The following is a 72,089-nucleotide window of genomic DNA, read 5'->3' as shown; positions in this document are numbered from 1 at the left end:
ACCCACATTTCATCTCAGGACTTTGTCAGGTAAAGTCAGATGTATTGTGGTGGAAAGATTAGTCTGGAGGAAGTGGGCCCAGCAATAGGCCTGCCCCTTAATATGGGGAACGCCCGGATTCTTGCTAAAGATAGAGCCATGCCTGTCAATGAAACTCAGTATGCAGAGAATTTGGTAAATTTCAACCAGTCTAGACAAGTAGTCAGGGTTAGGATGTATAGGACGGAATATTGTCTGTATAGGTACGAGGGGCAGGGGAATCTAGATAACCAGCAAAATTCAGAAAGTCTACAGACAGCCTCTGTAGAAGGCTATGTTTTTAGGAAGCTATGTAGGCTGCTGGCTGAGATCCGGTCACTGGCAATGAGCTCAACACCAGGACTCCCAGTCTAGAAGAGGACTGAAAAGATCTAGGTGGGGCCTCAATTCTGGAGGAGCATATGTTTATGAGGGCATTGGTTCTGGGATATGCTGCTGATCCTTTACCCTAAGAGGAGCCAAGGGGGGACTGGGCCTCAGGACCAAGGCCGCAGAACCTTTATTAACCTCAATGTTGAGCTAAGGCTTCCTAAGTGCCCTGAGGGGACTGAGGTCAAGAAATATCCCTCTATACTGGAGGCAAAGATGAATCTTAAGGTGGGAGTGAAGCAATATCATTCAACATATCATGATGTAAGCCTAGCAATCATTCAGATATAAACAGCAAAGCACAAAGCCTAGAAATCTTTTTTTAAGTACCAGACTTAGATACACGCCTATGGCATATATTTAGATACACGCCTATGGCATATATTTTCAGAAATAGACACTACAGAATAATATTAATTATTTGAAGTCCCCTAAGACCTTGCTACTCAATGTGTGGAGCAAGGTCCAGCAGCATGGACATCTCTTGGAAGCTTTTTAGAAGTACAGTGCCTTTGCCCCAGTCCAGACAGACCCACTGAATCAGAATCTGCAATTTAACAAGAGCTCCAGGTGATTGAGATGCATATTAGGTTTGGGAAATACCCTGAGATATATACTAGTACATCTCTCTTTCCAGTGTGTCCAATAATGAAAATTTAGAAAATTATATTTCTTAGGCAGAAAACTCTCCATCATAGTTGCTATGAGTTATCTTTTTTTTTTTAAAGATTTTATTTATTTATTTGACAGAGAGAGACACAGTGAGAGAGGGAACACAAGCAGGGGGAGTGGGAGAGGGAGAAGCAGGCTTCCCGCCGAGCAGGGAGCCCGATGCGGGGCTCGATCCCAGGACCCCGGGATCATGACCTGAGCCAAAGGCAGGCACTGAACGACTGAGCCACCCAGGCGCCCCGCTATGAGTTATCTTTAAATATACTTATTAACTGGTGAAGGTAAATATGCTAAGAAACTTCTTCCCATCTCTATCTTCCACCTCTACCATTTCAAAAAGGTGAGAATTCCCTTATACTCAGCAAACCTATTATCAGAAATACAAGTGGGATGAAGAATGGTGCACACAGCAGGAGTATACATGTTCCCACATGTTCAGGAAAAGCCCTGGAAGGTCTGGGAGAAGTTAAAAGCTTAAGCATATATGGCTGGGTGTTTTGCTACATAAATCACAAAGATCTTTGATTTTTGACTTTGTCTACTGACTGAGTGCTCAGGTGGGTTATTAGCTTCTTCCTCATTTGATTTATTAGTTCCCAGTTGGCATGCTCATTTCTGGGCCCTATCAGTTTTTAGGCATCTGTCCCATATACAACGCTGACCCAAGGATCTTGGGCTTCCCAAGTCCTCAGAGATCACACAAGACTCTCTTCTAACTCTTTCATAAACCCAAACTGTCTCAAGGAACAATGCAGAGCCATAGTCTAAGATATAAAAACGGAGCCAAAATTCAAAATACTTTTAGGATCAACTCAACAGAACCATCTGGATCATCAGCAGTATTTTGGTCTCTTCTTGCTTTTGAAAGTTGTGGTGGCTTATAGATGGTATGAAATCTCTCCTAAGTATGAATTTGCTGTTGCTTCAGAGACTAGGGAGATAGAAAAAATTGGAAGAATTTGATTCGAGCATCAGAAGGACCTCATATGAGTGAATCTGAACTATGGAATATAGATGGTTGGGTAGCCAACAAAATGGTGGCCTTCAAAAAAAGTAACCAAGATTTCATCAAAGTTATAGACCACTGATAGATCCAGTTATTTCCTTGAAGACCAAGATTATAAGACAATATCAATCAAGCTAAGAAGCATGACTGGCCAGAATTTCTCCTTAAAACCAGATGCCAGGTTACATGAAGAAACTACCAACATGAGTGTCTTGTTAATTAGAATAATCCATGTACTTTACAATCTTATACAGATTGTTTTCATTGTATCAAAAATTTGATCATTGAACAAGCTTGAGTATAATAATAGTATATTTTTAAAGTGCAACAGAGGTGAAACATCTTTTTGCATGATTTGTGTAAATGAAGAATAGTAAGGATTTTTTTCTAATTACCAAAATATAATGAAGATATAGGTAGATGTGTAGGTATAGTGTGCTAGTGCATGCTATAATTGATGAAAATTATGAACACATTTTTTCCCATTAGGAAAAAAAAATACCATGATTCATAAAAAGAAAATCTAAAAGAGAATCATGTGTATTTCCACTGGAAGTTTACCAAGTCACCATGCATAACATATAGAGAGAAGATAACATTTATGTTACTTTACTATAGGGATTTTGCCAGAATAAACTTACTTTCTAGTTGTTTAAGAACTTTAATAGATTGATTATAGACTTGGTATGTAAACTCCCAGTTCCTTGTTTTAAAAAAAATAAAGCTATTTAATAATTATTAGTGGGTCATTAGAGAGGCTTAGAGAATTAAGTAAGAAAATACCAGCTCTTCTAATCAGGCTAGAGCAGCCCAATGAACTTCCTATGGGACCTTCAGAAAAAGGCTGAAACTCAGACTCTGAAACAGATGTTTCTAAGAACTCATGAAGAACCCAACAGTAAATGTTATTTTGTCCAAAGAATATGAAGCAAAATAAAGGCCTTGCTTATTGCTTTTGTTTTATCCAAATTTAAATTGAGTAACGGTATTTTCAGCAAGATCGCTATAAGGACATCTATTCAATGACTGCCCAATCCCATGTGAAGACTATTGGAGATCCATTGGAATCTATTCAGACATATGAAGCTTTGTGATGTCATTTCATTCAACATCTCCATAAAATAATAATGCTTGGCTTCAATCTGTGAGTCATAGATGTTTTTCATTTATAATATTTGAATTAGGACAAGCACTCACATTCCTTCTTTTCCAAATATGATTTACATTTTAAAATCGTTAATAAGATAATGGATTATGTTGCTATCAAACACAGGATTGGCTATATTAATTGAGAGAGTCAAAAATGGCGAGGCATGACACAGTTTCAGTGGTTCTAGGAGGATCTTCATTAATAATACTGCCCTGCCCACCCAAAGTCACCCCACTCTTCCCCAAATAACTGTTTCTCCTCTGCCTGACCATTTATCTGAAACTGAACAATTAAGAATCATTTTTACTTAAAATTATTTCATCTCATTTTAAAAGGCAAATAAGACTGGGAGAGGACATAGATGTCATATTACATAAATCATTTACATCTCATCAAATATTTTTAAACTACTTACGAAGTGTGAGGCAACATTCAAAGTACTAGAGATAAGGAAATGAGAAGAAATGTCCCCGCCCTCAGGTCACTCAGCCTAGTGGGGAAGAATCACAGGGCAGTGAGTCAATGGAATGTAAGGTGAGGTTGGCTGGGAGGGAGCTGTCTGCCAGCGACAAAGGGACCTCCCGAGTCGTTACACTCTAGTCTTCTTGAGTCAGAATGAGAAGAAACCTATAGGCACTGGGTGGTAGGGGGTGGTGAACGCAAGAAACACACAGAGGTGGGGATTGTGAAGGAAGAGAAGTCCAGGCAGATGCAAGGACAGAGCAGTGATAACAGGTGAATTTGAAGAAGTCCAGTAAACCTGGAGTTTAGGGAATATTTCACGAAATAGGACGAGACAACGCTGCATATTTTCTTTAGTCCCTTAGTAGGTTCCAGGTCCTGTGCTTTAGATCCATTATGTGATTTGAGCTTGGTTAGGTGATATTATTATTCCCATTTTACAGATAAGGAGGATGAAGCACTAAGAGGTTAAGTAACTTGCCCAAGGTCCCTGAGCTCATAAAGTCTCAGAGATAGGCTTCAAACCAGGGGATCTGCCAGCATCTTCTAAATGCAGTTTGGGAGAGAGGGAGAATCAAGAAGCAAAGTTGACTGGAAGTCTTCAGAGAGATTTCAGGTGATCAGAACAGTGTGCGTAGCCCAGATTCAAAGCAGGTTCACCCACCTGGGCTTTATTTGAGGTCCAGCCTGCAAGGTCTACTGAGGAAAAGTAGTGGATATCTTAGAGAAAATGAAGGGTTTCTTCCTTTCTACTCATTTGGGTAGCATCTAATTCCAAGAAGTCACCACCCACAGCGATTCAGGAACAGAATTAGTCACCTCTCTACCCATTGCTTGGAAGGACCTCACGCCAGGTCTTACAAAATAAAACCAATGGCCATTAGGACCAGAACTCACCATCCTCAAAGGGAGTGATGGACCCTGATCTCCATCTCTCCTCTCTAGTCATCAGCCAAAACCCAATGGTCAGCTATCATGGGTTCCCTCTTGCTGCGACTCCCTCACCCCCATAATGCATTTTGCTTCCTTGCCGCAGACTTAGTTTCCTTCCCCCCCACCCCCCCAACCTCTGCCACTACATGCCCTGGAACCACAGCATCATAGCCAGCAAACTCCTTTTTACCCTCAACGCTCTACTTGGAGCACCCCTTCCACATCCCTGCCTTAACGGAAGCCACTGGGCACGTGACATGTGATATACACAGAATGAATAAAGACCACGCCAGACTTAACCCATAAAAATATGATTTTGCTTTAAAAGAGAAATTGATCATAAAAATCAGGGTGAGGGGAAGGATGAAATTGCCCCAATCTTCACTGTCACTCGTTCCGGAAGGAAATGCACATCACAGTAGCGCATCCATTTAATGAGCATTTAGGTACTAGGCACTGTGCTAAACATGACCTTCATTTCTCACCACTAGCCCCTGAGACAGGAACATTCTCTACTTCTCAGATGAGCATTTTCTGAGGTTCCAAAAAGTTAAATCTGTCCCCAGGTCACAGAGCCGCCTGCATATAGAGTTGGGACTCCAATGACTTCATCCGCCATACACCGAGGCAATTTGTTCTCTCTCCTTGATTCACACCTTAGCTATCTCTGTAATGTAATTTGAATATTCTCAGGAAAACCATCTTGAATTCTGCTGCCCCTCCCAAATGGTTTCCATACATCGTATATGTGTTTTATTCTTTTCCTACAAACAAGGCTGTCTTCTCTAGGATAACCTGGGTCTCAGTTCCATGGGTATTGCCTTTGTATTTCTAAGGAAACATTAAGAAATGTCTTCCCATTACATTTTCCTGTGTAATTTAAATAGACAATCAGGCCAGAGCTTATGATCCTAGCCTTTTTAAGGAACTGAAACCTCTGCTGTGGCTTATGGAGTATATATCATGAGCTGGTTACTCCTAGGTCGTACTGAAAATATTCACATCACAGCAACTCTATTGTTGTTATTATTCCCTTTTTTTCTAAGGAGGTCAGGGAGCCTCAGGATGTTAAGGAATTTACTTAAAATGAGAGTATAAGCCACAAAACCCAGATTTTAACCCGGTGTCTTTGCAATCTTGTGGAAGTTACACTATCAAAGTGAATCCCCAAAGAAGGACTTTACAAAACTCCTCCTATCCCTCCACCTTCCGTAAGAACTACCGAATCACAGTCATGGCTGGGGGCCTGGAAAATTTTTATCTCAACATCCAAGAAGAGTTTATGTAACCAGGTTGTATGGCATCTAGGAACCACTGCCCTGCCTTCTGGAACAGAGCTTCTTGCGGTGTAACATTCAAGATGCTCTTTTAATAAGCATCCTACGTCCAAAAGTATTTCAAATTACCTTGTATCCTGAATGTATCCTCCCAATCTCCCTGTTACAGATAAATCGGGGACTGGGGGCAGGGGGAGAGAGATGCGTAAAGGACAGGTACGTTCCAAGTAAACTTCTGAACCAATGAATATAAGGGTTATGCAAAGTCAAAAAGAACAGTACACTTAAAGTGTATTTAAGAACTACACATTTAAAGGAAGGTGGAGGGGGGTAAAATGGGTGAAGAAATGAGGAAGAGACACAGGCGTCCAGTTTGGGAATGAAAACGTCACAGGCATAAAAGGTACAGCAAAGGGAATATCGTCAGCGGTATTGTAATATCCTTGTATGGTGACAGAGGGTGGCTACACTCTCCGTGAGCAGAGCGCAGCATACAAACTTGTCAAATCACTTTGTGGGACACCGGAAACTAATGTAACATTGTGTGTCAACTATACTGCAACAACAACAAAACTACACATTTAAGGTGTATGTCATTTTTATAGTTCTGGCCCAGCGTGAGCCTATGTGTCAAGGGAAGGAAGTAAGGAGGGAAGGAGTGGGGGAGGGAAGCGGGTGACATTATCACTTTAGAATTTAATTAGCTGACAAAAAAGAAAAGGAGAAAACTTGACGGGAAAGACAAAATGCAGAGGAAACAGAGTAAGGAGGGGAGGAAACAAAAGACAAAAAGTTATAATGAGGTTCTGACTAGCATCAGAAATGTAAGCAGCTCTTTTTTGATGTATTCTAATTAGCTTGTCTCTGAATTGTGTTATTTTGGGTTTTGTTGCTTTTACGTGTGTGTGTTTTATTTTAAAAGGTAGAATTTGCTCTGAATGTCAAGGCAATTTCAACTGCTGCAAGAGACGGCAACTGCATAGGGAGCAAGCAAAATACAGTCTCCATTATACTGGGCTAAAAAAAAAAAAAAAAAAAAAGAAGGAAAGAAAGAAAGAAAAAGAACCCTCCGGGGATTTGCATACTAGTCAGACTTCAGTGCGCTGCAGTGGGTGGTTCCGGCTGAGAGGCAGCTCTATTCTTAGATGTCTGAGCTGAGACAGGAGGATGAAAACTGGTCACTGCTGCTCCAGGACCTTCCGTCAGTTCTCTTAACAGGGTTCACCTGTCAGATCAAATGCCCCAAACCTGCCTAAAAGAGCGTTGTAATCAGACACGTCATCCCCTTCTTTTCACAGCGAATCTCAAAACAGGGCTGTTTCTATCAGGAAAGTACTGAAATGTGGTCTTTCCTTTGCATTAATGATTGCGCTTTTTTAGGAACTGGAAGGTTTGGGGTTTTTTTGTTTTTTTGTTTTTTTCATTTCTCTTCCCCATTCTTTTTGTTAACAAAATTTTATTACAAGCAAATGTATCTTCCTCAAGGTAAAAATAAAATTAAAAAAAGGTGACTTTTTCCTTTAAGTAACAACACGATGGGCCTGGCTTTCTGGTTGTGTGGCCCTTAAGTACAATCCGAGCGACGTTAAGGATTAATTTATTCTATTATGAGGCAAGTCTTTGGTGCCTCTTCCAAGATATTTTCTACTTCAAGACATTCGTAGCTTAAAAAGCCAAAAGAGAGTGAGGTTGCCAGTAATAAGCCTTTCCTACTAGTGATTGGAACTCAGTCTTCAACATATTTTTTTTTTTAATTTATCAGAATATTTATGAGGTTTTAAGAAATAGATTTCTTTTTAAGTTTTAGTTTACGTTTTTACACCCACGGCTTCAGGGAAGCCTGTAGCCTGCCAGGCTTTGCTTTCATTATCTGATACTCTGCCCCAGAATTAAGAAATAGATGTAAAATCATATTTAAGATGAGAAGTCCCCAAAACAGCATTTTTCTTGAGGCCCCCTTTACTCCTACTCTCTTAAATCCTGGGCTATCTAAGCAAAAACATATGTGAAGAAAACAAATATGAACACTCTCTAAATGATTCTAAATCAGTGCATATTGCTTCATCATTTTGTCACTTGACAATTTAACACACTGGCCTGAGGGAGCTAAAACAAAAGCAATGGATACATTATATGAGGCCAATTAATTTATAAATGAGTGATATTAAAAGTGAACTTTCTGGACTCAGAGAGAAACTCAGGAGAAACATAAAACTATCCTCAAAGGAAAGAAAATGAGGAACACATGTTATATTTGGACCTTAAAAAATACAAAGGTCAAGTGTACATGAGATAGAGATATATGATATTGTTATTTGATTTTTCATTCCGGTGTATACAGTTACGCTAAGAGTATTCTTTCTAAAGATCACAGCTCTTTTCCAAAAAGATATTCCCTCTCTTTACTTAAGTCTCTATGTAGATAGAAGAATACAGTTTCAGAAAGAAAATTGCTCTTTTTTTTTTTTTTTTTTTTTAAAGATTTTATTTATTTATTTGACAGAGAGAGACACAGCGAGAGAGGGAACACAAGCAGGGGGAGTGGGAGAGGGAGAAGCAGGCTTCCCGCAGAGCAGGGAGCCCGATGTGGGGCTCGATCCCAGGACCCTGGGATCATGACCTGAGCCGAAGGCAGACGCTTAACGACTGAGCCACCCAGGCGCCCAGAAAATTGCTCTTAATAAAATGAAGACTGAGAAAGAGTCAGAGAAATGTTCCAAAACAGTGGTTTCTGGGACTTCGAGATTTCATACATTAATAAAATCTTTTTGATTAAAAAGGCATGAAACAGGGGCGCCTGGGTGGCTCAGTCAGTTAAGCGTCTGCCTTCGGCTCAGGTCATGATCCCGGGGTGCTGGGATAGAGCCCCGCATTGGGCTCCCTGCTCAGTGGGGAGCCTGCTTCTCCCTCTCCCTCGGCAGCTCTCCGTGCTTGTGCTCTCTTGCACTCTCTCTCTCTCTCTCTGTCAGATAAATAAAATCTTTAAAAAAAAGGGGGGGGGGGCACGAAACTTACAGGCTCAGGAAAAGGTATAGCTTTTTTTTTTAAACCAAAGACATATATCTTCATGAAAAACTCCTTACATTGTCCTTTTCACTTTTCCAGTAGCAGAGAGGGTAAAAAAAAAATAACAATAGAATGAAATAATAAAAAATAAATTAAAAATTAAATTTAAAAAATGAAATTAAAAAATTGCAGTCCCTGAACTAAATGTTTAAAATATTAACTAGTTGGCAGACCAAAAGCAGTGCCAGCTAAAAATGAGGCAAATCTTGCCTCCTTTTATAAGGATGCATATAAAAGCTCACCTGATTACTCTCACAACTATTAGTGATGGTGTTATTTGGCATATTCTTAACATTACCTTCTGAGCAACCAATTTTCAGTATTGAAGAAATTAGTTAAAAATAACAATCAAAAGAATGAAGATTAATCTCATCGATTTTGAGACAAGAAGTTGATCACCAAAATAGTAAATTTTATAAATAGCAGGGTTTTCCCCATAAATGAAACTTGACTGAAATCAGTCGTGTGTCACAGCCATCTATCTGTAAAGGAGCAACCTAAGATGGGTGTCCCAAAGCCAGCTCTTGACAGTGGACATTAAGGGATATGTTGTGTGTATGTTTCGACGAAGATAGTGTGTTTCAGTACACCATGATGTTTCATTGAGTGAAAGTTAAGGATTCAGGATGCCTTATGAAAACAAACTTTGTGTAGCTGCTGGCCCTTACCAATTTACCCAACTCGGGCAGCTGAAGAATGTCTAGATCTTGTCAGCACCAGAATTGGCCACCAATTCCCTACTGTATGCTAGACCTTGGGTCTTGACCCCACTGGAAAACTCTCCAAGAATAGTGAATCGTGTTCCCGGATCGTGGCCATGTGTGACCTCTGCTTCAATGGACAGGGCCAGGCTGAAGATGATCTTCTCGTAGGGTTGAGGCCAGGTAGGGCCACCCTGGGATGCCTGGTGCACCCCTGCTCTTTGGATTTGGGTCCATTTCCATCATGCAAAGGCAGCGTCAGCCCCTAGACAGGACCTTCAAGATGGAGGGACAAAGCTGGTAACCTTGGACAAGTTCCATTCTTGTTCTTCCTCCTTAGTGTATGCCCATTAGGTCCCCAACAAGTATTAGACCCTGGAACCCTCCGTTCTTCATAGAGGTTGTACTCATGTGAGTTAATGGGCCAAATAGGTGGTGAGTTCCGAACAGCGCTGACTTGCCTGTCAAGCACAGCCTGTGTATTGCATTCTCTTCAGTTTGGATTGTTCACGATGCGGGTACAATCTAGGTTAATCCAAAATTAACATGGATTGCCCAATTGTTCCCTTCCTGGCTGAGCCAATTACTCCCACACATACAACATTTTCTGCTGAATATATGATTTCAGACTACATCTTAAGTTTTCTTAAGTATGGTAGAATTGAATGTCATGAACCATAGTTAGGTTAAAAGTCTGATTTAAATATTTTGGTGACCACATTTATGACTGTCTTTAATTGCTTGAACACAATTCAAAGAGTTAGAAAAGAGGACAAAAAATGAATACTTGCCTTAGATTTTAATTCTCCTATATGCTACCCAACAGGTCTAAGGGTAAGTCAACGGAGGAAACAATGTCTCTTCAGTTTCACTTATCCCTAAACAGTGATTTATAGTAATAAATACTAATCCAGGAGGCTGATTTGATTGGGTTTTTTTTTTAAGATTTTATTTTTAAGTAATCTCTACACCCAACGTGGGACTCGAACTCACAACCCTGAGATCAGGAGTCATATGCTCTTTCGACTGAGTCAGCCAGGCACCCCTGATTTGATTGTTCTAATCACCAAAAAACGTAGTGACTTTTTTAACTAAAAGAAGGGGATGAAAAGACAGTGAATGTATAACATATTACTCCCACCAATCACATTTACCTGTAAGAAATGTACGGCATTTAATATCAGTAACCATATAAATGTCCTCCACGGTTCACTGAATCTGTTCTCTCCCTCCCCCCAACAGCAACCTGCCCCCAGGCTATTTTATATCTGCCAGGACACATTGTGAACAACCTGGACATTCCTCTGCCATTTTCCTTACCTAAAACAGGTGCTTGGTGGTTAAGGTGTTTACATATTTCTTGTATGCTGTGCTTTCAAGCATTAAGTATTCAAATTCATTTCACTATAGAAACAAGAACCAAAAGTGCCAAAAGGTGATGACAGACATGAATTGAACCCACAGGTATATCTGCCCAGTATTCAGTTTGACCATTACTTCTCCCAGCATTACCCACTGGCAACATCTTAGATGTGGTACACATTACAGACCACTCAGAGGTTAACTGGAGACGAGTTCTTCAACCCATAGGAACAGGACCAGGTTCATTTGCATCCACTGTATCCCTAATCTCTCTTTGGGAATTCATTCCAGTGTACTGACCCTTCACAAGTTCTACAGAAAATTTTCTATGTTAGAGTGCGAAACTATATTTATTCCTGATTAATTACCACCCAATCCCACTCCCCGCAAAATCTGTCATTTATCTGATTCAATCATGAGAAAACTTTTTGTGGCTAGAGCTGAGTTCATTTTAAAGGACTTTACATTTGAGATTTAGTTTCTAGAATCCAATTGGAAAAGACCCAAATGACTACCAAGAGATCCAAGAGACAAGTTCTTCTTTTCTCATGTTCCAGATCCATGTGCACTCTCAATAATTAAGTCACTGCTTATCCGGGTTCTCCAAGCTCTTCCCCATCTACAGAATACATGGAATCCGAGCAACCTCAAAGAATGGAGGTAAAGTCACACCTGTCGGTGCGCATCTCTCCATCCTATAAAATTATCAACAGGCATACACACAAACTACTACATACTCCAAAGTGAAAGGAGTCTTTCCTTAGAGATCATAAAGGCTTCACCCTCTTGTAGGTAAAGCATGGAGGCCTGGAGGTTAAGTGACTTAAAAGCCATACAAGTCTATTAGTGGCAAAACCAGGACAGGAATCTGGCCACCACGAAGTCCAGTTCCATGCTTGCTCTCACAGTGCTGTTCTCACTGCCTCCTCATAGCCCTTGGGTCCCCTTTCCGGGCTTTGCATGAGTATGACAAATAAAGGGATCACATGATCATCAGTGGTCTCACAACGTATATACATAGGATATTTCTACAAGATCTTCTCTTTCCCAGCCTTCAAGATCAACTCCACTTACTGCCTCGTTTTATTCAAAATATTTGTTCTAAGTAAATTAATAACACCCATTTTTAGAGGGTGCATATCCATAGCCAAAGTCAGTTTTCAGTTTAGCCTCTCCAAGATAATGGATTGACACTGATCCACCAGCTAATTCTTTAAACAGAAAATGTTCGCAAAAACGTGAGCACACTGCTTTATACTTCTATCGAAATGTCACCAGGAACATGTCCAATAGAGCACTCTGTTCTCTACTGAGGTAATTACCAAGGAGGAAGGGGTGGTAAAAGAAAACCAACAGTCTTCATTATTTCTTTTTAATTGTTTAACTTTATTACTGTTGCACCATTTATACAATTACATATAATTTCAATGCATCCATTGTACATTTTTTTGTGTTTTTTTTTTTATTTTTATTTTTTTCCATTTCCCAATGAGTGGTGTGTTGGTGTCTGTGACACAGAATGGAAGAGAAACCGGAACTGCAATGAACGCAGACTTTTTTTTTTTTTTTTTCATTTCCACTGACCAATAAACAGAACTACAGGTGCATCCAACCACGGACATGCATTAACTCGTCATGAGAAATCTAGGGAGGCTAAGTAGGATGAGAGAATGTTTGTTACTCCCAAAAATACCTGGGGAGGAAGAATGGAGTATTGGCATCGAGATACACGTGGACTGGCTAAGTGGGCTGTCTGAAAGTTGGCATTCATCCACAACATTAAAAAAAATATCAAAATAAGAAAAGCAGTAAATTAAAAAGAAAACACAGAAAATACTGCTTTCATAAAGATCTGATTGCCTTGGCATAGGCCGTGCGGGCAGAATCAAGCGCATCACTCCCAACCCCCTTGCAGAAGACCATCGTTCGGCTCTTGGCGGCGGAGCGCAGGTGACGGCAGTCAGGTACACCAGGTGTACTGTACTTTCAGACACTGATCTTTAAAATCCAGGACTGACTGGTAAAGTTGACTGAAGGTATATTAGATATTTCCCCACAAAAATACTATTTGGATTCTCCCCACCCCCTCCCTCCCTCCCTCAATGGGACAACATCCTTTTTATGTATTTATTTTTTAATTTCCTTGGGCGATACATATCATTACTTCCAATTTGAAACGCGTTAGTAGAGGAGAGAGAGAGAGACAGAGAGAGACACAGAGAGAGAGACAGGCGTGGAAGCGGGACTCGGGTTCCAGAGGCTGTCCGTGTTACTCTTTGACCGCTACGGTTTGCTCGGCGCAGGCGGCGGGCGCCTCGGCAGCGTCGTCTGCGGGGGCTGCGGGGGCCTGGGCCTTGGCCGTCGAACTGGGGGCTTCCGTGGCTGCCGGGCTCTCCTTGGACGACGGGGCAGCCTCGGTGCTGCTGGGTTTTGAGTCTGAAGCCGGGGCCCCGTCACTTTTCGTCTCCTGCGCGGCAGGAGCTGCGGGAGCCTCAGTCTTTGTGGGTTCCCCGGCCTCCTGGCCCTTGTCATCCGCCTTGGCCTCCGCGGGCGCCTCGGGCTCCGCAGCCTGGGGGGCGTCGCCGGCCGCCGGCTCGGGCTCGGCCTTCGGGGGCTCGGCCTTGCCCTCGGCCTCCCCCTCCGTCTGCTCGGGCTCCGCCTTCGGGGCGTCTTCCTTGGCCGCCGCTGCCGTGTCTTTGTCGCCTTCCTTGTCTTCGGGCTTGCCGGCCGCCGCGTCCGGGCCATCCTTGTCGGGCTTCTCCTCCTTGCCCTCCTTCACCTCTGTGGTCTCGGCAGCCGCCTGGGTCTCGTTCTCCTTCGGGGTTCCCTCCTCTTCGGTCCCGGTTCCTTCGGCCTTCTTGTCTTTGTCCTTGGCCTTCTCATCATTCACGTTGTACCCCTTCTTCTTCTTGCTCAGCTTGCCTCCCATCTTGGAGCTCTGTAACACAGCACAACGGGACACAACACAAAAAGGAGTTACTCGTGGCTCCGGGAGGGAACACCTGTGCCCCCCTCTCCCCGCCCCATCCATAGGCTGAAATCCTACCCCCCCCCAAGGTGATGGCATTAGGTGGTGGGGCCTCTGCGAGGTGATGAGGCCAGAAAGGTGGCGCCCTCATGGGCGGTACCATAGAAGGGACCCCGCGGTGCTCCGGCCCTGGTCCCCAGGTGAGGCGCAGCCAGAAGACCGCCCAGCACCGGTCCCCAGACACCTCATCTGCCTGCACCTTCACCTGGGACTTCCCAGCCTGCAGAACCGTGAGAAATAAACTTCTGTTTATAAGCCACGCAAGTCTACGGTAGTTTGTTTTAGCAGCCAGAACGGACCCCGATGCTTCTAAGTATAAAAACTAGAAGGCGGCTACCGTTTACGAAGTAAAGAGCTCAGCATGCCACTTCAGGGTACACTTCAAGATGGTGACCAGGGTGAAGCTCGTGTTACCTGTATTTTGCCACAATCAAAAATTCTTAAAAAGCGCATCATAAAAAGTAAAGAGCTCAATTACACAGTGTCTAGTTGCAGCAAGGGGAAGAAATAAACTGAGATCAAAGACTCCGTGATTAAATACTAAGCTTGTCAATGGTAAAGAGAAGTGGAGCATTATTTTTTCTTAAGTGCTTTCTGATGAGCAGCTCAGATACTAAGTACTGAGCACTTACGTACAAAATGGCAGAGGCATTTATGAAAGGCTTCACAATCTTAAAATACTTTCCAGAGAAATGGCACAGCTGTTGATAAAGCACAAATCACAAATTTCTAGAAAATAATCTCAAACTACAAACTCCTTTGAAACTCCATTGTTCATATACACGCTCATATAAGCACGTATATCTTCAAAGACCGAAGGCAAGTAGTAGTTGGCCTATCTCCTTAGTATAAGCAGGACCAGTTAAAAGAAAACTATCACCCAAGAAATGAAAAGCCTAGAGTGTCTCTAGTTACATCTAGCTTGTTAGTTGTGTCAGACTTGTATTCATTGCTTTTTGAGATGATTTTGGCTTCAAAGAAATACTCCATAGCAACGTAAAAACGTCCCTCATGGTCAATTGCCTGACTAGAATTCAAACTAATTCAGTGCTCATTAACAGAATTTTTTACTCCAGGTGAAGTCCCCAACTTCTTGGAGGCCTTTGATTCTGACATCAGAAACTACAATTGTATTTGAATCCTTAATTTTTCTCCTCTGGTACAAAAATGAATCCAAATACATAATAAATTATAAAATTATAAATAATAAATTCAGTCTAGAACCACTGCCAGAACTACACAGGCATGGTATTTTTATTTTCAAGTTCATTTTGATGCCATCACGTTATCAGTGGGAACCGACTGAAACTGTTGCTCTTTAGAGGAAGATCAGCTGCTTCTCCTTGATGAACATGGAAGAGATCCAATGTCAATACTCTTTAGTCCCCACAATTAAGAAAAGTCCAGTAGAGAGAGCCTTGCCCTGGGCCCCAGTGGAGGTTTATGAAGTACAGGTGACAGACGACCTGGTTCTGTCCCAGGTGAAGGACGACTCTGGGTTTAGTTATAAAGTTCTTGTTGATCAGTCGCCTTTTTTTTTTTTTAATGTCATCCATTTGGAACAGAAAATTTTATTCCTTATACTTCTCGAACCATGACTCACGAGAGTGAAATATCTACATTTATCTCTAAAAGCTGGGTGTTAGATAGGAGAGCGCTATTCTTCAGTCAAAATGTGTCTCTATCTGCTCATTTCCACCCCATCTGTGAATTTCCTGTCTGGAATGCCTTTAATGTTGGAGGAGGAAAAAAGCAGTAAGTTGAAAGATGACCAAAATAATGTTCCTAGTCTGAAGGAAGGCCTTTATTATGTTCTGAAAGAATTTCTCTTAAATATCTCTTTTAAAAAAAGGAATGGTTTTTGGTCATAACCCACTTCAGACACCCAATGGGTTCTATTTGACTTAAGTTTTGGTTATTTTTCCCTCAGAAGTAGGGCAAATACATATGGTAAAATACAATTAAATACATTTTAATCTCATAAGCAATCACAAAGCAATAAATGAAAATATAAAGAAATAAATTGGACCAGTGTTTTAAATAGAGTTTATAACTGAGTTCTTAATTAGCCAGTGTGCAGGAATGTCAAAATAATTTCAGCTCTGATATGTTGAGATATATTTTGGTACATTAGGTTAGAGCTAAGAAACAGGAAACCTGACAGCTCTGCTTTTTCTATATATTCTCCAATTCTATAATAGAAACCCATACACCAACTTAGAAATTACAGAATAGAGGACAAAGTGTAAATGCAGCCTCTTTCTGACACACACAGCATGAAATTCTATATAGCTATCCCCAGAGGCTTAAAGTCATGTTGGTTTACAAACCTAAAATCTGTGTTACTAAAATTGGTTTTCTGAAACACAGTTAGGGCCACTTTCTATTCTTTAAGCCCAGCTGCGATTCATTTCTGGGTAGGAAATGAATGTACATCATCAAGTTGTAAGTAAGAAAGTCTCTATCCCTATTTGTTTTTCAAACACAAAGTTAATAAACACCCCTGCTTTTTGCTAATTTTCTTGTGTAAGTTACAGTGGGGTATCAGAGGAAGGCTTATAGAATCCATTAGAACCCTGGAAAAGCAGGGTAGTCTGGTTTTTCCCAAGATAATATGAGTGAAAACCCTGCATATACGCAGGGGTAAATTAAAATTAAAACTTAACATCTATTAATGGTTTCCTGAGTGTCAAGCACTATCGTAATCCTAAACACATTACTAAATTGTTTTATTTAATCTTCTCAACAGTACCATAAGGTAGTAAATATACCATTAGCATCCACCTTTTACCCATATGGAAATTCCAACTAGCTGAGTTCATGGGGCAGAACTATAAGCAAAAGGCCAAATCCAACAAAATTAAGTAAGGCAAAAAGGCACCATCCAGGAGGTCAAAGGGAACGGTCATGAACAAGCTGGTAACTGGACAGAGCTCATCTCAGGAATGTTACCCAGCCTGGGTCACAAGGTTGGTGCAGATGTGGGGTGACTCAGAACTCAGGATGTCGTCAAGGTAATGATGAAATTCACAACTTCAGGTACTCTCTGCCCTTAACCTTTTCATTGCCCTGTTTATCACTGGGGCTTTGAATCGGTATCCTTAAGAAATAGGAGAGCGATGGGCATATATTTTAATCATTTCTCTCGTATGTATTACTTCTAATTTTGAAGGAAATTAGTTGGTGTAAAAAAACCCAGCAACAAATAATCCACCTTGGAAGTCACTTAAACCTAAATCTGAGCTACAGTGAAGGCTAAGACTACCTTTGCATTTCTGCACTGCACATCTGGGACACTCACTAGCCATTAAAAACTCAGACCCATGCCGATGGAGCGAACTAAGCTCCATGTGTTGATACAATAACCAAACACTTAAGTTGATCTCTTAGTTAAAACATGTCAAAGGAAAGCAAACTCCAGAGCTGCCCTTTAAAATTACAAGAGAATCTGATGCCACAAGGGCCAAAACTATAGACTTATGGCTTCAGATTGGCATAGAAAATAACTAACAGTCAGCAGCAATAGAGAGAGAACTTCACTGTGTGTAATCGGGAAAATTCTGGACAAGAATTATTTCATGGAGTGTTTGCATGTTGCGTCATGGTTGACTCATAAGATGTTGCTATGAATCACATTTCCCCGGTGCCCCTGCCCTGAATCCTTGGGCAGGTTACTTAACCTCATTGTCCTTTCATTCCCTGTCTGGTAAAAAATGTCAACCTTAAGAGAATTTAATGTGAGGCATCAGGACAATGTTTGACATGTCATGGGCCTGCAATGAATGTTAATTACTTTCCCCATCATTTAATTTTGCAATTCTTAGTTAGTTCTATGCTTGTAAATTCCAAGAGAATAGTAGAACATGGGCTCGAAACACACAAACTCTACCATCAGGCCTGAGAAGCGCTGTAATTAAAAGAGTATTCAAAAATATTTTTAAATGTCATCAAGAAGATTTTTGGTATGTGTGTTTCAAGCTTGCTCCTGCTGACTGGGTGTATGTGGAAAAGAAGCTGGTGCATTTATATGCTGTCACCATTCTGTCACCATGCTGCTAATAGTAAATTAGTCTACTTCAGACTAGTCACCAAATCTACTTCCTCCAAATTTGAGCTCATACGAGAGCGACCATAGAAGAAATATTTCATCTTCCCACTACCTCTTCCTTTGTTCCAAGGAAACAAGGGAAAATCCATTTCAGTCATCAGGATGAAGACAGAACCCAAATTCTGCAGTTAAAACTCATTTACTGCCTATTAATTACGTGAAAGGCAAAAAACTTGATCTACGCCTTATCTCAGCTAATAAGCTAAACGTCAAGTCCTTAGGAGGGAAGATAACACTGTCAAATGCCTCCCCCCACCCCTTTTTTTAACTTTCTGCAGAAGAATTTTTTTCTTTTATAAAGTACCAATACTATTAATACTTTGAAGGTCCTAACATAGCGTTTGAAATCTCCCACAGCTGTCCCGAACTTATTCCCCCTATCTTATAAAACCAAACTTCTCTCTAGTTCATCAATCCCACTGGGCTATAAACAAATATTCCAGAAGAATTAAAGTCCTGCTTTTTGATGAAGAGAGGAGATAAAGGGTCACTCTAGCACTGTTTGTTGATCAAAGCAACCTGGGATGGGAAGTGGGAAGCCAGAGGGAGCCCATGAAGGTTACAGGAAGGACCAATGGCGGTGTATTCTCTAATGGTTCTCTTGGCCTCACCTGCCAGGAAACTCCCAGCCCGCATCCACACCCACCACTCATGACACTGACCTCACAGCCCACTTGTGAGCTTACACTACACACTCATTTCTGATACAATGTGCCTTCGTTTACTGGCAGCTAATGACTTTTCCTAATAAATGATAGTGTGTATTCATGAACTTTCATGAAAATTCCAAAGGTGTGTTTCTCTAACATCTTCAGGTGCAGGAAGGCACATAAAAGAGCAACTCCACAGCGAGGCAGGCAAGGGGAGGCGATGGGCTTTGGCCTCAGAAATAAGTACATGAAGTAAAGTAATAAATGACCTAAAAATCAGGTTTTAATTCTTTCTCCAAAGCAAATATTTTGTTGAGCCTTAAAGCTGACAAGTACTTTTTTTTTTTAATATTTTATTTATTTATTTGAGAGAGAGAGATAGCAAGAGAGAGAGCACGAGCGGGGGCAAAGGAAGAAGCAGGCTCCCCGTTGAGCCAAGAGCCCAACATGGGGCTCGATCCCAGGGCCCTGAGATCATGAACTGAACCAAACGCAGACGCTTAACCGACTGAGCCACCCAGGCTCCCCAAGTATTTTTTTCTCCTTATAAAACAAAATCCTGTTTACAAGCTAATGTTAGATTCTATCTATTATCCATCTATCTATCTATATAAAGAAAACAATGTGATCCTATATATCACCGCTATAGAAACCTAAAAAAATGACTCTTGAGCACTTAAATTTTACATAAAAAATTTCTTCGGGGGATTAAGGGCAAGAAATCATTTGCAAGATTATGTTGTAATCAACATACTCTAATAGAGATGATCTCCCCTACAAAGTTCTTCCAATTCTTTTTTACTTTCGCTCTAGGAAGGCTGTCAAGGAACATGGAAGATGTTTCTTAGCCACTGAAAATCATCTAAGTCATATTTGTTTTGTACACACAACCGCCAGGATACACGGGGGTCGAAATCACCTCTATACAAGCTGAATTCAATCCAGAATTTCATTAAAAAACAATTCTTGCAAACTCGAATGTGATCAGCTCATCCAAAACTTTCCTCTTACGCACTTAAAATTTTCTTACCTTAAAACAAACCAATCTATCATCAGCATAGCCTCCTGAATTAAAATTTATAGTCTCTCATTTTGAGAAAATAAAGGCAGAAAGGCAGACAACAAAATGTCATTTAGTAAAAAGTTAAATTATGAATCTTTTAAGACGTGTCAAAAACAAACCACCTAGCACTCAGTATGTCGTTTGCTAAAAATGGCAAGCACGCGGAGCGCTGGTCCCAGCTGTAAATAATTTGCTTAAGACTCTGAGCAAATCATCTTCCCCTCTGGGTCTCAAATTTCCTACTCCGTAAAATGAAGATATTTAAAGTTCATTCTCAGGGGTGGGAGGGTGGGGGATGTGTGTGTATGTGTGTAGGTGTGTGTTTTCTGAATGATACTAACAAAATGCTACGTATGTGAAAAATGTGTTATGATCAGTATCATGGACTGAATGTTTGTGTCCTCCCAAAATTCGTTAGGTTGAAGACTAAGACTGATTAAGGAATCTATTTCCTGTATATAAAAAGCATTTATAGGGGCTGTTGGGTCGCACAGTTGGTTAAGGGTCCCACTCTTGATTGCGGCTCAGGTCACGATCTCAGGGTGGTAAGATGGAGGCCCGTGTAGGGCTCCAGGCTCAGTGCAGAGTCTGCTTAAGATTCTCTGGCCCTCCCCTTGCTCTCGCTCTCTGAAATAAATAAATAAATATTTTTTAAAAAGCACTTGTAAAACATAAATAAACTTGCCCAATGTGGAAATTATTTTCTTGCCATCATCACCACTGCCTCATCCAGAACTAGCTGATACCAACGGTGTTTGCAAATCCTTCAGGAACACTGCTCAATGTAAATGGAGAATCTGCCTTCTTTCTAAAGCAAAATTATACTGTTTCATAGGACACTAACACTAAGCGCTTAGTCATGTGTGGCCTCCTGACAAAGTCTATTTTGTCTGCCAGAAACCAGCTTTCACCCACTTGCTACGGGTGAGAAAAATGATCTAAGCAGTGATTAGATTCACTTCTTCTTCAGTAAGTGCTAAAATTCTCAAGCTCCTATCCACAAAATCCTTCATACCCAAGAGCTGGCAAGAGGTATTTAAAATATACAAGACAATTTTGCTTATGCCTAGGCTGATCTTCTCATGGAAAAAAAAAGGATCTTCAGTTTTATGGGAAAAGGTGGATTTAATTCCTGAGACAAAATAAATATTAAGATGGTCCAGTATCATAAAAATGGTCTAAATTTTGCCAAAGTTGAAGGTTTTCACTGAGGACTCATTCTCTTTTCCTTCCTTTGAGAAGTCTGAAGAGTTTAACCATAAGTACTACTATCACCAATCAATTATACCACTTACTTTGGGTAGAACCATTTTTGTTTGTCTTTAATTGAGCACAGAAATATGGAACATTTCTTCCAAGGAAAAAAATTCAATTTGTTCATAAAGGTCCATATCTTTTCTAGATTCTCTTATAGGTCCAGAACTTCATTAAACAGTTTTATCTAAGACATCTCTCATGAATAGCTTTTTTTTTTTTAATCAAGGGATAATTCATTTCTACATTTATTGTCATGGAAAAGCTACGCAAGAAAACCAGGACATATCACCATTTTAACAAAGCTATCAGAAAGCAACATTTTAGATTTTGTTTGGAGTCTGTTAGTTGAGAAAGAGTTCAGGCCAGTTACAAGTATTAAATGCCAACTTTGCTTTGGGAATATCAGCATGAGGTCACGGTGACTTTAAACACAGTAAGGGCAAAGATTCATTACCTTCACGTAAAAGAGAGCAAGAGCGAGAGCGAATGAGACAGGCAAGAGAGAACATTTTTTGTTTTGAATAAAGTCTCTCTCCACCTTCCATAAAATGCTTCTTCTGAAAATCTACTCCTCCATCAGATCCAATCTCTTTCTGCATTGTTTAACTTATGGAAACTGAAGCCAAATATTCTCTCCTGCAAGCTTCTCTAACACCTTCAGGGCACGTAAGAACGAAGAGTATCTAGCAGTCCACGATTTAGAACTTGATGCCATTGTGCACCAAAGCTACAGCAATGGCTTTCTCAATCAGGAAGCCCATTAAAACGGTTTCTCTGTTCTCTGGTGCTCAGAAAGGAGCCCAATCTGGCAGACGCCAGTTGCTGTGGTGAGTGGAGCCCTTGATCTGACTTAGTGCTCAGTAGCCTCCGTAGATAGAAGACCGTTCTCCCTCTTCCAAAACGGAGGTTCTCATATCCTATATGGCTGCTACCAAGTGAAAACACATGGCTTCACCCCAACTGCCTTTGATTTCAGTCAAGAAAACTGCCAGTGTTTTAAAACAAAGGCAGGCACAGCCCTACTTACCTGGAGAGCATCGATCACGATGTTAGCCATGATGGAGTTGTTCCTACGCTTCCCAAAATGTCGGGTTTCTGGGAGCTATCATTTACACTTTCCTGTCGTTAGTCCCTGAAATAAAACACTCACTAAATAGTCTGGCTGGGTGCAGGTGAACAAGAAAAGGAGAAATGTTGAATCAAAAGGAGTTCTGAATAGAAGAAACCATAGCATTGTCATGACCAGCTGGAAGATTTCAGTCCTTTGAGGCAAGTCTAAGGAACCAGCCACCCCAGAAGAGTCCTTCTGGAGACCTGGGTCATCCTAACAGCTTGCTTGCCTTTTTTTTTTTTTTTTTTTTTCTTTTTTCCAGAACACTCTTCTCACCCGCCTCATCCCACTGCCGTCAGAACAGACTTCAGTGATGAGAAATGGAGAGGAGAAGGATTTGAGGATTCTGCGTGTTTTCAGGGTAGCACTGAGGAGTCTGCTTCTATTTACTATCTGTGTTACCTGACGAATTCCTCTTTCCCAAGCTTCACTTTCTTCCTTTATGTAGCGGGGGACCCTTCATATCTATTTTTCTGGTGCTTTTAAAAAAATTTTAAATTGAAAAACATTTTTTTTTTGCCTCATGGTTCCCAGATTATTTTTTTCATTGTAGCTGATACACAATGGTACATTAGTTTCAGGTGTACAACATAGTGATTCGACAAGTCTATATGCTATGCTGCGCTCACCCCAAGTGTAGCTGCCATCTGTCACCACGCAATGCAATTAACAATACCACTGATTGTATTCCCTATGTTATACCTTTCACCCCTGAGACTCACTCATCCTGTAACTGGAAGCCTGTATTCCCCGCTCATTTTTTACCTATTTTTGCTCATTTCCCACCCCCTCCAAACAGCTTTCAAGAATCCGTCTGCATCTTGGTGGCAAGCAAAATTATTGGTAGTTAAATGTTAATATTTATCTTAGCCCACGTACTGAATTTTAGATGTTTTAATATGCAGAGAATCACCATTTGTGATTTTTGAATCTTTATTTCAGTAGCACTGTGCTGGTTATATCCATTAGTGTTGCCCAAGTCTCTGGAACAAAAATGCAAGCCCCAATTACAGTATTGTCCCTCTTCAGAAAATGCAACCTTGCATAATGACATAGTTTCCAGGCATTAACTACCTCAAAACCATGGGGGATTACATGCACTGTATTCTTTCTACAATTACTACATACTCCACGATATCACCCAATTCCATTTCTTACTAGCATATTTTCACATTTTTGTTACTCTGTCAGTGAACAACAACACAATTCTAGGACAACGGAAATCACTGGTATACTTAACTGGTATATAAAGCCAAACAAAAAAAATATGACTAATATAAAATTTCTCCCATACGATCCAAAAGTTACTATATTTGCAACTTCACATGCTATTCCTATTTATGTCTTCTTTTTCTGCACTAGTAATATCTAGGCACCTCCTATGTAGGACAGTTTGAATCATACAAAGGTCCCATCCATTGCCAAGTTTTTATTTTGAAAATGCAAATCTGGATTAACTAACCATTTCACCTAGAACCAGGAGGAAAGAGTTTTTAAGGATGATCGCAAACAGATTACAATGAAGAAGACGACCACCTATATAGCAAAACAACACGAGTATGCCACAGTATGCGTCAGAGACGGGACTGCTATTCCTGGTTTGACTGCTGCTTCATGATGTGATTAATACGAAACAGTCTCTTTTTGATTTTGTTTCCATTTTATAATCAGAAGCAAATATATCTGCTTCACAAGGATGCTGAGAATGAATCAATGTTTCCTGACAAAGGTAAATGTATGGCCAGAGCATATGAACTGTATCCTCGAACAAGCAATTGCGAATTCAGGGCTGCAAAGCTTCAACAGGTTTATAAACAAAGCAATCCATTATTGATTTTTTTAAAGTAACCTATAAAGACAGAACTGACTTGTGAATTGCATTTGCAGACAAATTCTTCACCAGACCAACTGGGTTTATAATGACTCTGGCCACAAAAAAATCCAAGTTATTGGCCAAACCCAGCTGAAGCAAACTTTAGGGTAAGAGAAAAGGGGCTGGGGGGAATGACCTTTTAAGAGAGAATTTACAGGGCGCCTGGGTGGCTCAGTTGGTTAAGCGACTGCCTTCGGCTCAGGTCATGATCCTGGAGTCCCTGGATCGAGTCCCGCATCGGGCTCCCTGCTCGGCAGGGAGCCTGCTTCTCCCTCTGACCCTCCCCCCCTCTCATGTGCTCTCTCTCTCTCATTCTCTCTGTCTCAAATAAATAAATAAAATCTTTAAAAAAAAAAAAAAAAAAAGAGAGAATTTACAAAGAATGAAGAAACACAACAAATTCAAAAACTATATTCAATAAGAAGAGAGGAAAGAAAGCATTTGGTTATGTCCAACAATTTCTAATATCAACAAATGACTGTTCCTTTTCTTTTAAATAGTCATAATTTTTATTCTAAAAGAGAAAAAATGAAATAAAGATCCTGTAGCCTACGTGCATTTTTGGTATTCCTACCACAGTGTGCTTGGCCACAGTGATTTGCTGTGAGGTTTCATCAATGCCTGATGATAATTTCCATTGTTGGAATTATTGTTCTCAGTATCCGGTTCAGTCAAAGCTTCTATTCAGCAACTGTAACATCACCACCATGGAGGGGATGGGAATGTCCTTTGGGGAGAGGGAACCGTAGCAAGAATTGTCAACCTATGTCCAAGTTTCTAAAACATTTAAGACAATTTATTTCCTTGTCATAACAAAAAGCACTGTGAAAGTGTACTATAAAAATGTGCAAGAAATATTTGGAAAAAGGACAGACACACTCATACTTCTACAACCCAATTTTCCCAAAGAGTTTATTAAGAAGAGTTGGATCTACAAAATCAGAAGGGTCTCTGATACAAAAGAAAATGAACCACAAGTGACCTCTCCATTATTCTCCTTCATGAAGTACAGACTAGCCCTGCAGAAGCATCCTCAAGCTATCTTTGGAGATCTCTCATCAAAAATCCAACAGGTAGGGGCAACCTGGCTGGCTCAGTCAGTGGAGCGTGCAACTCCTGATCTCAGATTTGTGAGTTCTAGCCCCACATTGGGTGCAGAGATTGCTTAAAAATAAAATCTTAAAAAAATAATAATAATTCAACATGCAGAGCGGCCTCAAGAACTTCAGATATTCAGAAATTATTCAGAAGAAAAACAGACTTGATTTTAATGGGAAAAGAACTTTTTTGAAGTACACACAAGTATAAGAAGTCATGCACAGGGACAAGTGAACAAAATGCCTCCTCTACTCTAGCCTGGCAGGAGAGAGGACACACGGAGACAATTAAAATGAGAGGAAGTGAAGTGTCAGAAGAGAGTGCAAAACAACAGTTTTCCCCAAAGAGATAATCTTTGGTTGGAGTCGGGGCACCAGGAAAATTTTATAGAGAAGATGGGGTCTGAGATGGCAGAAATATTGAAAGTACTTATACACACAGTACTTACTCTGCCTAGGACTCTTACTATTTAATTTTCATGTGTATGAACTCATTAACTGTCTCATCAATCCCAGGAAGAAGGAATTATTACTACCTCCACTTTACCCTGAGGAAACGAAGGCAGGCTGCAGGTAAACAGCTCACCTAGGATGATTATATAATCCCTGGCCTGGACATGGTGTTGAACCCCAGCACGCTGGCTCTTACCTGAGGTCTCAGCCACCATGACAAACGGCCTTGAAAAGTTGGCTACGCTACCTGTAGATAAAGATGGGAAAGTAGAAAGTACGTATGTGAAAAACAGGAAGGTCCAGTCGAGATTACAAGAAAACCCGCTTGAGATTTAGGAGATAGGGGAGGATGTATTTACCTGGAAGGAGGGATGATGGAATATAAATCTATAAAGGTTGTCTAATAGAATGGTGGTATTTAGGTGGCAGAAAGTAGAAAACGAGCTCTTAAAAGGAGGTAGAAAACGAGCTCTTAAAAGGAGTTAGAAAAGAAGGGAAAGTGTCTCAGAAAGCAAAGGAAGAGAGGATTTTTAGGAAGCAGCCTGGAGGTTTTCTTCACTACTGCGAAAAGGTTAAGAGAGATAAGGACAGAAATTGTGCAATTCGATCTGGTGACGAGTTGTCAGCTGCTGACCCTGGAGTGACCCAGGTAGAGGGGTGAGGACACATGTCTCTTAGGAAGGACTCAGACGTGTAGGAAGAGCCAGGGACCGTCCACAATGGTCAACATAAAAGAGTGTTGTTAAAGTAAAGGCAAAAGTCAAGACGAGAACTTGCAATTTTGTCAAGACGGACTTTACAAGGACTGGAAAGAATTGCAAATACATATGGGGAGGTGGGAAGAGACAAAGAATAAAGAAAGAAGCTAAAGTAGAAACAAGAAGGAGAAATCACTGATAGTTAAGGTTCTGGAAGACTCAGAAAGTCAAAATCAAGTATGGTAAAGCTTACTTACTATAGAGATGGGGAGAAAGAGAAAGGAGTGAGGGCAAATCCAAGTCCAACAGTGTGCCCGGACTCCGCATCCACATCACTTTCTTTCAAGTGAATATGGTCAACTCTGATTTATTCCGGAACAAAGATTCGCTAAGATCTCTCTATGTAGTAAATGTTAAATCATAAGCATTTGAAATAGTTGTTTATCTTTTTAGCATTTTAGGTCTGTATTTGTCTAGTCATCTTATCACTTAGCTTCTTTCTTATTACAACATTTAGGATTTCTCAAGTGCGAGGAGGAAAAGGACAGACATTTCATCAACTAAAATGCTAAAGGATGAACACAGTGACCTCTAAACCTGGAGAGGTCTTACTGTGAAATGATTTGATGGGCAAAAGTAAGGCAAATAGGCTCCCTGCATTATAAAAGGGCTTGAGATAAGGGAATGCACAGTTGGTCTCTAAACGCTAATTCTCCATGGAGATATAAAAAGGACTACTTTACTACGCTTATTCTTTCCTGATCATGCAATCTGGTCTTGGGTCTTTAATAAGCCATCCACTTGTGGTATTTATCAGTAGCATCCTTGCTTAGCTCTTTTATATTCTGTTGTATTGTGTAGGGAGTTTTAGCAGTAAAACAGACCTAGCCTTACTTGAGCATTGACCTAAAGCCTTTCTTCAAATTTATTCAGCATATATCTGAAAACCCCAGGACAAAGATTTTTAGGTTAATTCACGATGGGTTCTTGATAAATATTGCTGACTTACTACACACTGAAACATGCAATTTTCAAATTATAAACTTATAAAATGAAAGAACCATGAGTGTAAATTCAATTATATAAACTCAGCTTTCACTTAGCAGTAGAAAGAAGTATGCTAAATTATAACTGAAATGCCATTCCATTAAATGAGACACGGCCAAGTTCCAGAGATCATCCATGATGGCAAATTCTATGGCGCTAGGACTCATCACATAAAGAGGAGAACACACAAATCACTGCAATAATGTTGACCAGGTATCTTTGAAGTTGCTATATGCACATTGTAGAAACCAATTTTTCAAAGTCTACCTCCTATCGATCCTATAAAGTTTAACCATAAAACCGAATTGATGGTGGTTCTATAAATATAACAGATGACAGTTAAGCTTGTCTTTGAATATAAAGTTAACCAAATGCAGGCCTTATGCAGAGGGCTTTTTTTTTCTCCCGTTTAAAACATCCTGCCACATGCAGCAAACACTATCAGAAACCATGTATTATTCATTCTCGTCAATAGTTAAGTATGTTTTCTGAGTTGGCTGTGTGCTTATATCATTATTTATGTGCACTTAACGAGTGGTCCTTTCAAAAAGCCCTATTTCCAGCATTCTGACATTTGACTTTATAGGAATCACCTGTTCTTTTAATCGATAAAGCTAGTAAGTGAACCACAACCAACTCAGGAAATGCAAGCTAAGATCACTCCTGAATCACTCCTCCCATCCACAGACCCGGGAAACTAGTATGTCCTATCGCTGCAACTAATTTAAGACTCTCAAGACAGGATTAAATAAAGCACAGGGGAAAAACAAAATAAAAAAGCCTTCTAGAAGCTGAGATATTTTTGCAGCTTATTGGTGAACGAGACAGACCATCCTGGGCTTGGAGCCATAACAGACTCATTCAATGTAGCCCACTGGACACTGACTGGTAGCCAAAGAGAAGGGAGGAGGTCCACCCACTCAGGGTATAACCGCAGTTTTATTTCCAGTATTTTCTATCTCCAATCATAAAGGGCTGGTTCACACTTTTTATGACCACTTAAAATGGCCACATATTGACATTTTAATGTATCCTTTGGTTCTAGCACCAATAGTGAATGTAGTATTTCCAGTCCTGAAGCTAGTTCATATTTTAATCATTTTCAGTGGAAACCATTCTAAAATACTGTATACATGTCCTTGATTTTTCAACAAAGAATTTGCTTTTTGTCTTGGTGTTAGGCTTAGCGCAAAACAAATCAGGGTTTAGTAAACCTTTCCTGAATTAAGAAAGAATATTAAATCCACAGGTGAACAGGATACTCTGGGTCTATTTTCAAGAGGCTACTGCAATGTTGAGTTTATTTATTTATTTTTAAGATTTTATTTATTTCTGACAGAGAGAGAGAGAGCACAAACAGGGGGAGCGGCAGGCAGAGGGAGAAGCAGACTCCCCACTGCGCAGGGAGCCCGACGCGGGGCTCAATCCCAGGACCCCGGGATCATGAATGGAGCTGAAGGCAGACACTTAACCGACTGAGCCACCCAGGAGTCCCTGTAATGTTGAGTTTAAACAACATAGTGTAACATTTAATGTCCTTTGTAACCTAGCACCGCCCCGTTACAAATGGCAGTGTATCTCCCGAAATTTCTCCACCCACCCCAAGCTGTCTGTGTTCCCTAGATCTTTTATCTCCAGACTCTTGCGGAGATAAAACTGACCTTTCCACAAACTGACCCGGTAAAGCTGAAGCCAGTAGCTCAGGGGCCACTCACTGAGCAATACAGACAGATGGAGTCGGCAGTGACGAGTCAGGGAAGGTTTTTGCATCATCCGTATAAACTGAAAAATGAAAATCCCACAGACCAGCGTGATTAGGACCCCTAGCTGGGTCTCGCGTAGAAATAAGGGTGGACAGAACAGGGTGGCGTCAGCCCCAAGGGAGGCTCAGCAACTACTGAGCCATTTTATCTGAGTTCTCTTTGGGCTAGCAGAATCACAAATACATTAGAATTATCAGGACTTAATCTCCCACCCAGAAACTCCCCAGCAGCCAATGGACCCCACCTCCTCTACTACCCCCCCATCGCCCCCCACCCCCTGTGCCACCGTCTAGGCACAGAAGGGGCAGCTCGCAGGGAAGAGCAAGGTTCCTGACCCAAGAGCAGGTTTTATCAGCTGCAGAGAAGCCCCCAGGCCTACACCACGCCTTAGGGCGTCCTTTGTTACTCCAGCAACTTCCGTCACAGGTCGGGGAAACACAGTCCAGTAGCCAGAGGGCTCTGTAAACTCCCTTCTTTACTTAACTCAGGCTTCAATTGTGGTTCAAGGTTTGCAACCCTCCCTCTGAGACAATACTGTTTTCAGAAGCATCCATTTTATGTCATTAGAAAACAGGTTTTCCTCTTTTAATTCAAATGGACTTTGATGGCTGGGCCATGAGTCTTGAGCCCTGATCCGATATATTCTGTGGAAGAAAGCCCATGGGCAATGGGGTCAGCAGACCAAGTTCGGCTATGTGAACTTGGGCAGGAAAGTTAGCCTCGGCAAACTCAATCTCCCCTATGAAAGATAAAAAAGGGGGTGGGGGGAGCTTGTTCATAGCTTTAACTGGAGTATTTGCAGGACACAATACAGTCTGGCTCATGACACAGAGTAGGGATTCAGGAAATCTTCATTTACCTTCCTTTACCTTGTTAAAAAGAAAACCACAGGTCCCAAATGGAGTCACTTATGCTAGGCCAAGTCACCAAACCAGGGCTGAACACCTAAGCTAACTGCAGTTTCAACCTCCCCTAGAAATGTGGGGTTACCCAGTCAGCCAGGAATTTTCTGATCAGCACCAATGAGGTAATCTGTCACATGGGCTCTCTCCAGCCTCAAAGGAAGATGAAGTAATCCACAGGACAGGAGCCCCTGCTCTCCCCGCAACTTAGGGAAGGTGACCTTGCCTGAAACAATCCTCTTTCCTTTTCCTAATAACTTCCTTGCCCCCTCCTTCCTATAAAAATCTTCATTTTGTACAATTCCTTGGAACTCCCCCCTTCTCGCCAGATGGGATGCTGCCTGAGTCGTGAATAGGTTGATAAAGCCAATTAGATCTTTAAAATTTTGTGCCTAAAACCACTTCTCTGCCCTGTTACTAGGTAACCTTGAATTTTAAGATTAAGTAAAAGACAGGTGGATCTAAGTACTACATTCAAAACAGGCAAACGAATGGAAATCGATTCAATTATGATCAAAATAATCATTTTCCTTAACATTTAAATCCTAGGTTGAAGCCTGCAATAATCATTTTATAATCCGTAGATTTTAAGAGCAAGTAAATGTTACTAAAAGTGCAAAATCTTACAATGATAAGAACAGATGCCTCCTGCTGAGAAAAGATGAATGCCAACTAGGAACACCAAATGACTAAGTGAGCCCAGTATATACCGGAAAATGTTCCAGAAAAAAATCAAAATGTCTTTAAAGCAACTTCTGGGAAAGAGAGAGTGTTTTCCAAACTGTATTTCCATCTTACTTTAGGTAGATTGAGAGGTTGCGGCAGAGGGCCACGCATAATACTCCGTTTTGCCCATTTCACCTGGAGTTCAATAATAGTTTTAAAATGGAAATATCAATAAAACCTTTCTCCTAGGAATATTTTATTTTCCATCTACAGCTATAAAATAATACATTCGAACACAAAGTAAGAGAATTACCAGATACCCTTCCTGAATCTTAGCATAACATTCAGGCAAGAAGTCAGCCACTTCTCTATTTTTTCCCCATAGGTTAGAAAAAAGCAAGTCAAGAAAATAGACTGCCCAAGTTCATGAGCAGTTTTCTTGGAATTAGGGAGCCACTAGGGAATGAAGTATTGCATTCCAAGCCACACCAAGAGCACGTCGGGACTCGCCTGCTGACCAAATGCTAAATACCATCCCAATATGCGAACGTAAAACCAAGCACCTATTCGATGCCTCAGGAGAGCCCCTCTCCAGGTGTTCAAGCCACAAAAAATTCACCCCAATCACTCTCCTTAGAAAAGGAACTAACACCATTAATTGCATGATTTTGTGAACTTGAATCTTTAAGCAACATGGGTTCAACTTGGGTTTGAATTTCACTATGGCCGATGTGGAGACAAGGTAAAAGAAATACAGAAAAAAATGAAACTTCCTTACAATTTACAGCCCCTCGACAAGGGCTGGGGATAGGCAGAGTGACCTTCCTCCAGGAACTCAAGTGCCTCCACGTTAATACTTTGCTAAGGGCAAAAGGCAACCTTAGCTTGACATTAGGCCCGACCTCCAGGATCCTGTCAGTCTCCTTTAACATATGAAAATCCCTTTGGAAACTTCCTTTATCTCCCTCCCCACACGCACAAGATCCATGTTAGCAATCATCCTCCAAACACACGGCTCACATCTTCCATACATCTGAAGGTCTCATGACTAAGGTTTTACTAGACCCCTCAAGGTCCTGGAAACCTTGCTTCCAAATTCCTCAGAGACTTGCACTATTCCTAAACCCCTCCCAACTTGCAAGTACATAATCAGTCACTCCTTACACCACCAGTGCAACTTTTTCTGCCCGCGGGGCCCGTCCCCGTGGCTTTAACAAAATGACCCTTTTTGCACCGCAAGATGTCTCTCTTCACAGTTCGCTCCCAGACGCCAACATTTCACATCGATGGCCACGAATAGCTGTTTATGTCAAGCTGTTTTTTAATTCCCCAAGGCCTGGTTATTTCATTTTTGATATTAGTGACTATCATTGTATCCCTCAGGTCTGTAATTTTTAGACCTTTGTACAAATGTGCAATAATTGTGTGTGTATTGGATGAGATTGTACTGAGCACTCAAAAGCACTTTGAGAACGGCCATTTCTTTCAGAATCGCCACCAATATCCAGGCACAGTCCTAGGTTGACTCCGAGTTCCCAGACGTCTCGCTGGTCTACATCGCAGGAAAACTATGCCTCTTAAAATGGTCAAAGGTAACAAGCAAATAAATGCTAGCCTGGGGCCTGGATTCTGACAGTGTGGCTTAAACAATTTTAACAAGTACACTAAAATAAAAAATCAATTATTTTGCAAGAGTTAGAGCAGAAAATGCAGAGGCAGTGGCCTAAATCTTTCCTAACGAGGCTTTCTGGGCTCTCCTAGGGATGCCTTTCAAATTTGTTGTGCACTCTCTGAGATGGGGAACAAGGTGGGAGCCGCTAAAGTGGGGTGCTAAATAAAGGCAAGGGTGGGAAGTCAGGCTGATCCCGAACACGTGAGCATTCACTCAATTAGGCACAAATTCCTTCTGATGAACAGACAAAGGATCCCATCCTATGCACTCAACCCATGTCTTCTGTGTGGGGTGTCTGCAGTTCCCTGTCTATAAGCCTACTCCGGTCTGGAAAACATTGCTAAATGGAACACACAGTGATGGGGTGAGTCTTAAGCAATCCTGAAGTTTTGACATATGTGTTCGAGGATAGGTGTACTGTCTTAGTAAGAAAGTCAAAGGCAAACATACTGTCCATTTAAAACAGAAGGCAGAGTGATAGAGATGTATTTAAGGTGACAAAATCGATCTGACTGATACAAGCTGGCAAAACTCAGCCTCAGAAAAGGTTCTGAGACTTCCACTACTCACTCCTGCCACCGACCTTGCATTCCCACAACTTCCTACCCTGTAACACCATCCAGAGTAGTGGCTTACAAACTGCAACATTTCCTGATTGACACTAGGCATCGGTGTGGGGTAAGAGATTTCAAAACCCAAAGCAGCCTTAGGGTGACACAGCACCACGGATTCCGTAGGACTCTTAGACGTAAGGAGAATACAGAAGAAAAGCTGGGAAAGTAATACTCAACTATGACTCATGAGTCGGTTTTAATGGAGAAAATCCTAGCGAACTTATTACAGTATTAAGTGGGCAGATTATTTTACTATGTCATGAACGTGAGACCTAAAATAGATTAAGTTGAATCAAAGGGAAAGAGAATCTTGGTTAGGACAGCACCCCTGACCCCTGGTGACTGGACACCTGGTCCCACACCTCTCTGGACCTACAATGTTCTTCTATAAAACAAAGGGACTGAGCTACTTCATCTCTAAAATTTGAGACATCTAAGACATCGATACAACAAATACCAAGAGAGGAAAAATCTGCAGGTCCAAAACTATTTGCATGTTTGGAACAATGGGTCCAAATAAATAAATATATAAATAAAAGGTGAGAGTAACTTACCATGGAAAATACAGGAAAATCAAAGCTATACCTTCAGTCAGTTGGAAGGCTGAAAAGATGTAGAGCGTGAATTAACATGACCTAAGACCACCCATAAAAGACGGAGCATTCATTAAAATAAAGATCAGTTGTCAGAACATTGTTACTTTTTTTTATCGTCAACTGAAACAGGCTGGACAAGCATATATGAAATGAAGACATCCAGCAGAGATGGCGCTTTAAGATTTATTCTCTCCACCTTTGGACGGGACCTCTTAGATAATGTAAACCTGAAATGTCTTCGGAATCAGTACCAAGCATGGTGTATAGTAAAAATTCCTTATTCTAGATCACATGACTCACACTTTGTGACAACTCAAACGTGGGATTTACAATTCAACAAATTAAAATCTGAGAAATAAATGTAGTTTCTTCAAAACTTGCCTATCTACTGAAGATGCATTGCAAATTGAACAGTTTATCGGAATTACTTCACTTTACTTATTCACACAGATTGATTCCACTCGTAACGTGGCTCTGAAAGTAGAACTATGCTAAAATCCAAACGATCCTCTAAGCCAGGCAAAACAGAGTCTTTTTATTTAGAATTAGCGAAACTTGACTGTTCTGCGTTGATTATCATAGACTCTTAGGATTCCCCACACCCAGTCTTCTAGCTCCTCCAGCCACTCGAACTTCAAGAGACTTTTTGCACAAGGAGAAAATATTTTATTTCCTGTAAGTCACGAAGAGAGCCAAAGGTCACACAGATACTAGCACTCAAAGGCCAGGAGAGGGTACGTGTGCTAAAGATGCCATCCTGTTATGGGGCACCTGGGTGGCTCAGTCGGTTAAGTGTCGACTCTCGATCTCCGCTCAGGTCATGATCTCATGGGTCCTGGCATCGAGCTCAGCAGGGAGTCTGCTTGAAGATTCTCTCCCTCTGCCCCGCCCCCAGCTCACTCTTGTCCTCTTTCTCTCCCTCTCTCTCCCTCTCAAAATAAATAAACAAAATCTTGAAAAAAGAAAAAAGACGCCATCCTGTACTTATTGCAATGCATGCAGCCTGCCTGGGAGGGACAGGGCACTTTTAAAGAACACAAAAGGTGAACTATAATCACTTTAGCAAAAATTTGCTTTCTCTATTACAAATAAATGAGAACTAACAGCTAAAAAGAATGAGAATCTGCTTATGATTCTTTACAAATTAATTATGCTCATTTGTCATAATCAGCACTGATCTGCATACAAAAGGCTAACGTCCTTAGTCTGTTCTTGTATGAGAAAAAGATATTTCTCTCAAAAATCTAGTCTAGTTCACATTACTAAAAACTCTCAGCGAAGGTACAAATAAAAGATTTGCAATCGGAAGCTACTGTGAAACTACCACCATGCGAACTGCACTTTACAATGCTTTTCTAAGATAGCTTGTTCATCTGCATAACACAAATCAAAAACACCAGATGAACTACTGTTGAAGGATTTTTCTGTTCCTTGAATCCTCCTGAATACACTAGTGGTCTGCTTATCGTTGGGGAATATAAGGCATGAAAATTTGCCAATAGTGTGAGTATCCAAGCCTCCTCTTTCCAGTCTGTAACACCACAGGTGTTATCGGGGTGCAGACTCAAAAGTCTCAGTTCGGTGATCAAGGCTCTCCGCAACTCAGGGGTTGACTTGAAAGATACAGATTATTTTGAGCGATTTGGAAGGACCTTGGTAGCTCAGAATTCTATCAAGACTACGCAGGAGAAAATAAAATCGCAAATAAGATGAGGACTCCAATTTCCTACTTTGCATCTGTTCTCCCAGAACTACTGTCATTACACTTATAAAAGATCATTGCAGAGATAAAGTCAATTTTAAAAACAAAGCTAGCTAAATATTTTTTGAGTTCTGGAAATAAGAAAGAATAATTCATTATTTTCACAATTTTGTCAAATGATTTTACTTGCAGGATTAAAAGCAGAAATTGTAGAATTTAGCGTTCTTCCAGAGCAGGGGTCAGCAAACTGGGTCGCCTGCTTGCTTTTGAAAATAACGTTGAATTAGAACATAGCCATGCCCACTCATTTGCACACTGCAGCTGCTTTCATCCCGCACAAGCGGGGCTGAGTAGTTGTGACAGAAATCACATGGCTGGCAAAGCCTAAAACATTTACTATCTGGTCCTTTGGGGAAAAGTTTGCAGATCCCTGTCTAGTCTTAGATGAACACACTTGACCAGTGACTCAGTTCCTACTATCAGAGGAGGGTGTGATTCAAGTCTGAAAGATGCTACAAAGATAGATCAGGCTCTTTTTGGTTTGCAATATTATCAGTAAAGAAGATGGTCACATGGGAATGTTTTAAGATTGGGAAACAAGATAGTCGCCGTTGTCGTCATCTTATTTTTTTTTTAATTCTCATCACTTACTCTGTGTATTCTGAGCACTTGAGAGCAAAGAAACTTAGGTTGTAGTATCAATACAGCACTTACCAGGTCAAAAACCTCCTCTCAGGAGGCAGCATGGGACTAAAGCACAAAATCCTGACCAGAACCAATAAATGCACTTGGCTTCCAAGCCCCGGTTCCATCCCTTTCTCCTGCATGGCAAAGAGACAGTTGCCTAACCTCTGTAAGCCTGTTTTTCATACGCATAAAATGGGGATAATAATACCTTTAACGTGAGAGAAGATTTATTGAGAGAGTATCTATTAATAATTAAATGAGACAACAAAGACTTTAGTGCTCTTCTTGAGCAGACAGCGTGGTCTTGTGGTGCCCTTCGGATTATACCACACCTAGCTTTCTTTGAAGTTAAAACGCTTGTCTTTATGATGCTCCCATAATATCAAACAATAGTCCAATGGTGAAAGTGAAGCTAAAAAAAAAAAAAAAAACAAAAACAAAACAAAAAAAACACAGCCATTGGGGCGTCTGAGTGGCTCAGTCGGTTAAGCATCCGATTTCAGCCCAGGGTCGTGAGACTGAGCCAAAGTTGGGCTCCATGCTGGGTGTGGAGCCTGCCTAAGATTCTCTCTCTCTCCCTCTCCCTCTGCCCCTCCCCACCCCTCTAAAAAACAGAGGAAAAAAAGAAAACACAGCTATTGTTTCCCTCTAATTTTCCACAGACCTGTCTTTCTCATCTTCAAGCCTCAACCTTCTTCTTCTCTCTTCTGTCCATGACTTCCTTCAAAGGTTCAGAGGCATCCCTGTTAGTTCTCATCACTTGAGCTGTCTTGCTTTTCCTGAGAGAGTCACCCACTTGCACAGTCTCAAGAGCCTTCTGGGCTGCTGGGGGCTCCTTCGTCTCGTGCCGACAGCTTACCCACACTGCTCTTTCCTGAGCTACGGATGCAGCCATGCTGTGGTATACCACTGACCCAAAACGGACATCCCTTGGGTACCTCAAACTCAAGATTTCCCCAAGTGAGCTCATCACCACCTTTCCCACCTACCTGAATCTCCTCCTTTTCCTGTGTTCCCCAGCCAAGAGACTAGAACCACCATCCGCCCCACTGCCCAGAAATACTGGGGTTTTGTGGACCAACCTGCACCACCAAGGTATCCAATTGCTTGTGTCCTTCTTCTACTTAAAATAAGTTCATAACTCCACTATTGAGTGCTGGCAAATAAAATCCAATCTAAAGTATTATAGGTACTTCTGAAAAAAGAGAGCTTGGCATTCCAGCAGCCATTTAGATCATGAGGGCAGAAATCAACATGGAGAATGAGCCTGGTACCTTGAAAACACCACTGAACTGCCACATCAGCCCTGGAGCCCATCTTTGGAATTTTATGTAAAAGAGAATTAAACTCCTCTGTCATTTAAGCCATTGTAATTTAAAATTTTCTGCTCTATCTATGCAAAAAAATCTAATTATACCAGAGTAAAATTTCTCAAAACCACTCTTTAAGCACCAAAAATTCAGGTTAAAATATCTCAACACATTTGGCAATAAAATTATTCACAGGACTCCCTCCCCACCATGACCATCTCTCAAAAACATACATTTCTCAACAATTAGTGGTTGGAATATGGTATCACCTGAAAATACCAAATCTGCTAAATGAATTCACCACATAAAATATTACTGATGCTGTGAAAAATAAATAGTAACAAAAATTAGGTTGATTTTTAATACTGTAAAGTCAATGCAGCTAATGTCACAAAATAGATACGTTCATCAAAGAATACATTTTCTATAAAATGCAGTTTTTATGAAGAATAAAGCGATGCTTAGTCAAGTGGGACAAACATCAAATTGACACTGGTGTATTTTAGTACGGCTGGAACAAAGAGCACTAGCAAGAGTCTTAGCAGTAAGTAAAAGCAAAATGGAACCCTCAAAACACATTCAAATGAGAAGCCTTAGGGACAGTCAAAAAAAAAAAAAAGAGAGAGATCAGACTGTGGGTTTAAGAAAAAGTAATGAAATAGGAAGATGCAAAGCAAAGATATAGAAATGTTAGTATGTGCAAAAAAAAAAAAAAAAAAGCCATTTATAGAAAACATGAAAGAGTCTACACCGAAGGCTTAAGCCTCACCACTGATCGGACAGGACTAAAGAAGTCTCTGGAACTAGTAACTGAATTTGACTTTGCAAATTCCACGTTAGTGAATCACGTCTATCTAGACTTTTGCTAGCCCCACGGCTCAGGAGGGAACAGAAGACCCTGAACTTTGTGACCCAGGGAGATAAAACTCTGACTTGCGGCCACACGCACGCACCCAGCAAGAGGAGCAGACAGCCTCTTACCTTTAATCTTCTTCGGGCTGAAAAACAAGGCTTTGCGAGTCTGACACCTGACATGACAAGGTCGCTCGCACAGGTCAGACCTACCCACCAAGAGGTGAGGCAAGGCCAGGCCAGCAACAGGGAAGGTTCCTGCGTCGCGGGGCCCTGCAGACGTGGGGCAAGGGTGTCAGCTCTCAAGGGCCCTGTAAAGTCTGAAAGTTTTCAGATCTCAAAGAAATAAAAAAGAGCCTCCAAAATACAAAGAGACTTTAATGAATAAGTCCTTAAGTGTGTTATAGACAGAATGCTTATTATGCCCGCCACCAAGCTCATATGTTGAAACCTAATCCCCAGTGTGATGGTATTTGGAGGAAGGGTCTCTGGGAGGTGGGTGTTCGGTCACGCGGGGGAAGCCCTGATGAATGGGATCAGCGCTCTTTCTCAGACGGGCCCCAGAGAGGACCTGGCCCCCTCCACCCCATGAGCCGAGGGCAAGAACACAGTCCTCGATCAACGAGGGAGAGAGCTCCTACCAGACCCCAAATCTGTCAGTGCCTTGACCCTGGCCTTCCCAGCCTCAAAGCTGAGGGAAATTAATATTTATTGCTTAAGCCACTCGCTCTCGGGGATTTTGTCAGAGCTGCCTGAAGGGGCTAAGACAGATGTTTACAGTAATAGTGATGTCATCAAGCTTCTACAAATCAACACGTATGGATTTATCAAACACATATAGATTAATGCAAAATAATTTAATTTGAGGTGTGAGCGTTTTAAAGTTTAATATGATGTGGTATAAGCCCTCCATAATTAAGAGACGCTAAAACTTGTGGAATGGTGGTATGAGACTAGGAAAAAGGTAATCAAGGAGCAACAATATGGGAAAGCACCTTACGAGCTACAAGAAAGCACCATTGCAATGGGGCATGTATTTTTATCCAGATGTTAGGGTGCCATCCGGCCCTCTTATTTAATGTGGGCAACCATAAACATGCTTGTTTTAGGACATCGTGCTACCCTCTCGGCTGAAAGCAACTCACATCCTACAGTGGAACACGATGTCTCCTCGCTTCTGAGTTTGCAAGAACACCTCAGTGACTGAACTTGGTCCTCAAGGGTACGCAATGAGGATGCTCCGTCATAGAAGACACACTGCACTGTCCTTATGGTAATGATTACTAAACACCACCATTCCCCAGAGTAATGTCCAACTCGAGCTGGAGATACCTTTAAATGATTCTACTGAAGGGATCCCCCCCGCCCATCACTGAGATACACAGAGCACAGTCAACCACAGAATTAATGCCACATATGCACTGAAGTTCAACATTTTGTAGCCTTATCCATCACACACAGCAACAGCACATGATAAAAAATAACCTTTTATTTTAAAAAGTATAGCATAATTGCTTTCACTTCAAATCAGCAGATGAAGGTCCCAACAGAGGCTGCTCTGATAGGCACACCTATTGGTCAATTTCTCCAGGGAACAAACATTGTTAGATAGGATCTTGGTCTTTCCATCACATCAGTTTACAGTGGCTAAATATAAGTGTGTGCCAGACTGTTGCACTTACAGCTGAAGGGAGAATTCCAACAATATGCTACAGGAAACCATCTAAAATATATTTACCAGAAGAATATTATTTATTTTTATATATATACATATTTTTTTTAGTGAGCTCAACACCCCATGTGGGGCATGAACGTATGACCCCAAGATCAAGAGTCACATGCTCTACCGACTGAGCCAGCCAGGCACCCCACATTTACTAGAATACAGACTAGCATGAAACCATCTGTTCACTATCCCAGGTCTGGAATATCTCAGACCTGTTTGAACTGAAACAATCATAAGTGAGTGAGAACAAGACAAACGAAGACGCATGACCCCAGGGAACTGGCCAGCCCATGGCCAAGACAGCCCCATGGTGGCCCAGATGCAGAGATTCACAGTTTCTCTGATCATTAATGCCTTTTCCCCCAGGAAACACTGGGGCACTGTTAAAGAGACCACAAAAATGCTAAATATTTTCCAAATCCTCTGCAGTACATTTATCCCGATTCTCATAACACAAAGTCTACCAATTCTTTTAAGTTAAATCTGGGACTTACGAAGTGGGATTCAGATGGCCATTTTCACGTGCTTAATTCCAGCCACTGTCTTATATTGAAAGAGGTACAATTTCTTAAAATTAACTGAGGAGTTATTCCATCAAAGGCCAGCTTAAGTGCTGGGCCAGGAACTTTATAGGCCACATCAAAGTTGACTCCCAACCATGCACACCTTTTGAAGGAGTATTCCAGATAAGAGTTACAACTTGCAGATCAGAGTATATGGAACACCCACCCACTGGGCAGTCTGGTATTCAACTATTTCTTCCACAGTTGAATGAAGACACAGTAACATTTATGTTTTTCAATCCCCTGCACCAAACAAAAACATCACTATAACTTACTTGTATGTATGAAGAATCCACCTCCTTTAGAGCACCTGTGGAACCCTCCTCAGTCTCCGGGGCCCTGGATCAAAAGCCTCTCAGATCCATGTTTAGAAGTAAGTAAGAATCCAACACTCAGAAATTGAAATGATTTTTATAAGGTGAGACAGGATGACTGATAGAAGCTTAGGTGCTTCTCTTCAATGGTTACACCAGAGTTCAGATCCCCAGAGACTCTGGGGGTGCAAAAAGGCAATTTTGATAAAGGTCTTTTATGGAAGGGCTTGTAAAGCAAATTGTGGAAATGGGCAATTAGGGAATGAGGCCCCTCTTTCAGATTCCTCTAAGTTACAAATACCCTCATACGCCTGTGTCTAGTTACAGAAACTGAGTTGATCCAAAGCATAGTACCATTTCTCTAATAATAAGTTGTGCTTAACGGAATTCAAATTAAACAGCAATAGCTGAAATAACAACCAGAACCCCATTCTAAATCTAAAAATCCCCTTCAAGTTCACCAGCTTGCATGTAGTTTGGCCCCTGGCTCAGATGTCTCTCCCCTGCCCGTCTAACACTGCATTGGAGAGCTATAGATTCGGGGAGCTTGGCACTGACTTGCTAGTATTCACACTTCGAGGAAATACCAGTCCCACTGGCTCCCCAATGCCATCATGGGGGCTCAGTTTTCAACCTCGTTTTCAGGGTTGTCGTGGCCACTGTGATCTACAATTTCTACCTTCCCAAAGGTCTTTTACGGGAAGGGCTTGGTTCTTGTCAATATAGTTGAGACTGTCCTCTGAAGAGAACTAAGCCCATCCTCAGAGCTGAGACAAGTTGTGGTAATTATTTCTGGCTGAAAGACCTTTCCCAAATACTTTTTTTTTTTTTTTTAAGATTTATGTATTTGAGAGAGAAAGAAAGAGAGCACGAACAGGGGGAGGGGCAGAGGGAGAGAATTTCAAGCAGACTCCCCACTGAGTGTGAAGCCCAACACGAGGCTGGATCCCAGGACCCTGAGATCATGACCTGAGCTGAAATCAAGGGTCGGATGCTTAACTGACTGAGCCACCCAGGTGCCCCATCCTCCAAATACTTTTGAGTAGGATGGGGCTCTACTATGAAGCCATCCTCAAGAATTCTAGAAAAATTCTAGAAAACATCTATCCCTTTCTAGAGTCTTCTTGACATTTTTTTCTCTATCCACACATTTCATTGATACTCTTCACTCATCAGTAATTCACTACATTTCCCAGTTTTATGTTGACTCTATGAAAGCAAACACAAGCTGAGGCGTCACACGCACATCGGTCTGAATCCTGATGCTTTCAAATAATCCATCCTGATACCAGCCTAGCTATCCCACACAATGAATTTATTCCCTACGATCTCAAGTCTTTCTTTCTCTCCTTTTCTTTTCTTCCCTCCCTTCCCCCTTTCTCTATTTTTGTCTTTTCTCACCCCAGCAAGTTTTCTCTGTATTTTTCTAATAGTTAAGGAGATACTCTGCCGGAGGGGGGGCGGGGGGGGCGGATTATGTAACTTTCTATGCAGGGCCTAGTAATTTCTAAAAGCCTATAAAATTATACAATTTATTTATCATTAATCTCAGAATTTCATATATTAAATCGCTGAGGTGAGAATGTTTACAAAAGAAATAGAATTAATCATAGAGGCAAAGTGGTATTTATAGATTTGTACAGATTTATACACAAAATATGTATTTGGTATTTAGCTTTAGCACTTATACAACGTCTATTAACAATTAGAATATAATAGTGAAACCAAACAGTGTTAATGGAATAGCTCCACGGAGATAAAAATAGCATCAACAATGATAAGATACACTCCATCTTCAAAATGAGAGCAAAAAATAATTTTTTAAAAATTCCATTTTAATTTTAAAATAACCTAACTTAATGTAATTTATTTGATAGCCACTACAGGGGAAAAGGTCTTATTTCAACATTGACATTTAACTATCTGTTAAAAAACTGTAATTACAGTGTCTTCAGGGCACATCAGTGCAAATATATATTCAATAATATACTTCTATCAAGTCCTACTTTGGTTAAAATATCACTTTAGGATCTGATAGTACCTACAATAGCAGTGTATGTGTGGGTAACTCAGAGTCCTCTATCATGAGTTCCCTCCTCCCTAAAATGGGGGTTGAAGAGGTGACCCCCAGGATTCAATATCAGACCCCAGCCTGGCAGGAGTTACTAACCACAACACAGGTCCCCAGATATTCACAGATAAGGTACTCCTCGGCCAGAATGTGTTTTCCTGATACTGGATAACACTCTTACATTTTATTCATTTTTAAGGTTCAGTATAATTTTTACCTGTACACACAGAGCAAAGCAAACAATAGTGACAACTATATAAAATTCAGTCTGAAGTTAAAGCAGATCACTCATAAGCATAAATCCAATTATACTGGCATGAATTAAATTACTTGTTAAACACACACACACACACACATACACACACACACACACACACACACACAATGCTGGACGAAACTTTCCTCTGGAAATGTGTAATGTACACATTCTGATCAGGAAGGTATATATTGGAAATACTGAATATGCAGATTCCCACAGAATAGAAATTTATCTTCTACTATTTGAGAATCTAAAATATCAATTAGAAATCTTGAACCCTGTTTTACGGTTTACAGTGTAAGCATCTATTTGCAAAGAATTAACTTTACCTGATTTCACATAGTACCCAGCACATCCTGCACTGGAGAAACTGCCTGATGAACATTCTGGCAAGAGCTCTACCGCTTTGTTCTCTGTTGGCAGTAGATAAATATTCATTGAAGACATATAAGGTACAGGATGCTGGAAAATGAGCCGTGCACAGAACACAGGGGGGCTGGTAGCAGAGTGCAGACAGTATGGGCTAATAAGAGAGACAGTTAAAGAGTCACACACAAATCAAACAACTTCACCAACAATACGATCATACAATAAGACATAGTCCACGAACAAGTAAGACAAAATCACAAGCAAAATAATGACAATCTGTCACAAATGCTTTAAGGAAACAGAGATCTAGATTGGAGCAGGGAAAGGAATGACAGTAACTACCACTCCTTCTTCAGGGGTGCTCCCTGCCTGGTTAATCCCTACAACAACCCCAAGTAGACCTCTTTCGTAACAAATCGGTCACAAAAGTAACCAAAGCTAAGAAGTTGGAGGCAACGGCCCAAGCCAATGTAGACATAAATAAGGTGAGAACTGAGGATTTAAGTCCAGGTGGATCTATCACGACACCCCTTCATCACCCAGGCCAAGGGACCGGGGGAGGGGGTGTCTGGGACACCAGGGGCCTTCAGGGGCTCACACGCACCAGGATGGCCATGGGCATTGGCTCTGCTCCAGTTGCAGGACAGATCTATGTGAGCTTCGGAATCTAGTTCGTTTCCAACAAATGCAGTTCATGGACAGCACTTATTTAAAGAAGTAGAATAAAAGTTACCCAAATTAGAAGCAACAAAGTAAGTTTTTCTGTTGACTGGGAATGCTTCCGGCAAGTTACTAGCTAAGGGCTAAGTCACACTGGCTACATAAACTCTTATTTCCCTGTGTCAAAATTTCATCATCCGCACGATGGGATTAACAACAGTACCTACCTCATCAGGTTGCTCTACCTTAGAATGTCAATCTTTGTAAAGCTTGGAACACTGCCTGAATGTAAGCCTGTGTTCAGTAGACCAAAAGGTTTTCTTTTCTTATATTGCAATATATTGCAATTAAAAGAGAATATAAAATGTGGCAAAATACCATTTTAAAAAAAAAGAATCTCTACAGAGTTTTGTCTTCCCTGTAATGATGGTTTTACGCTGTCACCTTAGAGTCGAAATCACAACAATCCAGGCTTTTTATTTAGTAGTCTTTGAAATTACATCTCTATTAACAGTTCCAATATAGGACTACAGACTGAAAGAGGAAAGGCAAACACCACCACACGGTGGGAGTGACACTTCCAAAGACTCCACCAGCACCATGGTAGTTAGCAGTAAAAAGGATTCCAAATAAGTACATATTCACAGATTTGAGGGGAATCCAGACAAGTTTTGCCTCACTAATTGGAGCTTGGATTTTCAACCCTAAGAGGACATGATGAGATGCAAATATGCCACACATATCTGAAATCCCGGATAGGTCCTAATGAGAATCAGCCTTGCTTTGCCAGGCCGTGGAAGGGAGATAAATGAAGCTGTAATTTGGACTGATAGCCCGGGCTATCTAAACACATCCTCAGGACACTGAGGCCCTCCATCCCAGGATGAGTGTGAGGTCAATGATTATCACCAAATATACGGTCTTCTGTTACAGGTACCAACATTGACCTATGTATTCGGACCCTGAATTTGGTGGCTTCAAAAATGGTTTATCAAGAAAAAACAAAGGGAATGAGAGGACTTTTCATATATGCCATATCTTCTTCCAGAAAGAGCTAAAGGTCATGTGCAATATTTAGTCGCGTATTGATGGATTATCCAGGTAAGAAGGTGTCGAGTGGTTTTATCTGTCAACTCATTTATATATTCTATTGGATGAAGCCAACTCCACTGGCTTTTTATATGGGTAAAATGAGCAAGCACTAAACCAATCCTCCTTTCCTAAGCATTTATCAGAACTGGATACTCCTCATTTGAGTGGAAAGATACTTAAAAGTCTACCAAAGATTACCAAAGTTGAACAGAAAGCAGGTGATTAACAGTTTACACTCAAACAGAAATTTCCATGTATTCTTTGAAAAGTCATTGTCACAACAATATTTAAATGCAATTCATAATGAGTCATGTTTAAATAGCAATATCGCTTATGTCACACTCCAGGTATTTACCAGAAATTACGAACAATTCCCGGTGCTAGGAAATAGGATGACAAACTAGAGATGGCATGAGGCAGTCAGAGAGTCGGCAGGGGATGAAGAGGAAAAGGTGAGCCAACGTCCAATGAGAAAGGGCTGTCTGTGGCTACCCTCCAGCACATTCATTCGAGACCAGGGAGGGGCCAAGCAAGCATTTTTCCTCCTCGCTTTCATAGGTTCCACAGAAACCCCTGACATAGAGCATCAAATGCTCAACACAGAGTATTAAAGGTTTCTGCACACCGTTCTGAAGCTTGACATTCTTCTTCATTAACATTTAACTACACGTTTCATCAAATAAACATCAAATTATTCCCAATATAAACATTGGTAGGTGTTAGTTGAAAGGGAGAGATGGGAGGCTCAAGCTTCTGCAGTTTCTTTGAAGTTTTATTTTGGTTTCAATAAAAACTAGTAAAGCCAGCTATGTAAATTGAGTTGGTTGAAAACAGCAACCACTTTTCCTGTGTAAGAAGGCTGAAATGGCAAGAACCAAATGAATCCGTTAAGATTTTAAGGAGAAGGAAAAGTCCAGTGCTGTTCTTTTTAAAAAAAAAAAGGCAATTTCAATAAAGAGAAAACAGAAAGGCATCTAGACAATAAATACAATTCACAAAACATATTTCAAGTCAAAAACCAAATAAAGTGTCAATGGAAGTGCCAAGCTGAAAAGACAATGATCCCCCAAAAATCATTTACATAACTACACAGACTCTTCACACACACACACACACACACACATCGTGTTGCACCCGGGTCGGGAGCACGAGTACTCTGACTTGAGAAAGCAACATCAGGGAAGACCTAGCAAGAGTCAGGTGACAGAATCCTCATTCCCACAGGTCCACACCTGTAATGCCTGAAAGTTCAACCACAGACTTCGGCAGTTTTCCTTCTCCAAAATGAAAACTAATCCAAGTCACCAAGGTTAAGGACTATAGTCTGTGTTTTAATTCAGAAAAGCATTCCAGATGAGCTCAAAGGAAGGTTTTTCAGGTCCCTAATCAGATAGCCCTATCAGTCTTTCTTTCAGTCTTTGTTTCAACACTTTCATGAGGAATCCTTGGGTGTTTACTGCAATGTGCGCTGGGAGATTCCATTAACAAGCTTTCAAGGTCTACAGAAAAATTCCAGCTTTTGAAAATTTCAGGGGAATTACACAGTAACACACCAGCTTTTTTGATACACAGAATTGGGATCTATTTATATCAAAACTGCCTGTTAACAATTTTTCTTAAAATATGGACTTAATTAAAAGTGTGCATTAATCATATTTGAACTACTCAGCCTCTAGATATCAGAATCTATGAGGACTTCATAAAAATCTTTAATTCCTATTATTAAAATATTGGTTTTTGTTTTTTTTTTTTTATTTGAGAGAGGATGAGAGGAGAGAGAGAGCACATGAGAGGGGGGAGGGTCAGAGGGAGAAGCAGACTCCCCGCTGAGCAGGGAGCCCGATGCGGGACTCGATCCCGGGACTCCAGGATCATGACCTGAGCCGAAGGCAGTCGCTTAACCAACTGAGCCACCCAGGCGCCCCAAAATATTGTTTTTTTTTTTTTAACGATGACATGAAAACTAAGCCCATAAGACATACTTTCAGAATATATTCAGCAGCCATTTAACTATTTAGGACAGAACATTAACACAAAGGGGAACACTTGATTTCCTATTTACCAGCCAGGAAACTAGTTCTCTGAATTATCTGCGCAAGATCACTATCCATTATACACTGGTTTAACACCTGTAATAAGAAGTCATTTTTGCTTTTCTCCTTGAAAGGTAGAATAATCTCAAGGATTAATGCATTGATTCACACTGAGGAATTACTCTGGGCCACCTACTGCCTGAAGTTCTAGGAAAACCACAGTGAAGCAGACAGGGTTCCAGTGAGAAATAATCATTTGTCAATCAGCCATTACAGATGGCAGGTAGTACAAGGCTAGAGGCTTTATAAGAGATTGGTTACCAACCTTGCCCTAACTTTGTTGAGATTTAAAAAAAAAAAAATGTTTGAGAGTCTCAGCTAATTCTGTAAACTATTTGCAATTTAGGAGTCCACAGAAACCAGCACTTTAGGGCAAAAGGGACTAATACTACATATGGAGGGAAATAGAATACCTGTAACAAAATATTAAGAAAAAAATGATCTGTTGTCCACCTTAGCACTGCAAACTTACCCAATTCATAGAGAAGCTCTGAAATTAACATTTTCCAAAGCAGACTTAATCTCAATAAAACGTTTTCTTTGTACAGAGATCAGCCCCGTTTCATGTGTAGGTCATGTGTATTTCAGAGTCGTTTCCATGCATGCCCAATTTGTGTTCCTAGGGATTACATCGCTCTCTGGAATAAAGGACAAACACCACTTATACCTTAGATTCAAGAAGTTAGCTTCCCTAGAATAAGGATTTGAAGGATCCTGCACACCACCGTGAGCTCTTCTTAGACTCTTGAAGATGGGAGCAGCAGAAACTCTTCCCTCAATTTCTTCAGCCAAGTACCCTGTCAGTGAGGTTAGACTTACAGGAGAGAGCACCTGCTGGGGACATTTCCCCAAGAGGTCCTTCAGGCACTGTAGGGTAGAGATACAAAGTATATGCTTACTGTGTTTTAATTACTAACTATTTTTGGAAGGCTCTTCCTTCCATTTGTAATCCTTAAAGTACTTTGTTTTTGATGGAAATGTAAGATACATACATGTCTTTTCTATCTGGTAATTAAGACCTTTAAATGAAACAAAATCAATCCTGAATTCCATATTCTCAAAAGTGATATTCACATAAAGCTCTTTCAATTGTTGCCAACTGAACTTGGAATATCTCACATGGCTTAGTCAAGTAAAAGAGGTGGATCAACTGACATACAGTAGAACAGAGAAAAGACAGAAGCAATGACTGTCCTGTGTATCTAGAGACCAAGACTTGTCTCACTGTAATTGCTGGTGTGCTTGTTTGCCTTCCCCAACTCTAAGCTCCTTAAAGGAAGGAAACGGTCTTTGCATCTCCCAGCTCATTCAATAAACAAACATTAATTCTGCAATAGTTTAATGTGGTTTGTATTTTCCCACGTTGCCTTTAACAGAGCAGAAAAATCCCACATTGGCTGCTCATTTGAACTGCTTTTAAAAAGCCTGGTCTCCACACTGATCTTTAAATAAAGGATACATTCATCACAAAAGCAGTATTTGTATCTTTTAACTATGTAATTTTTTTTTTTTTTACTTATGACTGCAAATGTGTGAGTGTACATCTTGTGCATCCACCCCAATAACATGTTTATGAAGCAGAAATCGAATAATCTTCACAACTGAAGGGGAGGGGGGCAAAGTATGTGCCCACAATAGCCGAAGACTGAGGCCCCACATGAATTTCCCAGAGTTCAAAGACGACCGAATCTAAACATCTACAGCAATATTGCTTGGGCTTCCTTAATGCAAGTCACATCAGAGGGTTTAAGGAAAAATAAAGGATGGAAAATATCATCTAGTAAACTGCTTGGAAATACACATCAAAAGGGGTCTCAGTCAGTCAGTTTGTGTCATAAATTCCTGCTCAACCATCGATACCATGTCATTCCAGCGAATCACATCTTCCGAGTACCTAACCTACAACGGGGCCAAGGGTTCCAAACAGCACGTGAAGTTAGGGAGACTAAATAGGGCCTAAGATAAAAAATGAACTGCAAAGAGTTATCACTGCCCTTTCTATTCTACTTCCCGATTTAAATCAAACTGGCTTGACCTTGTGGATTAGCCAACTTACAGCTTTGCTCTCTCTTTTCCTGAGGGCGCTTTCGATGCATACAGAAGTGCCCTTCTGAATGCTGAGCTGAGGGGCATTAGGGGGCGGAGGTCACAGGTGCAGAGAACACCACTAACTAGCTAATTCATAAACTGAATTCATTTAAAATGAGACAACCTAAAGACGAAGTATTGATTTAACAGTATAAGTAGCAAGTGTTTAGGGTATAAATCATGTAGATGGTCTGACACCCCAACTCAGCTCACAAATGTAGGCAATAAAGACTATGATCATCTCAACTATACTTTTAATATGGAAAAAAGAAACCTATTACAAGAAAAATTTTGCAAATAAAAAATGTCAATATCTAGAAACATTTTAGAATGAGTAAACTGTTATTGTCAGATACAGGTTTACTGAAACCCTGTGTTACTATTTCTTAAATACAGATTGATTTGGAAATCCATTTTGTATCAATGTAAAAAAACTACAAACTGTTTTTGTTTTTGTTTTTTATTTAATAAGAATCCCATCAATAAGACTCAACTTGAGGAAACCAGACACAGATCTGTGAGAGATCTCAGAGTTGACAGTATTTATCGCTCTAATCATCTTAGTTCAAACTAAAGCACAACGCTCAGGGAGGAGACAATGACAGTCGACTGCTGGCCATCAAGGAGTGTATGAAAAGGAGGAGGGGAAGGGGAAATCACAAATGCCTTCTTAATTGTGTGCCCCCCACCCCCTTAAGGAAACACTTTGTTTGCTAAAGATTCATCACCAGCTGGTTCCTGGACTTGAAGGCAAAACAAATAACATTCTGAAATAGGCCCTATTTGTATAGAATGATGCCAAATGGCCAAAGGAAACATGCCCTTCTGTGCATTCAGCCCTTCCCATGACCACAGGTTCTGAACTAGAAACTGACATCCAATGATGAATGAAGCAAGCTTCCAGCATGGAGGGATGTACAAGTTACAGTAAGTGGTTACAGCATAGAACCAGGGCTAAGTTCGTTTTTACTTTGTTATAATCAACTAATGTGTAAAGATTTAAAACCACACGCCATCTGGGGGCCTAACACGTCCAACTTCACAAAGGCCGTTAGGTAATGCATTGGTTAAGTTGTTCAGTCCTGACTGATCCAGTGCGGACCCATGATATCCAGTAACTTGGAGGAAAGGATGAGGAACATACCTATAATATAATCAGCCCCAGCTTTCACTCGCTGTGGGTTTATTTCTGAAAAGATTCCATAGTGTAACAGTGTTTGTTTCCCACAAATAATACAGTTTCATTCTTCCTTGGAGACCCTACCTGGGGAGGAAGCTTAGATGCATAAGCCATTAGTACTAATTATTCGTAATGTCTCAGGGCTTTATAACAATTACTACTAAAGTTACTGCCTGGAAACAGGATAATTACACTAATTAGAGTTCATCAGCTATTCATCTTCCTAGTAAGCACAACAGATGAGGTGAAATTTAGTGTCCATAAATGGAAGCCTTTTCAGCTGCCCAAGGTGATTTCCAGAAGAAATATAATGTATGGCAGGCAACCTCGTACACTGCACAAACACGGAGTGCTTGGCACGCATCCGAAGTGTCCTAGAACACTGTTACGGGTCGGCAAAACCAATACATTCCTGCCTTCTGGTCTTTTCATCCAGAGGAGTAGAGACATTAAATAATCCTATCAGTTTTGATCAATGCAAGAACAAAAATGCCAAGTGCTACAAGAAATGTGAGGACAGTCAGGAAAGGAATCTCTGAAAAAGCAGCATTTAACTGAAGAATACTTGGGCAGTGGAAGAAAGAATATTCCAGGCAGAAGGAATAGTAGGCAAGAGCCTGAGAGAACCAAGTGGGGGGCCATATGGCTGAGAACAGAGGGTGGATGAGAGAGAAGGATGAGGGAGTCTGAAGAGGAAACTAGAAGATGAATGTGCAGGGACTTGTAGATCATCAAGAATTTTTACATTTTATTCTAAGTGGACCAGAAAGTCATGATATAAAGTCTTAGGCAGAGGGATGCCGTGCTCAGATATAGAAGAGTATTAGGGCAGTAATCAAGGAGAATATAGAAGCCTCTACGAGGTTCATGGCTTAGAGTAGAGGGCATTGAACATACGGAGAGACAATGACAAGGTAGACTAGAGCTTTGTCACCAGGAAGAGCCCAGCGTTCAGGAATGAGAGGAAAAAGGATTGACCAAGAATGAGCGCTAAATGAGGACCATGGACATCAGCTTGAAAATAGATGCTGCATAAATTGAAGAGTTAAAATTAAAAATTCTATTACTTAAAGCACATTTTATGCAGAAAGTAATTTACCACTTATAAGTTTTTATAAAAGATACTACTAAATAGTACCAACTTTCAATTATTTTAGGGCCCGTGGATCTGCTGTAGTAAAACTGAACTGTTATATTCAATTTCGTGGTGGATTAACGAGGTAATATTTTTATTGCTGTAGTTAACACAACATGACGTGACCTGAAATTTGAAACAGCAAAGGCAGTGGTTCAATCACTCCAGAGGGCACCCTCCAACATTGCAAACTGTTTTAGAAAGAGTCTCTCCAAAGTGTTATGTTAAGCAGAGGCGGTACCCACATCCACATTTGTTGAGAATGCCCCTCAAAAAATCCCGTAAGCATCACTACTTGTTTCATTGCCTGGAAAGACCCAAAATTTATTAGCCTTGATTTCTGCAGTCATCAAGACTTCATATGGTTCCTGACACTCCTTACTTTCCACCCCCTAGGGTCCCACTGTATGGTAAACCTTTCATCACAACTCTACCCACTCCTCCCACACCTGCCTTTGTTAAAGCCCCTGTCTTCCATCATCTCCATCCATTAAAACCTGCTCCATGGTAAGATTGTGTGTGGTGAATCCCTACCAAAAAGCCTTGATGCTAGAGGAGAATTTTAAATTAGCCTATGCATCTGTTCAACTCTTTCATCTACAATAAGGTGTGTTTGCCATTTTCACTATTGGTAGGAGCTTTTTAAAGAGGGCTTTCCTCAAATAACTCCATCTTAATATACTCAAGACTACCTAGTTCTTTACACTGTCCTAAGTAAATCTTTCTGTCACTTCCGTTGTTCACTCTCTTGTCACATTTGGGTATGTGGATATCCAAATGGGAAAGCCTTCAGGCAGAGGCAAAAAATCTTAATACAAGGCTAGAGTGAAAACCAGGTCTCACCACACGTTAATGCTCACCAGTTGGTGGCAACTGCTCAGAGCACTGTGTTGGGGATTCCAAGGCCTCTGGCATGTACCCACGTCCATCATGCGCCCAACAGAGGGGACAGTACCTGCCTACACCCTTTGCCATCCCCAGTACAACAAAGCCACAGAAACACGACTTTGAATCTTACACCAGGCTTGACATTTTCTAGTGATGTGAAACTTGGGGAAATTAACTTCTCTGCAACTCATGTCAAATGGAGGTACTTATGTTTGCCCCCCATGGGTTGGTGAGGACCAAGCCAGGGGCTCAAGTACTATTGATTCTCTCCGCTCTCCTCTCAAGGGCAGGGACGAGTGAAGGAGCTTTCTGCACAAGACTTTCGAATGTTTCTATTTCTTAATATCAAGCATGAATTGTCACAGGTTGAGCTGTGTTCCCACACAATTCATCCATTGGAGCCCTAACCTCCAGTACCTCAAAATGTGAATGTATTTGGAGACAGGGCCTCTAAAGTGAGATTAAGCTAAAATGAGGCCGTTAGGGTGGACAACCTTCATCCAGTAGGACCGGTGTGCTTACAGAGAGTAGGAAGAGACACCAGGGAGGGATGTATGCACACAGATGCAGGAGGACCCAGCAAAGGGTGGCCATCTACAAGCCAAGGAGAGGGACTTCGGAAGAAACCAAACATGCCGACACCTTGATCGTGTACTTCTAGCTTCCATAAACTATGAGAAAAGCAATTTCTCTTGTTTAACCCATGCAGTCTGTGGTATTGCATAATGGCAGCCCGAGAAGACCAAGACAGGAACAAAGCATTGGTGTCTTCTACAGTTCCCATTACTACATGTTTGTTTCTCCACCTCTCCTGCCCCTTCCCTTCCTCCTGCCACACAAACACCAGGAGGAGGGAGCAGGGAGGCTCACTGACAAGAGGTCACTGACTGCGGACCACAGTGTAGTTTTGCTTACTTTCTGTACTTACCAGAAATCCTGCCCACACACAGGGAATCTAGACACTCCTAGAAACAGAAAGGAATGGTGTTCCCCTCTCCCCAGCCAGAAACGTGGCTGCAAAATTACCAAATAACAACTTCCAAGTCCAGCCCCTTCTGCCTTTACAGAAGCATTTTTACAAACCTCAGTATTTAACAAGGAATGCCACTGCACGAATGCACACCCCTACCGCCCTCAAGATCAGACTGCTTCATCAGGTAGGGCGATCGGTTAATATATTCTCAGAATCAGATTTAAATGGAAATGCCAATGAAACCTCGCCCTCTCACCACAGTGCATTCTAGCATCCTAACACAGTTATGTAAGCAGTTAGATAATTTCTCTACCAGGTAAACTCTGCGAACAATTGCTAACACGCCAGGGCCTGCTGCTCATGCTAACAACTGTCTAAATGCCCTAAGGGATTGGGTTGGGTTGGCTGGGGTTTTGCAGATCTATCTCCCCCATGTTACACCCTCTTCCGATAGGAATCATGCCCCAACTCAAAACTGGCTTGGGTTTTTTTTGGTTTTTTCACTCCCCTTAGAGACAACAGTCACATTTTTTGCAGTATTACATCATTCTGGACTTCTCTGCCCTTTATCTGGGATTCCTGGCTACTTCACTACAGAAAGTAATGACAAAAGATTCTCCTTTGGTAGAATGCCTAGCCAATTGAGATCAATACCAGAAGGAGAACTGCAAGTAGGAGCTCTCGGCTTAGAGCAGGCAAGTTAAAGGGAACATGAGTTCATCTGTCCTAATTTGCTAACTGCTCCCTCTAACCACTACCTGCCCTCCTTCCCATTGCAGTATTTGCTGTCGGAAGCAAGGATACACTCAAAGACTGAGTTAGTACTCTCAGCACTCAAGTTCAAAGTGCAACAAAGTGATATTTTATAAGCAGGAAGGGCTAATGAACAGGGCTGTTGGGGTGAGGGGGAGCAATGTGAAGCCTACGGACATTTAAATTCACTTTTACAAAAACTCACTTTTGGTGGGCACCTGGGTGGCTCAGTGGTTAAGCGTCTGTCTTTGGCTCAGGTCATGATCCCGGGGTCCTGGGATTGAGCCCCGCATCGGGCTCCCTGCTCGGCGAGGAGTCTGCTTCTCCCTGACCCTCTCCCCTCTCATGCTCTCTCTCACTCTCTCTCTCTCTTAAATAAATAAAATCTTTTAAAACATTCACTTTTGGTTACATTCCCTGCACTCAAAAGTTGGTGGAAAGTTAAACATGAGATCTTAGAAATATTGAGTACTCCTTTCCCGCCGAGTTTATTCCATTTAAAACTACCACTCTTACCTTAGTGAAATCATGTGTTATAATTCCATTGTGCAGTTACTTCTCTCTGCATTGTGGCCAGTTGGGGTCTCCTAGGATGACCACCCACCCAAGAGACTTTAGGACAGATGAAATAAAGCTAAACTCTCTGGGTGGTGGAAACAAAACCAGTTAGAACAGAAAGGGCAGAGGGGAATGGAGTGAGCTATTGGTGTTTTTGTCTCTTGCGCCAATGAAACCTTCGGTGAGACTTTTCAATCCTTAGTTAACCACTGGCTTGGAGGAGGGAGAAGAGTAACATTCAGATGGTAGTCACATGAAGAAACACATACCTGAGAAACCATTATGAATCTTGTATTAACAACCTTGTGGAGAACATTGTTACAAACACCTGTTACTATTTGTCTGAAAGCCAAGCCCTGGAAATTCTAGAACCGGGTTTCCAAAGCCCAGCTGGGTGAACCCTAGGAATTCAAGGCTTGAGGTCTCGACAAAAGATCACCAGGGCTACTGGGGAAATCTGAGTGCTGTAACAAACCTCCTTGTCGACAGGGCTTTATTCGCTGAGGTTGGGTGAACCTCCTTGTCAACAGAGCCTTCCTTATTCACTGAGGTTGGGTACGAGAAGCCCCAGGAGCTATTGTCATCACCAACTGTTGAGATTCTTGCTTTTTTCCTTAGGAAAATGAGCCATTCAGACAAGATTCCAGACCACCTTATTTAATCATCTGAATATCTTTAGTAAACGCCCAAGTGGTCACGTAACCTCCCCCTATCTTCTTGATGAAATTCAGGATAAAGGAAAGGCATCTGGCATCTTCCCACCTATAGATCACTGATTTCTCTAGATTTGCCTTTTCCACAATCGTCTCAAATATGCCCAAGGCAAATACAGATGCTGCTCTTCTGTATTGAAACAGCTGAGAACATTTGTAAAGGTCAAAGACAGCAAATATTCCTCCAGCCCCTACTATTTTTGACAAGCTCAGAGAAGCTAAGACAGTACTCTACAAAGACCCAAGAAGACCTTTCTTCTATATATCCTGAAGTAATAGGAATGTTCTTACAGTTACTAGGTGGGTTGCCGTTGTTTTCTCTTCTGATACAGTGTTTCCCCCACTAGATGGTGTTACTATTTAACCTGGTACCGTATGCGTCAATGTGGTCACGGTCAACAGGTAAATGAGGGGGGTCTGTTCAAAATCGGTTTGCCAAGCAATCCAGGAAACTCGTAATTTAGAAAGCTCAACCAGCAAAGGCTGGTCTCTATTGTCTGTTTCTTCATCAACTTAAAAAAGAAGTTTTCACCTGGATTTATTTTAGGAATATATTTCTGACCTACAAAACTGTAATAATTAAAAGCATTATAAAAACCGTGAAGTCACTTCTGTATTGCAGGTTTCCCTGGAAAGAACATAAATTCATCAAAGCTTATTCTCCACTTATTGAAACATCTAAACAGATCATTTTAAATATGAAATTAAAACTGTCTCTCATCAGAAGTAAACTTACCACAGTTTCTCCAAGTGCAAAAGCACATAAACAATTTACATTGCTAAAAGAAGTTTAAAATACCTGATTATTAAGCTTTACAAAGTGTTTTTAACAACTTAAGTACTTAAGTGCCATATTTTCATGGCTGCTTCAGAAACCTGCAGCTCTTTTAAATCCTCTAAATCGGCCCAAATACTATAAATGGCAATTCTGAAGAAAAACGATTAAATCTCGTGTTTTATGCAGCTCTCAAACCAATAGGCCAGATAACACTAGGAATTGGCATAAAAGCTGGTGTCCACCCTTCTCCACAACACTGCACACTGGACCTTCCAAGAGACACCTTGAGTATCCCTAGGGCACATTGCTGGACTGTTCCACTCACTTTACAGCCCCCAAATTAGTCTAAAGCCAACTGGCTTTCTTGTCAACTGTGTACCCTCCCTCGGCAGCCCCCCAAGCCTGCACCACAGTTCATTTTAGGAGGAAAACAAAGATGTTGACACCAAAATTTAGTTTTATGAGCAAGGTTATTTTACTGCATGCCACAAATGCTTTTATGATGCAAGAAGAAAAGAGAGAGAAGTTGAAGGGGCAAGAGGACATGTAGGTAGTAAAGCAACGGCAAGGGCTATCTGCAGACAAGACGTACCAGTGGGTCCATCAAAGGCAGAAGAGATTCTTTCTGCAGAGGAGGGGAGAGAGGGTAGCAGGGGGAGACACACAGCATCAGGACTGGATTTTCAAAAAATGGTACCAGGGTAAAAGAATGGCAGGAATTTAAGTTGCAGACATTGAGTTAAGAGTTTGACTCAATTGCACAGAAGGGAGGGGCAGCAGGACTGTGGCTTTATTGGGAAATAACCTGGTTTTCCACCCGGCCACTAACCAGCTCAGGAGACTTTGAGTAAGCCACTAACTTTTCTAAGATCCTTTTCAGTTCCAAAATAAGTGTTTAGGTCATGAGCTTTTCAAACTTACTGTTAGAATGACACAAGTATTTACAAAAGGCTGAGGGTGTAGTTAGGATGGTATTTAAAAGCAGCCACCAATTTTCTGTAAATGAATCCTGCATGGAGGCAGAATGAAAATGGGGTCACAAAGTTGGGACTCAGTCTGTTTCTCTCATCAGTCAACCCTAAGTACATAGCAGGAAGGGGGTCAAATAGTATCTCTGTAGTATCCCAAAGGCAGAATTACAGGTAAGGCATCTGAGTGCTTTATTTCCACTTGTGAAGTGTAACGAGAAAAGCGAAGGGGCCAGCCAAAGCCACATCCACCTAAGAGTCCTTATTAGCCATCATCACCATCATCATCACCATCCAAGAAAAGGATGACTTAAGGATATTAGCTCATGTTCACTGTGACAAGAAGCACTTCTAATCTATAGGTCACTTAATGTATTTACTGATTAAATATTTATTCTGCGTTGTATCTCTTCTAGATAAGTAATTTTTCATTGAAGAACTTAGGACAACTCTCTTTAAATGAATATTGAAGATACTAATATTTCAGAAGGTCACCCACTTTATCCCACGTCCATCTGACTTAAGATAAAATGGCCAAGGTTTATGGCAAGTACCGTGTAGCACTGGACAGCAGAACGGGGCCATCAGACATGGATTTGAATTCTAGGACTTTCTATTAACTCTACAATCTTACATACATTATTGAGCCCTCCATTTTTCATTTATTCCTGGGTAAAATGCATTCTACAATTTGTTTGAGGGGATAAAATTCAATTAGAGCATATGATATACAAGAAATATCAACAAATGTCCTATCTCCTCCTTTAACTTCTCCAGATTAAACAATAACAACAAAAAAAACAAGCTTTCATTGAGGAAAATTTTTAAAAGATACAACATCCATATCCAAAACATTTCCTACAGCGAATGCCTGACAGATAAAGCAAAATATAATTTCCCTCCTGAATCCCTAAGATTCAAAAAGCTGTTTAAAAAAAAACTATTGAGAAAATTATTTAACTAGGATGCCTGGGAGGCTCAGCCAGTTAAGCTCCTGCCTTTGGCTCAGGTCATGATCCCGGGGTCTGGGATGGAGTCCCACGTTGGGTTCTCTGCTCAGCAGGGAGGCTGCTTCTCCCTCTCCCTCTGTTCCCCAACTCATTCTCCCCCTCCTCATAAATAAAATCTTAAAAAAAAAAAAAAAGAAAGAAAAATGATTTAACGAAAATGAAAATGACTTTACCTTCACCTAACAGCAAAACTCAAGTGTCCAGAAGGACAAATACAAATAAATCACTTGGGCAGATCCCTGAATTAAATGCCTGAAAGGGTCAAACTGATTCCAGGATCCTTCAAACCCAAATATCTGAAACTCCAAAGAACTTCCTTCTAGCTTTTAAGAAGCCAGGGTGACTAAGGTCTCCACGGGGATAATTCCAAAAATTCTGTGAACAGGTGACAATACCTTTACATTCCTGAATAATACAAGTTTTTTACTCTTGGCATGGGGCGGTTGGGGATGTGGGCAAGTGAATACCACGTGTCCTCAGAATTTTAAATATCAAGACTGGTTTATATCAAGCTTAGTACTAATGACTAAGATACTCCTTTCAAATGCAAAGGAATGCATCTTGATTCAGGACACAACAAAACTTCCTACTTTCAGGAATCTGAATGAATTACTCTATTGCCCGGTCATACAGTTTTGCCCAGATCTCAACCTTATCAAAACAGTAAGCCTTTCTCTGAAGGTCTCTGAAGTTGCCAGGACTTTCACTTTTTTTTTTTTCCATTTTAATATCAGTTCAATATGGGGGCTGGGGTTGAATCAATCGACCCACTACGGACTTCTGAAACTAGGACAAGTGCCCTGGCAACATGTTCAAGGTATCATGGCTACACCCGGCAGGTTTTCCTAACCACATACTTCTACGTTCTACCAACTTATGTCCAAGGCATCACCACAGACCTGTTTTACATAATGACCTCTTCCAAACAAGCACGTGAATAGCTCTAGACATAGAGCAAAGTTGGTTCTCTCACCACTTTATGGTGAACGTGCCTTGTTACAAAGACCTGCAGAATAGGTGAGACAGTCTGATGATTTCACTTGATCCTTACAAAAACTCTATATTGTAACCCCCATTTTATAGATGAGGGTTGAGGCACAGAGAAGCCAAGCAATTTGCCAAAGGCCACACAGCTAGTAAACAACCCAGTGAAGCTGGCTCCAAAGTCCCAACTCTACCACACCTAGCTCTCCAAATCATGCTCCTACACCATGTACAATGGCTAAAACATATATTTCAAAGAGAAGTTTAAGCAACTAACCAGTGAAACCCAGTCCTTTCTAAGATGAAGAAAAAATAATCAATTCAAAAACAAGTTCATAAAATGTTTAAGCGATAAGGAGGAAATATTGTGCAAATGCTTTGCCTTCCCCACTAAATGCCGTTTTTCTATATTATCTTGAAATGTTTTCTTATGCCCTGGGCCCCTGGTGTGCATGCAGATGGTTTCTATTTCTAAATCTCCAAAGCTTTCAGGAATTTATTCCTAGACTTTGAAACCTGTTCACTTGCAACCTCCCCTCACCAATGGCCTTAGCTAGTCAAAAAACTCTTTTTTGTTGCTGTTGTTCAAAAAAATCGACTCTTTGGAAAGCCTGATTTTTTAAGTTATTTAAATCCTCAGGTTGCAGAAGAAGGAAAATCCACTACAGGACTCTCTCTGCATCCATGTCACCCATTTCTGACTTCCAGAGGGAAAAAAAGAGAATGCGGTTTAATCAGTGTTGCAGTGTTGTTACTCTCGATGTGGTTCACTGGACACTTACCTAGATGTCTGTCTTAATAGTGATGGAGGGAACAGCATTTAACCGAACCTTCCTTTGGCAGGCTGGGAGCATCTGTGGCTTTAAGACTACCCTTCTATTTTCTCAAAAGAATGTATGTCACCTCCTGAGTTATATAAGCAGCCATGGGAAATTTAAGGAGGGTGGCTACCCTGACTTCATTCAATCCACTTTTGGGCAAATTCCCATACAGCGTCTCATTAAATTTCAAATATGTACATGGATGAGGACAGTAGTTAGCAATTGTGATATTTGAGCATCTCTGAAATTGAAATATCTGATTTCTAACTGAATACACTGAAACCCACAGGTCCTGAATAATCAGCATGGAACAAAAATACAGCTCAATATACAGAAATTAGTTAGTGATGTCACTCACATGACTGTTGAAAATGCAGACTGAGAGGTCAAGAAGCCTCCGAGAGCTAGCCATTGTGCTTATGCACATTTTAGCCGTACGTGTGGTCCCTATTATCGCGAGAAAATAAGAATTATTACCCCAGCTTTACAACTGAAGAAAGTGAAATCCAGAGAGGCTTGAAGTCATTTTCCCACAGTGGTTTAGCCAGTGTCTATAGAGATTTTTCAAACCCAATTACTTTCCACTGAGCTTTAGGGAGTCTCCCCAAAATGCACCTCCTCAAAACACACTGAGTATTTTCTCTTTGAAAAAAAAAAAAAATTCTGGGCTATTCACAATCTCAAAGCTATTTCTTGATTATCAATCTACCACAATTAAGCCAAAGAGTAAAGTTCATGTTGTATTGGGTTATCCGAAGTCTTAAGAAACTGGAATAAACAGAAAGAATTGGGTGGGTTGGGAAAACTTGATGAAATGCTAGATGCTGCACCCATTTCCCCTAAGAACAACTTGTCTACATCCTCCGTTTTTCCTCAGTCGTTAGGTGGCTTCCAGTTCACCAGCTAAAATGGTCATTAAGACGTCAACCTTTGATATAGAAAATGTAAAATGAGTAGGTATAACTCCATGTACGCTAAAGGCCTAAGCAAATCAGAGCATCTCTTTCCACAAAATCAGACACCAAAAGCAATTGCTTCTGACACACGATGGTTGACAGGCCTTTTCTGGATATTTTTCAAAATAAAATTTTAGAAGAGATCAGAAAAATAAGACAGAACAATTTTATTAAGTCCTTTATTTTGTAAGCATTGTTGATTACAGCTTTTTATTTCAGTGGTGCTTCGCGTGAGTTTTTAAGCCTGTAAATGAGCATCTTAATTTAAGATGTTCAAGGCAACCCATTTGTTTTACACTGCTAGAAACTGGAAATCAGTTTCTTAGGACACTTGGTAGGCTCCCCCATTCAAATACTTACTTAGAAAGACCAAAAATTGATTATTTTCCAAAGACCAATATTAAGCACTATAAAATAACCAATAACCATATAAAATTCTACACCAACTAGTTTAGCTTCATATCATTAATAAGATTTTATTTTATTGCATATGTATACATAATGTGTATATATAAGCGTGTGTTTAATGTATATACCCATGTGTATTTACATGGCACCTTAAAACATGTTTGGATTTTGCAGGTTTTTACAAAACTACTGTGTATAACACACAGACATCCATTTTACAGTGACCAAATCTCCCCCAAACCTAAGTTTTCCATACTTTGCTTATCTTGACCATGGAATGAAAAATGGTTTTTAAACTGTTCTTAATGTGAATTTGTTTAAAAAAAAAAACACAAAAACTAAAGAGGCAGAACACATCACATCTTAGACTATGATATGATGTTTTCTAGTAAATCCAGTAAGATTATAAAGATGCCTCCAAGGACAGAGAGCCAAAGCCCTTAGAGCTTCCTCTATTGGACACATTCAGATTAGGGTGGTCCAGCAGGAGAGAATATGCTCTTCTGCACGCCATAATGAAAGCATGAGCACCAGTTAAAGACAAGAATGCCACTGTTGGTATGCTTATTGTTGGCGCATTTTGTCAAAAGGCCCATTAACTCCCTTTCTCCACCTGCTAAGGACTGTCAAAAAACTAGCTGGATAAAAGAATAAGGTAACGGATGATTTTTTCAAATTCAGTTTAAAAATTACCTCACTTAAAACCCTAAGACTCACTGAATTGGGGCATATTGGTATATATTTGCTATCAAAGTCCATCTACACTCCAACTCACTTCTCCCTCAAAAACATAACCTAAAGGGAAAAAAATGAAAAAAAAACTGCTGATAGCCCTCTAAACCATAATAAGCCGCTCAACAGTAAGGAATAGAGAGGGTACCAGCCAGCTATCCTATCAAGTACAGGCCCTGATATATTAAATGTGATCAATATCAATATCCTTTTATTAAAAGGAACAAAAGAGATGACTTCCATTTGCCTGTTACATGTCATCCCACCAGGGTGTACTGAGAATACTAAACATAAAATTCTTAACGGGCCATTGCAAAAATATGGTATTTAGCTATTTTATATCCATAGGTCACCTTTTGGATGGTAGAATAAAGTAGCCCCCAAAGCCAAAAAGAAATCTAAATGGCCATAACCTAGATAATACACCATTTTTAAGAAAATCGACCAAAGGTATATGTATCATGGCTTCTGTTAGATAGTGCCAAAAAAAAAAAAAAAAAAAGGAAGCATTATGAATTCAATCAACCATCTTCACCCCAACAGCCCTGGTTGCCTTCTTCCTCCTTTCTCCCCTATCAGTGATTTCCATCTCCATGGGGCTGGCCTTTTGGGATCCCTAGTGAAACAATGAGGCAGGAATCAAGAGAAAACAGACAGGCTTAGGATTCTGACAAGGTAACCATTTTCTCTGCTCTGGGTTTTGTAGGCCATCTTGTTCCTATAAACGCCAAAATGTCTTAATTTCTCCCAAGTAGTGACACTAGGGGCAGATAGCCACTGTCAGTTTTTGAAACCAATGTCCCTTAATCAAAGGACCAGCAGCAAAAATCTGTCAAATGGTTAATTGATGCAAATCGAGGGCCACCATCACTGTGGTGCAATATGTTACAGAAAAAAAGAACAATGGACAGTACTAGAAAGGAAAATAGCAGTGTTCGGTCACGAAAATATTTAATCCACAGTTTGCTCTCATCACCACGGATAATCTTATTTTTCGTCAACTGAAATCACTAAGAAAGCAAAAGACGAGAGATAACCTGAAAAAGAAGAAACACACACACAGAGGGGGGGAAACTGTCATTTGTGTCCAAGGATTTCACGCAACATTTAGGGCAAACGCCTTTGTTCCTCGGCTTCGGAAGGGAGTGGGTGGGTGGGTGATGGAGAGAGATCAGATGGGGCTGCCGGGGCCCTCCACACCCTGCTCTCCGGCGCATGCGCGAGGCCAAGACAAAGGAATAGGTAATTACAGTCCCGATTCATTCATTTTGCCCGCAGTACTGAGGCTCTGTTAGCCCTGGCTGTAATCCCGGGAGGCTGATCCACACCCCTACAGCAAAACGACCACCTCGATGCTACTGTTCGGTTTTAACCCCCCGCCACACATGTGCTAGTGGCCTCGCGGGACACCGAGGTGTGTCAACCCTGTTCAAGGTACTAAAATACGCACCCGTGAGCGCGGTGCTGATTTCAGAAGGGTGAAAATTACACAGCAAAGGTTGTCCACGGAGTTCGTTTCAAGGCGGAAATGTCTCTGGGGAAGCAGATAAGGAGCCCGGCCGAGCGTTCGATGAATATTCATGAAAAGAATGCGGTTTGTTAGCCGCGCGTTGTGTGTGCGAACGGATCCAGGGATTCCGCAATTTTTATTTTTCGGGGGTGGAGGGGGTGGTTGAGGGCGTGGGGAGGGAGACAGGAACCAGGCGTCGGGTTTCAGCGTTAGCGCTTTCGGCAAAACCTGCTAAACCCCAAACCTTCGCTCACAGCGGGGCTGGGCCGTTGGGGACGGCGCGCTGTCAGGTTCAAGATCACACCCTCCCGGCCGGGGCCGCGAGGGTGGAGGCGCCCAGTGCATCTCTGAACCCAAGCCTCGAAAAAATAGCTCAGAGATCGCCCACAGGTTAGCGGGAAGGCAATTCAGCCACGTCCAAGGCTTGTGGCTTTGATCCGCTCAGATGTGCTTCAGGAGGCAGTTGTGTGAACCTCGCATTCCTTGGCCACCGCAGGCCAAGATTCAGGAGTCCCCCGGGTCAAAGAACCCCATTTGTGAAACCAAAAAGGCACCTCCCTCCTTCCGATCACACCAGATCCCCGTATTCTTTCTCCCCCTTACTCCCGCCCCACCCCACCCCCACCCTCCATCTTCTGCCGCTGCGCCCCGCGCACCAAGCGCTTTCTTCCGGGCTGTGAATGGTTCCGATGACAGATACGCTCCCTTCAGCCCCACAGAACCGTCTCCCCGGGACTCAGTGCGTTTAAAGGGTTTCGCATTCGACAATTTCCTCCTTAACGAGCAGCTTCCCTCCCGCTACCCACCCCCAACTCCGTTTGGCAGACTCGCCACCCCCACCTCCTTCCCACCCTCCGAGAGGCTGAAGCCACCCACCTTGGGGGCCCCCCATCACCCCGAAGTGCGACGGGAACCTCGCGGAGGGTCCCCACGCTGGGCGCCGTCTAACCAGGCCCGCAGCGCCCCACGCCCCCGGCCGCGGCGCGGAGAGAACAAAGGGCCTCGAGGTGGGGCGGGGGCGCACAGAGGCCCCCGGGCTGCCGGCGCCCCGGGTCCGCGGGGGCGGTGGGGCCGCCGGGGCGCGCCTCCTTACCGGCTCTGGGTGCCTGTGCCGCCCCTGGGTGAGCGCGGTGCCGCCGAGGGGCCCGGGTCGCAGGCGTCGTCCGGCCGCTGCCTGGCCGCAGGCGGAGGCTCTCTCCCCGGCTCGACGGCGGAGCCCGGAGCGAGGAGCGAGTTGGAGCGCTGCCGCCGCCGCCGCCGCCGCTGCCGCTACTGCCGCCGCCGCCGCCGCTGCAGCCTCTGCATTTCTCGCGCTCGCGCTCCCCCTCCCCTTCCTGCCCAGCGCCCTCCCCCGGCGCGTCCGCCCGCCCAGCCTCCCTCCTCCCGCGTACCCCGCCCGCCTCCCTCCCCTCCCTTCCCCTCCATCCCGGGCCCCGCCCGCCTCCCTTCAACTCCCCTCCATCCCGCTCCCCTCCCTGCGTCCCGGTGGTCCCCCTTTCCCCTTCCCCTCCCCTCCGTCCCCCTGTCCCTCCTGCCTGTCCTCATCTGCCCACCATGAGGGCTTCCCACTCCCCCCTCCCCTCCCCCCTCCTGTCCTTTCCCGCGCCCCCCCAGCCCTGCGCCGCCTCCCCTCCCCCGCCGCGCCAGGGCTGTCTGTGGGCCCTTCTCTCTAATCTCTCTCTCTCTCCCCCCCCCCCCCCTTGGAATGGTTGGATAGGAAGCGCTCGGTCTCGCTCAGTCTTAAGGGGCTGCCTCGAGGTGATGAATGACGCCCCCTGCCACCTGCTACCCTTCTCAGCACCCCAATCCCGCTCGCGCGCGACGTCCGCCTGAGATTCCGATACCTGGACGCGCGGTGAGGTTGAGGGTGACCTGGTGGCTCCCCTCAGCCCATCAAGACAGATGTCCTCGGGGTTGAGGGTGGCTGCTAACTGCAGGCAAGTCCGGGCGGCGCCCCCGCGGACCAGACGAGCTGGGCAGGCGGCTCCTTCGCACGCTGGGCTGAGCCTGGAGGTCTGCGGCTTGGGACTAGCGCGACCGCCGAGGTCCACCTTAGTGGGGTGGGCGGCGTCCCCCTGCAAGAGTGCTGTCGGGACTTGGGAGAGGAAGGAGAAAGGACAAGAGCCCGAGGAAAGGAACCGTCGGTGTTTTATGTCTGTGCTTTGAAAGAGGCAACCAGTTCCCGGGAAGACTGGGTTAGCCGAGGCAACCCTTACAGGGCTGCCTAGAAGCGCACAGGTCCAAGCCTTGGCCAACGACGACGTGTCGGGTGGCTTGAGGCACTGCCACTTCAACACCGGGACATAAAATAACCGCCAGGGTGGGGTCGTATGCCCACCTTGCTTATCTGTTGGCAAGAAGCAAATGCAAAAAATAACGTAACCTGACAACGCTTACAACGGCAGCACTTTCCTTAGACAAAAGCCAATTTTACCTTCCCGCAACCATCCGAACCTTTGGAACTTTTATTTGCGGCGTTTTGGCGCCCTCTGGCTGTGCGTGGATTGCTTTTGATTGAGTTGCAAGTTCTTCAAGGTGGATCTGGGCTCCTGACCTGTGCGTGCATTTGCGGGTAGGGTTGTCCTCCAAAATGACCAAATGCCACCATAGTTAAAAGGGAGGACGCCAAAGGCAAGTGCGTCCGCATTCAACTGAGGAAAGGTAAGTCCATTTTCAATTAACAGGAAAAAACTTATCAGAACTTAACTACATTTAAATGAAGCAGGGTGCCAATGTCAGCCCAATACTGTATTTTGCTAGAAGCTATGCAGGGGAAACACTAGACTATCGGACTGGACGGATATTTACAGTTCATACGTGACCACAACAAATTAAACACGTGCAAGCTGGAAATGTTCACATTTTAACCAAAAGGGGATAAGAAAAAAAATGGTGATTTTTGTTTCTATGTAGTTTTTTTTCCTTTTTTTTTTTTTGCCATTTAAATGAAATAGCAAAGAAGTAAATATAACACAAGAACAGGGAAGAAAATTACAAGTAGGGTTGCCTCCAAAGCATTTTATATATTTGAACATTTATGCTCAATAATTTCATATGTTCAATGTATGTTCCTCATTCCAGAACAGCATCTATGAGGCTATATGCCGGTTTTCTCAACCTCCTGTTTGGGGCAGGTAATTTTTTTATTTTGGATGGGAGAGGGGAGGAGCGGGGACTGTCCTGGGCTCTGTTGAATGCTTAGTCTCACTGTTGGCCTTTACCCACTGGTTACCAGTAGTGAGTATACGCGCGCGTGCACACACACACGCACACACACATAGATGCACACTCTACCATCACCACCACCACTAACATGACACCAGTTGGGACAACCAAAAACGTCTCCAGACATTGCCAAATGTCCCCAGAAATCACTGCAGGTTGAAAACTGCTGGACTATAAATTTTAGGTCATCTTGAGCAAGTCTCCAAGTTTTTACTTTATCAAATCAAATGATCATTTGCAATTTTATCAAAGCTCAAGGCATTTACTGAATGTATTTGTTAAGACATCTGAGTAGTTATTTCATTAATATTCAGTTTTTAGCTCTGTGATCTTTCAGACATATCCGTCATCTGAAAATTAGTAAATGTAAGTTCCTATTGTGTTTGCTTGAGAAGCCTCTGAATGTTATCTTCTTTCTATTTTCCCTTTGTCCATTTTTTTCAAAAAAAAAAAAAAAAAGAAAAAGACAATACAGAAAAAAATGTTTGTTACCTTCAGTGCTTCTGGCCAAATGTTCATGATGGAGAAAACAAGCCTTTCAAAGGTATGATTAGAAAACAGATCACAGGTTACCATAGAAATGAGAGGCAAAAGCTTACACCAATGAGACTGTGTCTCATCAATTTTATCTCCCATCAGATTTAGTTGTCCTTTTAAAGGATTTCTTTTAGGAATTCTTCTTTAATGAAACAATGATGTAACTGGTTGATAGTGCTTTAATCCCAGAATTTGTAGACATGTATCAAATGGTGACCAAAATGTTACATCTCAATCCATTATTACATAAAATCCAATATGGTGATGTTTTTAGTCTGATTTTTAGTCGTTCTTCTAACATCTTACATTTTTAAGGTGCATGCTCTTGAAAAATTTTTAAAAACACACACTTAGGGAATTCATGAATAAGCATTTGAAGCTCTGGAGTTTAAAAAACTTGTTAACATTAACTATTGTGGACATCACTAGCTGCTTAGATTATAAACTAATGGACTTGGATGCATACGTTAAAGGTGCAATTTATGACAAATTTAATTACCTGTCAACATTACACTCGTGAAAATAAAAACTGCTTTACTCTCCAAATGGAATGAATATATTTTAATAAACAAAGCTGCACTTCCTGGGTTGTAAAATGAATTCTCTTGTCATTTTCAGTTGCCTGCATAATTTGCTTCAGTGAAGCATAATGTGCATTATGAAAATACTCAACAAAAAGACAAATTATTCAGTGACTACTGATTTTTCCTAAAAGATTTGCCCAAGAATTGCTTGCAATATAATGGACACATTGTCACTTAAATTACTAGTCAGTTTCCAAGATCTTCAGCGTGTGTTCAGCTTTCCAAATTGTTATCGAGTGCATCAATGAAGGCGTCTGCAAGAGATTAGTGTGTAGACCTCATCTCACCTCCAACCCTCACCCACCTCTCCTCTCTCTGGGCCTCTGAAATCAGCCACCCAGGCCTGGCATCTTCCTCACTTCCCCTTCTCTTCTCCTAAATAGTAAAAAGGATTAAGGCCCCAAATAAAAGATACAGGCCAAGGTGAGTGAAACAAAAGCATGGTGACATACTGTCACCCGTGTTACCCCAGCCACCCTTGCTTGACATCTTTCTGGCGAGCTCCCGTTGAAGGCCACTGGGGTAACCCAAACCTCGGAGACCCAGACAGAGGATTTGATCACTTCAGCTCTATACATAAGTACTGGGCGGATAACCGAATCTCTGTAAATGTTCAAAGACCTGACCTACAAATTACGAGCTTTATAAAGGCAGACAGCCAATATTACATACGAAAGTGTACGGCTTTCATTCCCCTGAAATATATTTATGATTTTTAATCAAAGGAAAATATTGAAATCTTTAAATGTATTTCATCTTTCTCCCTTCCTACCCTCCCCACCCTCCCATGATCACAACCTCACCATTCACATCCCCAAGTGAAAGGACTTCCTTTGTTTCAATCAGTGGTGCTCAAGCAGGTGCTCTTTTGCTTCCCAGAGCACAGGTGGCAATATCTAGAGGCATTTGGGGGAAGAGGGTGCAAGTGAGAAAGTGCTCCTGGCATCTAATGGGTAAAAATCAGCGTTGCTGCTAAACATCCTATAGTACGCCCAGAACAGCCCCACAACCCGCAATTACCCAGTCGAAAATGCCCATAATGACAAGGTTGAGAAACCTTGGTTTAAAAGAGCATGAAGTTGGAAAAGACTTGATTTAAGAGCACATACTGCAAGGGGGTCTGCCTCTTGCTGTACGTCAGGGTGTCTAGCAGGCAGTGGGTGTGGAGGGACGACATTGAGCAGAGATTTTCCTTTAAGCAGGGGCCCACCATGCAGCCTGAGCCCTTCACTGGCCACCCTCCCTGACTATAACACAAATCTGAGCAGGAGCTTCGAGAGCAGTGCCAAAGATTAACATCGGGGATTTTGAATTCCAGTCTCTGTTACTACATGCTGAGGAACTGGAAGAACACGACTTGACCTGGCTTCCCAATTTCAGCCTCCCCTTTATGTCCTATAAAACGTTAGCTGGGAAACGCGAGCAAACATGTATTTACTACAAAGCATCGGACATGGACTTGGAAAGAGCCAGCTGGCCTTGGCACTACGTTAGGAACATTTTTGCCCAAGATAAAAGGCAGATTTAAAACAAACAATCTCATACTCCACCTGAATGTTCCCATTCCCGCCTCTCTTCTCCCTTTGGTACACTGTAATTTCGGCCCCCTCCCCCATCCCATCAGTCCCCAAATACTTTTCTACTCACCAGCATTTTCTATTAAGGAAATACATCAAACCAATGATAAAGGGTGTTTGCCTGACTCACATACAAGGGCTTTTTCTAGACGGTGCCCACCTGTTTCTATAGACATAGGGCAGGGTATTAAAGCAGAGGGACCTCAGTCTTAGGAAAACAGTCCTTAATTCTTTGGCTGCACTTCCCCTATAATCGTTTGTTAAAACCTCCAAAGAACAAGTTACTTTTAAATGGCATAAAGACAGTTGTAAAACAGTTATTCACATGCTTCTACTTTTGAATAAGGGAGACGGAAGAGGTTCTAGTGTTAAATAGCATGAACCTGAGGTCTAGCCCATTCCTTGTTACTACCTGCCTCTACTCTCAGATCAGCCCCTACTGGTAATTAAAATATTTTTACTTTAACTCCGACGCAAGGAATGGTGCCCAAAATAAATTGCTAAGTGCAAAAGCAAGTTGCCAAACAGAATGCAGAAGATGCACATTTTTGGTTATAAATTAATTAAAGGATGCTGCTTTGCCTACTTCTCCAAGTGCAAGTACTGTCCAAATTCCAATATTTCTACCCAACTCTGTTCTTTGGATAGACTCCCTAAGACCCCCAAATAGATGCCATGACCCTCTTGTGTCTCAAGCCCAGGAATCTCCTACTCAGACAAGGTCAAGTCAATGTCAGAAAGAATGATTTCCGAGCCAGGGTATTTGACACAAAGCACCATGGTCCCTGTCTTAAAGCATCAGTGTTACAAAAGGACTTGGAACAAAAAAGAAAAACAGTTTCATTGTAATTGAAATATTCATTTGATCAAAATCAAACACGAGGAAAGATGTCAAAAATTTCTGAAGTACTAAAGCAAGTTGCTGAACAGTACATGTGGTATTGTGCTGTCAATAGATACGTGGGAAAATTTTGTGGGGTTTTAGCCCAAACTGTTACCAGTGGCTCCCACTGAGAACTGGTATCATTTCAGAGGTGGGTGGAGGGTTGCTCAGCTTTCTAACATCGTGTTACACAGTTCTATGTTAAATGAATATTTTTGCAGTGACCATTCATTATTGTGGGAGGCAGAATATATAATTTGGTACGTTGCTCGGGAGACCTGTGCTGGGCTAAGAAACCACCATTTGGAGATTGCCTTCTCATCAGCTTTCCTGCTCTATGTTTTTTTAACACCATACTTCTACTTCTTGTAACTTCCCGCTTCTTCGTCTTTAAACTGGTGGTTTGATTTAGACGAAGAATATGGCCTGACACTCCCCTTTCAGCTGCTGGACCAGGTCTCTGGGGGACCCTACCCCAGTCTACCTCGAATGCAAAAAAACACCCCTCCCCAGCTTTTGAGGTGATTGCAGGAACAAGATGTTAACCTAGAGTTAGCGCCTACTGTGCCGTCCATATATGAACTTACTTTTGACATCGATGACCCCATAATCACACCCAACACTCTGTTTTCTGTACGTCTGTGTATCTGAATGATCTTCTATTACACAGCATTGCTGCTGATTCGAAATCACTTAAGCATTACATCTGCTATTGGAGGCCAATTATCTTCCTTTTTGTTTTTTACTCCCGATAACGCTGTTGTGACAACTTTAACACATAATTCTCATCTTTTGAAATATTTTCTTGGTTTTAAATTTCTAGAAAGGGGATCCATCAATCACTGCTATGCTGCTTTTTATGGTTTTGTCCTCCAGTAAGATTAAACAAAAATCAGGGCAACCAAAAGAAACAAAGAGAATTCATTTCCCCAGAGATCCAACCCCAATACATTTTATAACTTTTCACAGGTGCAAAATGTTTTTAAGTTGCATATATTTAATTAGGGACAGGTTCAGACTTTTTTTCCCCCCAATGTTGATTCACTGTATGGGTTTCATCTGCTCTAACAGTCTATCTCCTATGAAAGCGTTATTATCAATTCTGTTGATAAAAGTCTTCTATTCATCCCTTTAATCATTTTTCAATGGGAAAGTTGATTTCATTCTTAGAGACCAGTTCTTTTTTTTTTTAGATTTTTTATTTATTTATTTGAAAGAGAAAGAATGAGAGAGAGAGAGAGCACATGAGAGGGGGGAGGGTCAGAGGGAGAAGCAGACTCCCTGCAGAGCAGGGAGCCCAATGCGGGACTCAATCCCGGGACTCCAGGATCATGACCTGAGCCGAAAGCAGTTGCTGAACCAACTGAGCCACCCAGGTGCCCTACAGACCAGTTCTCTTTGACCTCTGTTGCACTTGGCTGGAGAAGCAGCACATCTTCGCGGCTGTGCAGACCAGCTTGATTTTTTGATATTAATGGTTCCAAGTCCTAACTGC

The 72,089-nt window shown here is 41.7% G+C and overlaps 1 protein-coding gene across 2 annotated transcripts; it reads right to left on the bottom strand.

Annotated features, from left to right (window-relative positions):
* Nucleotides 1-12,480: 12,480 nt before the first annotated feature.
* On the bottom strand, nucleotides 12,481-65,990 carry BASP1 (brain abundant membrane attached signal protein 1). 2 transcript variants are annotated; one of them, XM_036070137.2, is made up of 2 exons: nucleotides 65,633-65,990; nucleotides 12,481-13,975 (listed from the first exon to the last, which is right to left on the bottom strand). In XM_036070137.2, the coding sequence occupies exon 2, from the start codon at nucleotides 13,964-13,966 to the stop codon at nucleotides 13,307-13,309; it is 660 nt and encodes a 219-aa protein (XP_035926030.1). In that variant the 5' UTR covers nucleotides 13,967-13,975; nucleotides 65,633-65,990; the 3' UTR covers nucleotides 12,481-13,306. The 2 variants fall into 2 exon arrangements, with proteins under 2 accessions (XP_035926030.1, XP_035926029.1); XM_036070136.2 differs by lacking the exon at nucleotides 65,633-65,990 and adding an exon at nucleotides 64,882-65,113.
* Between the last annotated feature and the right edge of the window lie 6,099 nt (nucleotides 65,991-72,089).

This window comes from Halichoerus grypus, chromosome 2, assembly GCF_964656455.1.
Source record: "Halichoerus grypus chromosome 2, mHalGry1.hap1.1, whole genome shotgun sequence".
Taxonomy (NCBI): domain Eukaryota; kingdom Metazoa; phylum Chordata; class Mammalia; order Carnivora; family Phocidae; genus Halichoerus; species Halichoerus grypus.
This window is presented reverse-complemented; position numbering and strand designations above follow the sequence as displayed.

What these genes read in the sequence shown, in the direction of transcription:
- BASP1 (XM_036070137.2), bottom strand. Translation starts at nt 13,966, where the DNA reads ATGGGAGGCAAGCTGAGCAAGAAGAAGAAGGGGTACAACGTGAATGAT.